We start from the raw sequence: 69,205 nt of genomic DNA, 5'->3' as shown, positions 1-69,205 counted from the left end.
TCAAGAAATTGAGACTTCTGAATTCAATCTTCTAGGGAAACATGAATTTATGAACCAGTCTATATGTCAGCGAAAAAACTGAGCTGATAAGATCTAGAAAAGAAAAAATAATGCAAGTGATCAAAAAATTACTTTGATTAAATTAGTAATTCTTTTGCATCAGTAAGCCAGATTTCAATTTAATGGCTTGAAAGGTCAGGATTGTCTGTGTATTCTAGAAAAATGCATAGAATTGGAGAAACTCTTCTGGTTGGATGAAATGATAGATCCTATTACAAAAAATTAAATTTTAATATTTTAAGAAATGCCTCTACAATAAGCATGCTTTCATACAGTTAACAATGATGTACTAATAGAATCAAACAGAAATCTTCAAATTGATAGCAAGGAACAAAAAATTGAATGGGAAAAAAATTGAAACATTCTATCGTCTGTGAATTAGCATAGCAATAAAAGGAGAGTGTCAACTAACCTCCATGTTCAATAATATCTTTTTGCTGAAAAGAATCTCAATGGTCTGAAATACAGAGGTAATTTCATTAAAAATAATTCATCTGAAAGAAGATAGGGCCTAAATCTGAGAAAAAAGTATCTATAGAAGAGTGGAAGTAGAGGTGTAAACATGCAAAAGGAATCATGGAAACCCATATAAATGCACAATATGCAACAGAAAAGTATAGGCAAGGAAGGGGTGATGTGATTTATATTTAAATTATCTAGACACATGCAAACAAATTTATCTCATGGTTTTAAAAGGGAATGCAGCAACCAAATAATCAAATTCAGGTAATTTCATTATAAAGCTTCAAGGAATAAGATATTTCTGTGGAGTAATCTAATAGATAACCATGAAGATCCTCTTAATATAACAGTACAGAGAAGTGTGATTAAAAAAGAATGAGTCCCTTCTAAAAAGAGAAAAGAGAAAAAAAAAAAAGTGGGAGTGATGCAATACCAAATTAAAAGAACAAAAGCTGGTTCAGAATATTGACTGGGTTTTCATCCAGCATAGGCTATTGAAATGCAAAAGATGCAATAAATATGAAAACAGAGAGAATCTAAAAGCTGAAGATATATCTTTTTTTTTGTCAAGGGATGAACCATTGCAGAGTCTAGGACCACAAGATATAGCATTCCACTTGGTTTAATTTCTCATCAATCACCTTTTTCTTTCATCAGTTTCAATTCTCAATTTTCATTAAGAAATCTAAATAGCGGAGAATGGCAACCCTGTACAGGAAACTGCATAGTAGTGATTAAAAAGTGCCTTCTGCATTAGGTGAAATATGGAAGTAACCTATGCCCCAATGGGTAAGGAGAGAACAACGCATTGACCCAACCATGGCTAGAATATGGATGTCTAGAGATGAGCAGTAACATATTCTTAAGGTTTTGTTTAAATCATTATGATTTGTAACAGAAGTTCCTTTGTGCTGACGGGTAATAGATTCAAAACCATCAGCCAGAGTAGAAATTGAACAGAGATCCAGAGTGATTAATGAATATCCAAACAAAAATGGAAAAATTGTAACAGCCTGTAACCTTTCATACTTTACAAAAGACTCATCAGATGAAACACTGGCCCAAAGTGGTCCATCTGGAAAATTATCAGTTGAATCTGCCTGTACCATAACACTATATACATAGTACATGAGCAAATGGATCTTCCTATACACAGGCACGGAAAATATCTATAGAATTAAAAAGTGATTTTGACCACTTTCCTTTTCTTTCTTTCTTTCTTTCTTTTGTTTTTTTTTTTTGACATACAGTGTATGAGTGGAACAAAGACAGCAATAGCAGGGGAAGAATATTTTTCACATGGTTGTGGCATTTTAAAATTGAGAAGAGGACATTCAGAGTTTCAGGAGAAAAACAAGAATCCCAAACTTTTTACTGCTTCCTTTTTCTTCTCTCCATTTTGTGGTTACACTAGCATCAGCATAAAACCAATCATGTAAACATGGAAGATTTCTGATATTAATGGTCCAATAAATTAACAATTCCTAAGTTATAAATGACATCTAAATAAAATCTCATCATTGAACAAAAAGCAATAGCAGGTTCCAAAATCACCCATATGATTGGGATTAAATGGCATTTACAGGAAAGAAAGCATATAAACAGCCAGTTCTCCATGAATTCTGCAGTTGCCAATCACGGCACACCACATCACAATACCCAAGTAATCTTTTAATCATCCAATAAATGAAAAAGTAAAGCAAGGGAATTACTAAATTCTTTGTAGCAGAATGACCAAAAATTCCTGATAGTGTGACACAGTGTCTCAGGAGTAAGTTGCAGAATGACTTGACTTAAATGGGCCCAAGGAAAAAGAAGGGTTCATGCTTATAGGAGCTTCTAAGTGAAGTTACCTTCAAAGTGGGTACAATGACTCTGTCACATCTCTTGTACTGTTGGAGAACCCAAAGAATGTCAGTACATAGCTCATACTCTCTTGAGCTTCCTTCAGTATGTTCAGTCTCAGGGGATTGAAGATACTCCAACAAGGCAGTTATTGAAGCCTTCCTCAAGGAATCTTGCAACCCACCAATAGAAATAACTAAGCCAGATAGCACAGATCTACTATAACAACTAAATTGAAGCAACTGTACGAATCGTGGGTACGAAAAAGTGGGTACCTGCAATAAAAAACATAAAGGCCTCTTTGTCATGCCCCGAATCCAGGTATTACATTCTTTGTTAAAAAAGTTAAATTAACCAAGCAATCTGAACAAGAATTAAGATATACTTACCCCCCACTTTAAATCTACTTCGTTAGGAACAATTTCCTCTAGCTTTTCCCTGTAAGGTATGAATGGGATAAAAAACATTTTATTGTGCAAAATCCTCTGGAGAGCTTTTGCAGCTGCTTCCCTTAATTTATCCATCTTCTCTACAGCTTGCTTAACAATGCCTCCAACTAAACTGGTAGCAAGATTTGCATCAACAAGTAAGTGGGACTGGTTATTCTCAACAATGTTACTATTAGGCATCTTCGAAACAGAATCATTTTCTTGTGACTTTCCATGGAACCCCATGGAGTCTCTCTTACAAAGGATATATGTACATTTCTCAAGACCATCCATAGCAGCCTCACGAACCCAAGAGCCCACATCACCTCTATTATCCACAGAATAGTCATCGAGAGCTTTGAATAAACACATCATCACTTCATTCTTGATCAGAAGAAACAAAGACAAGTCATCCTCCCCAGAATGGATATCAGGATGTTCTCTGACCTGAGTTAATGTTTCACAAACAGATATGAGTCCTTTGACAGCATTTACCCGTGCTTCAGCATCCCTATCTTCAGGTTTATCCTGGAAATAGAAAGTATCCACTTATGAGACTCAAACATATATTAAGTTCCTGAAACATAGGAAATTTCACCAGTATTACTACAAAAACACTTCATCAAGTGCACCTCTATAGCACAAGAGTTACAAAGCTTCAGTAGTATAACTCTCCATCTTTTAGCCAAAAACTCATAAGGCAAAACACCAATGGCCAATGCAGATCCTCTTCTTGCAGCCGCATTAGGATCAGTCAACTGTTCCAGGTATTTTGATGTCATGTTATTAAGATTCTCATTATCCCCTTTGATAAGGTATGCTGGGACAAAATATTTTAGGGCTTGAACAGCAGCATTCTGTACAGTTCATGGAAAAAATATGTCTATTAGAAATTCAATATATTATAAAGAGAAATAAAACCTAATGAGCAAACAGTCATTGAGCTAAAAAAGAGACACCTGTATCTGGGAATTAGGATGCCTCAAATTCTCGTTGAGAGTATCAAGCAGAGTTCGTTTTGTCTTCTCTGGTACAAATAAACAAGCTAAAGATATACATTCTATAAACCGGGAAACAGCAGCACGCATTATCTCTCCACCCTTCCCACGATAAAGGCGTGCTTTCTCAATAGCAGTAACTATACCAACAAACCTTGTCTGCTTATCTGGAAGAAATATATGCTCAGGATCATGAGTTAGTTTGCAAATTAGAAGCTTGAAAGCAATTTATCAACCAATTACTTTTGAGTTAGAAGCAGAGACACAGGAGGTGGCAAAACTGTTTCGACTACTGGAAGAAACAGATAAAACTACCATATGAAATTTTACCTGGTTTTCCTTGATTGTTAAGGACAATATAATTAGTTTTTCTGAGAAACTTGGAACTAGGTAAACCATAGTCGTTATTGTAACACTACATTATACGATAACTTTCAAACAGAATGAAATATATGTTGGCATCCATCACATGGTGACAATACACATGTACAGTCTGAGTGATTGAGGCAATTACTAAGAAAAATTAATGCTACACATATTTCTTGAAAAGAAAATTGTTAAAGTTGTTTTAAATGTGCTTCAGGTTTTTTAAAAAAAGAAAACAAAAATCATTAGAAGGCTCTTCCTTGATTTCTTCATTGTAAATCAGTGAAGGCACGATGTCTCTAATTGCTTCCATTAATTGGTTGGGTTGTCGCTAAAGGAGGGAACTGTTTTTTTAATCCCGTTTTGGTTGTTCCTTGTTTCTGTTTTTGCTATTTTTTGACACTTGTTATATACTTCCTGTGTACTTCGATCTGCTATTTTCTCAGCACTTGTTTATAAACTTTTATCATTGTCTATCAAATAATAATTCAATACCATAGCAAATAAAGAAACCAAAAAATTTCCCAAATAGTTATCGTGCATTGTAGAAAATAGTTTAATTTGCTGCCATCTGACACTCATGGGGCTCCCAATCAATGACTAAGGATCGACTAGGAATGCCTAAATAGTCACTCTTAATACATCATAAGCTAAACAGGTGTCTGGTATTTAGTACTATTTTTGTAGCTAAGCAATGAAGAACTTGCCTCCCTTGAAACACCATTGCAGGGTTGCCATCCTAACAAATCAAGGAATCATGCTTGTATAGTCCCCCTCGTCCACTTGAACCCCTAAAATCTTTTTATCCCCAAATTTTCATCTTTATCCTTTCAATGTATAAGTCTTGTTTTCTTATATCTTTATCAGTGTTTCCATTTTATTCTTTTATTCCAGCCACTGCTCAGCCATCCAAGCTAGTTCATCATTCATAAGGCTAATGTTTGCATCTGCACATATTCTTATTTTATGTGTCTAAATGTTTCCTTGCAATTCTAAATTTTAAACTGGTTTTTATTGTGGTCCTCCAACATCCTGTCTGTAAGCAGAAATTTGATCAAGTTTTAATATTTTGTTCCAGTTGTCTATCCTAAAGGAACTAAGCAGTGAATCTGGACTGTAAAATATGAAGGTATACATGTGTAACAATTTAGAAGGAAATTGAAACAACAACCTGTTAATCTCTCAAATTTTTAATTGCATTTCAGATTAAATAACCGCTAGATTGATAGAGCATGTAAGAGTACCAACCAGTTGAAAGAGCAAAACCACATTGATGTAGAGCCAATACAAGTTCTCCAGCTGCTAAGGTTGCCCCATGACGCATGCATAAATCAGATGAGAGGGTACATGGAATTAATTTTTCCACAACAAAATTTGCAAAATATTCCGGATCATACTTTACAAGAGCAGAAAGGGCCTCTGCAGCAAGTTCTCTCAAGCCTTTGTCCTAAAGCATCCAATAGAAGTTGTGCTCATAAAGTTGCAAGAGAACAATAGAACGACCATCAACAACAAAAATGACAATTTGCACAAAAAACCACTCCTTTAACAAAAGAAAACCCTCCTAAGATCTTTACAAGGAGAAGTAGACATAGGAAATAATGTATAGTGATATAAATGAGTTAGAGGACAAATAGTAATCTGTTAAAAGCTAGCCAAAACCATAAAAAAAAATACTGCAAGACCAAAATAAAGTTGTAGAAACAATATGTAAGAAATGACTTGAAGCTGAGAGAAGGAAGAGAGAAGAAGGCAGGAGAAAGAAGGGAAGAGAGGACATGAGTGGGGAGGAGGGGATATCATCACGATTTTCAACAGCTAACTTATTGATAATTATGTGGTAAACTAGCATAGTATTTAAACAAGTCCTGAAGGTGATTTAGCCACATGTTACCCACTGGTTGAAATTAGCTGTGCACACAAGGGAATATCACATCAAAAGGCATATGTCAACACTCAATTCACATTTTGAGTACAATTCAATTGGAGACAAATTCAAAAAGTACATAATATTATGAGCAATTTCAATCTCAAGATTTTTTGGCCCTGTGATGCAGATCATCGTTAAATTCCAAAAATGGTAATATTTTGAACTTTGATGTTCAATTGATGGCACCAATAGATCAAAAAGAAATATTGGTAAGTTAACATGGGAACAAAGCTAGAAGCTCATGATTATCAAGCAGATACTCCTGTTCCCTTTCTCTTCTGTATCTCAGTGTTGTGCAGTCCTGATGCATATGATTTTAATATTTGAATTATCCAATCTTTCGAACCATGGTGTTTCAGCGATGGCATCAATGGGCCAAAAGATATTGGCACCTCAACATGGGAACAGGCTTGGAAGTTCATGGTTAGTATCAGCAGTAAGCACAAACAAATGGATTGGGAATAAAAAAAACAAGGTCATTGACACTACTTTTGCTTTCTCCAAATAGCAGGTCAAAAAGTAGTCCAAGACTGAGCAGTTGGCTCACCCATCTAAATGTTTTTAAGTAGCCCATTTTAGTTAATTATTCTTTAGACAGATTGCAAGGAAAATTCTGCTAAAGATTAGGTCTTAAAAAACACACTCATTTGATTAGGGAAACTTTGGTTGCTTCCTTATTTATTCTACTGTTCTTGGAGTTTCAAGTTTCAAGCTGGGTAATTCAAAAGTGGACATGCTAGTAGGGGATTGATAACTTTTTACAGTGTTTTCTTTTGGATTAACCTCTGCATTTGTTTTCTTTCCTACTCTCTACTGCCTTCTCCTTTTGTAAATCTTGCCTATGATGAGAAGTACTTCTTCATGTCTTTTGTATTTTTCTTAGAACAAAAGTTAAATCAATAATCCTTTTATTTTGAATAAGTATCCAATCTGGTACATTACATGCACCTGTTGCAGGAACATCCTTTTGAACAACCAATTTTTCTATAAGTTTAAGTTTGTAAAATTTGGGTTGACAATGCATATGATGCCCTCTAAAATTTGCTTCTTTTTTTGGGAGCTTACACATGGGTTTAGTAAATTGGGAAATAAACACATACAGTGGGGAGGCTCGAACACATGACCTCCCACCAAACAAGGCTCTAAGAACTTGTTGAACAGACAATTTTCCTACAAGTTTAAGCTTATAGGATTTGGACTCACAATATATATGCCCTCTAACACATCAACTTACAGTAGCAAAACGCATGAGCAACAAAAAATGAAGCTATGAGGAGGACTCAATAGAGGAATAGTATGGACAAGAAAAGAAATCTGGTTTTACAGTATTCCTTGCACAAAATTGCTTGAAAAAATATTTTACAACTTCTAGACAACTTACTCATACAACCAATCATATTGTGGGCTGAGATCATAAGTAGACTCAATACATCATGCATAACACAAAATGAGTAAGGGCTGGCATTAGAGGAAATAGATGTAAGATGTGGTATTTTATAATCCACATTTTTGGGCAAAACTTGACTTTTTCATTCCAGAAAGAAGCCCATTTGTCTTCTTATCACAAGAAGGGGGAAAGAAATCAAGATGGAGTGACAAAGTCAAAGTTTTGCCCAACAATGCAGATAGAAAGATAAAGAGGGGGCAGGGGAATCACAAGTTGATCAAATAAACATCAGTGTCCATTCTCAGAGAATGAAACTTGGAAGAAGAAAAACAATTTTGGCATTGGAGCATACCCAGTGGCAGATCTTGTTATACAGCAGTTCCTCCACAAATGGATACAGATACCCTTCATACTGAGCAATGCCTACAGCAACATGTAGATAAGAGTTCACTCGCGAGGAAAGTGAAAAATAGTCAGCGGCATTCACTATGTCAATTCCATGTGGGTAGTTCCCTTGTCTTCCAACATTCTCTTGGAAGGCAGCTGCAGCTGCTCTTCTACAGTTAACCTGAGAATTACATGTCAAAAGCTTCGCATGGAGGTACAACATAATCATGACAATATCTCAAAGAGGAGGTGTATGGAACAAAACAAACAAAATTTAATACACCTCACGGTCATAGCAGGCCACTGTTAAAAGATGTGGAGCAAGCTGTTCTAGTATTTCTTTCATGTCTGTGTGATAATACGCACGGCCAAATGCCCAACAAACATAGGCAGCAGCATCACGCACATGGGATCCAACACTATGTGGACCTCTTCGAATATCATAATGTAGTGCCTGTTAAGAAGAACTATTAGTGATCAGTATGTTGTAGTAGCAGCATCTCATATAGAGAAGGATGAAAGCTCCCTCAAGAGGGAGTGAAATAAACAAACAGACCAAGTCCCATATCAAAGTAATAACTAACTACAAAGCCACAACATGAAAAGCCAATCCCAAAAAACCCACAGTGAAAATAAACCCCTAACAAACTCAAGGAGGGACACCTCCAGATCAAGCTACCACCCTTCTGATTAGTCAATCTTGGCTTCCAAATGAAGGCCATCACATCCTTCAAAAAAAAAAAAGAAAGAAAGAAAACCAAAAATCCACTGCATCCATTCATTGTACCTCAACAACTTCTATCCATGGATGCCCAAGAGATCACAACTGAGAAATCCCCTTCCCTAGCCCCTGATGAAGAAGCCTTTTTCAGAACTTCCAAGAGTTAAGAATTCAGCCTTTATAGCTTATCCAAAACTGGCTAGCTTGGAAAAACCCAAGGAAAACTGAACAGCTTATCTTTTTGAATCTTGAGGTTTGAAAATGGAACCACTGACAATTTTCATCCATTCATGGATTATGAACTAAAAAATCAAATGCATTGTTATACAAATAATAATAAAGATTACGATCAAATGCCCTAGTGACAAATTGCCTAGTGTTTTGCAATATGACTCTTGACAGTACATTCCAATATTATAGGAGAGCAATAGCACCACAATAGGGACAACTATTGCAAAATAGCTCCTAGTTGAATGTGTCTTTTGAAATTTTTTAGATTGAGACAAATTAACCAAGTGGACAGCTATGTGAATCTACCTGAAGTACAAAAATGAAACAGACTAAATTTGAGTCAAACCAAAAGCCATGTTGCACATGTAGTGGAGACAGAACTCAAAGTAAAGAAATTCGCAAAGGGCATATTGCCTCATACATGAACTAGCGGAGACAGATAAGGAAAATGGAAATGGAAAACTTGCAAGCAGAATTTTAATAAAAAATGCAAGTCAGATAAGGCAAAGAAGAAAAATTAACTTAATAAATACAAAGAATACAGATTTTAATGATTAGATAAGAACTTCAAAAGAGACTAATTATCTTAAGGAATTGCCATTCCATAAACATTATGCATTATTAGTTACACAACCTTCACAACAACCGGTACAACTTTGGGAAAGCTGATTGGTAAGAGCAATCCCCTACGTGCCAGTTCAGCCAAAGCTAAGCAGCCCCCATGCCATGAACCATCTCCCTACAAACATATGACGTATCAGTATAACATTTAATTTCTCAAAATTGGACAAAGATAAACAAAGGAAGAAATGAAGAGTCATGGGCATGGCAATGGTATTCCCAGGTATATGTAACTTCTAAGCTTTTGTAACATGATTGCTGGCCATTTTGGTTACAAAATTTTGGAACAGACAAAAGGAGGCAACTGACCAGCATACCTCGCCTGGTGAAAACAGTTCCAATACAGATGACAAAACCTCATCCGAAAGGGCAGATGTCAGACGTGAAGTTATGCGACCAATACCTTTTGCAGCAGACCAACGCACTACTGTATCCTGCATTAACATCGATAACAACATCACGTGGACATATGAAATTAATAAATGAAGAGACTGAGACTGGGATGAAGTATATTTGACCTAAGTCATGCCTGCCTACTGATCCAGATTCATGTGAAACATCCATCTATATTTTTAGAGGGCATTTAAAATTTATGCCTCAAGCAATATGACTAATTGGAAATGCATCATAACTTAGGTTCTAGGACTCACACCTCAAGAGGGAGGTGAACATGATCTAAACTCTATGCCTCAAGACCCAACTTACTTTGAGGAATGCACTGCTTTCATTAACCCAAAAAGAATAGGATCCCACTAGTGAACTAAGACTAAATCCTGGTTTTATCATTTCCCATTATACAAGTGTGTGGGTTCTTATTTCCAAGTATATAGAGCATGTATGCATCTTTCAGTCCCTGTTAACATAATAGAATTTCCTATTATACTAAGATTAAAGGATTTTTTCATCAGTTCTCATTATACTGAAACCTTGTTTCTTAGTTCCAAAATCTATAGAAACTTCAAAATTTTCTTGAGGCTCTATCTACATAATGGGACTACTCGATAGGTATAGTGATACAGGAAGCACCACAAATTTTCATGACATAAAAACATCAAATTTCAGCATTTTAGCCCCATAACTTTCTCAATGTGGGATGAACCATTCACATGTGCATTTTTTTTCATCAATCTAAATCTCTCCATAATTCTCCTTCATTTATAAATAGTTCTCACATACAAGTCCACCCTTATGCTTCACTTATATGAAGATCACATAACCTCGATTCACATCTTCATTTTTGTTGCATAACAGATAAGTGGGATTTGCTTTTGTGAATATGCTCAACATGCAAAATTCTTAACTAAGTCACACAAGCTTGAGGAAGTATATATAGTCACACACTCTAAAGGTCAAATAGAAATCCATGATTGACAATATCTCCAAGTAGATACCTTCTGAAGAAGCTCATGAGGTACCATTACAGGAAATGCTTATGAGATCTCACCAAATACTCATCAATTTCAAACCCAGAAAGTCAAGAATTCATCCTAGCATCAATCCAAAGTTTTCACCATAGAAACTACAGTTTTACACAAGAAAATATCAAGTTCATAACAGAATCACACCCTTTTTACATACCGTATCTTTCAACCCTGTAAGTAGCATCTCAATAATCTCTTCTACAATATCTGGAACATCCATATCTTCTTCATCTTGCAGGAAGCTTGAATTTTCTCCTTGACTTGGGGAATCCATATCCACACCATGATTGCATTTTCCAGACGCATTCACAGAAATATTTTCCCCAAGTGAGCTGGTTTTACCCTGCATGGAAGGATTGTGGAAAAGTTAAAGGAATCCTACCAGATAGTGTTTTAGTTGGTACCCTATGAGAACTATGCTTTTAATTGATTTTGTAGTAGAAAGAACAATGCTTGTAATCGATTTTGTAGTAGAAAGAACAATGCTTTTAATCGATTTTGTAGATTGGGTGGGGTCTAGATGAGAAAAGGAGAATATTTTTTTGTATTTTCCCTGTGTTAGACTATACCTTTTGTTTTCCCTTTGTATGGAACTTGTGTACCTTGGTGTATAGCTCTTTTCATTAACATATGTATTAGCATTGCTTACTTATAAAAAATAATTAAAGTATATAACGCAAAATGTTTTAAATGCTGGTATCATGGAAAAGTAAATGCTAGAATCATAAATTTTTTGGAATTTCAGGTTCAGCGTTACTAACCACATAGCGCCAGGAAGGTGAACGGTAAGGGAGGCAAGTAAGCCCAATCCTCTGAGTCAACTTCACTAGATACTTGCGGAGTAAAGGACTCCGAGCTGCAGTACTAGACTTCATCAGTATTGAGATGTCATTCCAAACAATAGGAATCACATCATGTAACACTTTTCGACTACCAGCCTGCATAACAAAGCATAGTAAAGATATCTAATAATGAAGATAATGAAGGCAATAATAAATCAATAATGAAGATAATGAGTTCACAAGATTTATGCCATCAGTCTTGTGTATGCTACACATAATTTGGGAACCATTATAATAATGGCCCAATATTGGGCTCCATAAACCATGGCTGGTCTAATTGCTGTCTAGATAAAGTTTCCCTATAAGTTTTGTTGGGTCTAATATCACAGGACACACCACAAGAAAATAAACACTTGAGTCATCCAATTATCACTTGTGATCAGAGCTTCATGAGTTAATTTACAAAACCCTTTCTACTAATTCAAGATATTAAAATCCTATTTAAAAATAAAATAAAATACAAAGTATAATAAAATCATTTTTAATTGATAGTGATGTGTGATATGTATACAATGCAATAAAAAGAGGCAACACACAGAAAACCATACCAAGAGGTCCAATAACTATGAGAAACTATAGTACAAACTCATCTAGAACTGCAAGAACACAAAAAAGCCAACTAGTCTGTAATGCAGGTTCTTGGTCTCTGTTTTCAACTCCTCCCCTTTATAGACTATTTTATTCTTTCATCCGATACAAAACTTTGAGCCACAGAAAACAAGGGAAAGGAAAAGAAAGCAAACTGCCGGTCTGTTGGTATGGGATACAATGATGAGAGACCTTAGCAACTGAAGTCCTTTACTCCTTAGGTTGTACATTACTTAGTCTGGCCACCATCCTCTATGTTGGATAGGACAAGGACAGGATAGGGAGTAACTATTGATCAACACATAAAATAAATAAAATCTCAAAGTCACTTCCACAGCACACACCCCTTGGTGCAACATGCTTGGTAAGACCAACTATCTTTAAATTTCTCCTCAAGAATGAGCAATTCCCTTCATTCAACAACTACCTACCCAACAGAAGGACCAAATAAATTAAAGAAGCTCACCAAAATGGCCATCCATGATGGTAGTACTTCCTAACAGTATAGACTATGCAGAACCAAAAGCAAACCTTGAAAATAGCAGCCAGTGCTTCCACAACGCCAAGTAATCGGAAGAGATCCATGACATCATCTGTGTTAGAAGACAGAACTTCATGTGTCCATTCAACAAAACTGAAGTGGAAACAATAAAACATTCTAGTTAAGTTTAAGCAGCAAAAGAGAATATTCAGCAGGATAGCTGAAAAAGATTTATGGTATAATGTGAACCTAACCATGTAGAGATTGGTAGTACATATTCTATATAGTAAAGTATACAGTACATCTTGGAATAATAATTAAAAACAAAAAACAAAGTCTCATGAAACCAAAATTTGCATCTGACAAAATGTCCCCATACTCACTCCCCACCCCACAGGGGAGGAAATAAGAACAATAGTTTGCATGTGACACAGTTACTTTTTCTTACATGTTTGTGCATCAATGAGACCTCAATCCATAACTCTTTGCTAAGAAGCATAATTTGGTATTCTAAAGGTGTTATACTGCTTCATTCAGAAGGAAACACACAGACGGATCATGTATGATGCTCATCTCATTAACAAAACAAAAATTATTGTATTTCTCCTAGAGATGCAAAAGAAACAATTATAGAAGAGGAAATCCATAGAGAATATGGGTAGATCAAGTTCCTAATGAATGGTTTCTGCTCTTTATTCAAACGTATAATATTTGACATGCTAGAGTACCAAGTGAGATTCATATTCCTGACTCGAGTAATTTGAGTCAGATCTATGAATTAATTGAAAATTTGATGCATATATAATTTAACAAACAAAAGATATAAAGATGAGCAAGGAACACAAACAATGAAGGATTCATTAGCTTCATAACCCAATGGCCTTAAGCAGAGTCACCAGACCCAAACCAAAAATTGAGCCATTCTAGAAGCTGGATCATGGATCACCAGTCCAATAGTTATGATGCAGCGTGTCGTGTTAATTTTTTTTTTTTACCATTGGAGTTTACTTCATATTAGAACATGTCTAGGGCAATGTGACTTATCCATTAGATGATTCATATCTCTTAGGTGTGTCAAGATTTTTGGTGACTCTTTTACGGTTTACACACATTTTCAATAGCTACAATTGAAGGTCACTTCATGCATAGCTGAGGATGGAAAGAGTCTAGGTTTGGTCATGCTGCACTTTCATCTTTCATCATGTGCATAGATACCAACTCAAATGTTCAGTTTGAGGGTAACTGGTTGAGCATCAAGTCCATGGTCATGCTTCTTCAAGTGTGCAGTTTATTAAATGGGCACCAGTATGTGGGAATTTTTGGATACATGGATGAGCAGGGTTATGCACCTTGGTTATTATGTCCCTATGCACATACTATATTTTTATTTATTTATTTATCAAAGTAGCTATACCATTTCACACAGTTTACATTAATTATCATGCACAATCTACATTGTTACAGATGCATAAAATGAAAAAAGAAATTGTCAAATATTAAACAAGGTAAAGAAATAGAGAAGGTTTTTTTTTTTTTTTTGATAGATGGTAAAGAAATAGACAAAGTTGCTTTCAGTCAATTGTTACAGGCAATGCTAGAATGACAATTGAACCATGCTTAAATCTCAGACCAATCATAAAACTATCCGAAATACTAGAAAAGTTTTTTCAACTTGCTGAACAACCTGACCCGATCCATTTGTGTCCAGTTTGGACAGCTACGCAAGGCCAGCTTTGAATTTTGTGAGTTTTAAGTCCAATTTTTGGTTTGTTTATACTGAGATATTGGAAACTGGACAAGTACTTATACCCTCATACTCCACCTAAGTAGCACCACTAAAACTAAGTGTAAATTTCTAGATGCATTATGAGAGAAACCTGATATCATATAACAAGCAACCAAGTGTAATGTCCTAGATGCATGATGAGAGAACCTGGTAAAGGCCTTTGGCATATCTGGTCGAGTTAGAAGCCTAGAGAGCAGCAGTCCAGCTATAGTGCGCATGGGGCCAGCATTTGAAAGGTAATCCTTAGAGAATGCTAATATCCTCAGTACAAGGGGAGCAGGCTCAAGTTCATCAAGAGTTTTAGAGTTTGCAATGCTAGTATCAACAGAGGAGATATCAAAAGGAACCAAGACGAGTATAGAAAGCCACAAAAGTATCACACATTTCGCCTCCATCTCTCCTGTACTTTCGTGCCGAAGTGATGTCACTGCATTTGTGTTATGGCATTTCTCCAACAGAGATACGGCCAGTTCTAAATCAGAAACCTGATGTGGGAAAAATTTAATAACAGCCTTGTACCCACAAACTGTAACCAGAGAATAAATGATGATGCAAACAGGTTTGATAACTTCAAGAATTTCATCAGAGGATACACCTAGTTCCTTTGTTTTAGAACGGATAATGAACATCAAAGGAGAAACTATGCTCTCCAGATAAGGCTCTAATAGTTGACCCTGTTCCTGATACTTGTCCATCTGCAGAACAAAAAAGGAATATTATCAAATATGCAAGTCAAAAAGGCTGTCATCACAATCAGAAGTTCATTACACAACATGACATAGAAAACTGAAGTATTCACACATGACATAAGTTGCAAGACAAAAGGAGGACTGGTCGTAACAAAGATACAGGACATGCATACATAGCCAGTCAATGTGTCTAAATTACCTTATTTTTTGCACTGGATTAAGCAACCAATATGTATTTACCTATGTGATCGGACAAGTTTTAGTTGTCAAGAGATCACAGAGAGGATATGCTGCTTGCAGGTTTCCAAATTGGTGCCAAGACAAGCAAATATGCATGTTACTTAAAAGCGTCTGACACTCCAATCATCAAGAAAGAAATTCAGTGTAACATTTCAAAGGTTTGCCTCTTTTTAGTCAAAAGCTGTTAACAGAGCTGGAAGGAGGCATAATGGATTAAACTGAAAATATCACTATAGGTATCACCAGATTATTCAAAATCAACTTGCAGGTAACAAAACTCTCATTTGCCACTTTCCAACAAAGAAACCACCTTGTGGATGACCCATGAAAACCCATCCTACCAAGATAATTTGCACTCAGTTTTCTCCCACTTCATCTACATAATTTGGTTGTAGGTGATAAAAAATTCACCACTTCACATCTTTATGTTGAGTTGGGCTACATGATGCACATTCTTGAACATGCACATGTATCTTAGAAGTGTAGACTCTTATATTTTGTAGGATTATCCACTCAGACAAGAATGGTCTTTCAGTCTTTCTCTACACGCTACACAGTGTACGAAAGACCTTTTCTATACAACTGTCTCCTTTATATCCTCTTACCTTATTGGGGGTTGTTTTCATGGCATATCCTGGTTGTTAATTACATTGTGAAGGCATGTGAATATTTTGTTGTCTATTTGTGGGTTTTCATGGGTTAGTAAAGACGTTGGGTCTGTTTGGTTTTTGGAAAGTACTAAGAAAAAAAAATGCTAATGAAAATTATTTTCTTACGTTTGATTTATCTTGGAAAATCCAAAAGAAAATCAAAGATAATTAAAATTAATTAAAACTTATGTATTTTCAAATTATTTAATCTTTATGTAGAAGATGGAAAAAAAAAAGTGAAATGAGTTTGAATGAGCATATCAAAATAATTTATTGACTTGAAATCTATTTTTTATTTTTTTGTCTTCTATTTTTCCCCTCTATTTTCTCCTCCGCATTTTTCCTCAAATTTTCCATGAACCAACATAGTTGTAATGCTTGAACTGTCTTATTATATATATATATATAGCTAAAATTGAGACGCAATCCTTGATATTCTAGCTTGTCAAAAAGGGTGTGCAATCTTGTTGTAGTTTCCCTCATTTATAGTATGTTTTGACATCCTAGCTTATGTATTGCTGCAGCTTTTAGTAGATGAACCTCAAAAATCCCTCTCATTGCTTGCAGCAATGCTTTTCTCTGTATCTCCATATGCTCCTATCCTCTCTCTCACATAATCACTTGTCATTTGCGCTCTTCTGCCAGGTGATATATTGTATTTCTTGGGGTTTTGGCAGAAGCATTGGCAATTCAGCACCAGTCAGGCCATTAATTAAGCCATTTTATACATAGTTCATGAGCTTCATTTTCGGAATTAAACTTAAATACCCTATAGGTCTTCCTCCAAAACAAAACTATTAGTGCAACCTTTAAATTTCCCCATCACTCTCGGTCCCGATAATCTTGGGAACTTTTTTGATTCATTTTCCCCAGAAAAAGCAATGCCACAGTGTCATCACCAGTTTACAGAACACGTAAACTCTGAACATACGACGATGTAGATCCATCACCAGTTGATAAGAGATAAAAGAATCAAAAACATGGGGAATGAAGTGAATGAACTTACAATGGAGCGGATCTTGAAGACCGAAGAGGGATCGGAGACGCGGCCATGGGAAACGATGTCGTTTAGGAGAGACTTAACCAGTTCCCACTCCATAAGGAAGTATTTCTGAAGAACCCTCTCTTTGGAACCATGCTCGTCATCTTCTTCCTCCTCCACTGCCTCCTTGTTCAGGCCTTCTTCTTCTACTTCTCTATTTGCCATTTTAGAGAGAGAAAGTCCTCGGCCTGCGCTGCTCTGTGTATAGCTTACTGGATGGGTGCGATGGGATCAAAAGTGTTTTGATTTCAAAAGTATTTCAATGTTTTACAAAACACCGTGATGTTGTAGAAGTATTTTGATAACTTTCAAAAACAGTTTCCAAATGACTGATCACCCTAAGAATTGTGTATTAGTTTTAGAAAAAAAAAAAAAATTTTAAATAACTTATCGAAATATTTTATTTTTTATATGTATTTTTTATTCATATAAATTTTTATTTTTCACATACATTTATTTTTGGGTCCATAATTTATTAAATTCTAGTGTTGTAATTGTTGGTAGCCCACTAATATTTTTTTCGACTAGCTTTGCTTGAGCATATCACAATTGTACCTATAATAAGATGTGTCTGAATGATTTTTCAACTAAACTTAAGTCAATTTTTGAAATAGACAAACAATAATTTTTATAAGGAACTGTTTTTCATTCTTGAAATTATAAAAATGTAACTTATAATTTATGTTTTATATTTATAAAAATAAAATGATTTAAACTTACATTATAGAAATATAACTCATTGAGCCTATAAAATTTTTTTATAATAATTCCGAAATTAAAAAAAAAAGGTGCAAATTTTTATACAACAAATTATTTAGGCTTGGTATGGATACAATTCCTATTTTTGGGTTTTAAAATATAAATTTCTATATAAAAAATAAAATTTTTATCCAAATAGTATAGACTTATTTTACATCTTTAAAAATCACTTTCAAATTTTAAAATTTGAGGTGGTAAAAAATATTAATATTTAAATTTTTTTAATTAGTTTTAAAAAACCAATATATTTTTAATCTAAGTTTTTTAGAGTTTTTATATTTTATGTAAAAATTATCACTATTTGATACTTAATTTTTATTTTATTAAAAAGTTAAAAGTCTAAGCAAAATCATAACTTTATTTAAAAAAATGAAAAAAAAAAAAAAGGATTTAAAGTTAACACATTATTTTAACATGCATTTGAAATTGATTTCAATCATTTTTCCATTTTTATATATCTCAATGAACTCATCTTTAGCTTTAAATTGTCGGTCAAATTTTGAGATCTCTCCTAAAAATATTTAGAGCCAAGGTGACCATCATCAAGGAGTTCAAGGATGTTGATTACCTAAAAATAGATGAACTCATGGATTCACCCTTGGACCACCTACGAAAGTTAAGAGTATTGTTTTGAATGTAATCCAAGAAGAATCCAAAGGTTTTGAAGTTGAGAGTATTGAGATACAAGATAGAAAAGTTGCAAGATTTGTTAGAAAATTAAAGAAGTGTATGAAATTTAGAAAATAAGAATAAATATAAAGAAAATGCTAAAAATGTAAATTTTGAACTAAGAAAATCAAATAAGAAGACCAGAGTGTCAAAAAAATAATTTGAGATCGAATACTTCAAATGTAAGGAAAGTAAATACTTTGTTGTGCAATGTCCTTCAAAGAAAAATGATAAGAAAGTTATGTACGTTACATAAAATAACCTGCAATCTTATTAATCAAGCGAAAATGAATTTATTGGAAATATGAATGTTTCAACTTCCATGTCTTTGTGATAAGTGTCAATAAAAAACCACTTATAAGAAAGAAAGAAAAATTACTCATAAAACAACTTTTAAGTTAAGTGAGTCTAGCGAGTGATGAGATGGACTTTAATTTTCCATTTAATATAAATATTTTTATACAAACTTACTCAGGGAGGAAACTCAAGTAATTTCTTTAGATAGCCTTAAGAAAGCCCATTCTTCGTTTTGGAGGAATGACTTCTCAAGGTCAGAAGAGACCCATGATCGTCTTGATTCCAAAAAAGAACTAAACATTAAATCCAAAAGAAATGAAATGACTTCATTTACAAGTTTAACATGTATTTTTAATGGATTGGTGAAATTGTAACCTTTTTTTATTTTAAGTCACCCATTTTATTACTTCTTATCTATTAAAATGTTTCTCTTAGGTGACTTTAATCTAATTTAATCTTTTGTATGTTTTCTCATGTCAATGTACATAGGGGTGACAATTCATATTGATAGGTCATATTCCTATTGTGTCAAAGTCTAGGTATTCTAATACATATATCAATACAAATCAACATGAATAATAATCGTGTCAAAAATATACACTTAAATGTTACTTAATTATTAAATAGGTAACAAATCGTGTAACTTATTTAATAATAAGATCCTCCTATTTAATAATCAAGTTAAGTTAGGTTTTGTATATGTCTATATATATGATTAATATTTCAATCAAACATATTTATGACTCAATTTACCCGTAGGTTGTACGCCAGCCATACGTAGCTTGAACTGTGATGGTATTTATTCAAAAATAAATTTAAAATGAATCAAATATAGACTAAATAGTTTTAAAATAGAATTAGGTTAATCAATTGGTTAATTTAGGTTAAATTTATATTATGCATGTTGATCTAAAAACTATCAATTTATTAAATGAGTTATGCAAGTTGATACGAATTTGACCAAAACCTATTTATATTAAACTCAAATCCATGAAAAATGTCTTGGTGTTAGGTTTGAGTTGTGTTGATGAATCATATGAGAGGTTATCACCCCTAAATGTACATTTCCTTTTTATTAGAGGGCTTTATTCTATATAGTTTGCTTACGAAAACATGAAATCGTTAAAAAGGCTATATGTTAAATCTTTATTTTCTATAAGCCGCTTACGAAAAGGGCTACACATTAAACTTTTATTTTCTATAAGCCACTTATAGACGATAAATAAATGTTATATAATTTGTTGCTCATGAAAACAGAAAAACATTAAAATTAATATGTTGGACTTTAAGAAACTTATTTTCCGATCCTAACCAACTAGACTATGACAAAAATGTTAGTAATTTTATTGTGCAATTCTATCACTTTGTCACTAATGACCCTTTAATTATAGTTTACTTATATAAAAAATTATTTTTTCAGGACTTGAACCCGGGTCTTTCGGGTGAGAGCCGAATATCCTAACCAACTAGACTACAACGGAGATATTACTTAATTGTACAATTAATAATTTTAATATGATTTTTAACCACATGCATATTCTCAATCAACCTAATATTGATTTTGTAATTGAAGTAGTGGGTTCTCCTCCGTGAGGATGTTTTCCTTTCCAGTCAATTCTCATAGACATCACAAAAATGTAGACAATACTAAAAAGGTGATCTTTATCTCTTTCAATTCCTCTTATATGGATATTCTCAACCCAAACCCATGAAAAATGTGTTGGGGTTAAGTTCGAGTTGTGTTAGTGAATTGTATTGGATTTTGTCACCCCTTAATATACAACTCCTTTTTTATTTATTAAAAAGCATTTAATCATTCTATATAGTTTGCTTATAAAAAAATAAAATTATTAAAAGGGTTACATGTTAATCCTTTATTTTCTATAAACCACTTATAAACAATAAAAATCCCTATTACTCACTCTTTAATATAATGTTATATAATTTGCTCATGAAAACACAAGAACATTAAAAAGTAATATGTTGGTTTGAAAAACTTACTTTCCATTGTCAAGACTTGAACCGAAGTGAGAACCAAATATCATAATCTAGCTTTTGTTTAGATATAAATATTTTGAATCTTTGTCAACCCTGTTACTCACTTTTTAATATTATGATACATAATTTTTGCTCATCTTATTGAATATCCTAACCAATTAGACTACAACGAGATATTATTTGATTTAATTATAATTTGCTTAAACTTTGAAAAACTTATTTTTTTGTCGGGACTTAAACCCAATCTTTCGGGGTAAGGGCCAAATATCCTTACCAACTAGACTACAACGAATATATTATTTGATTGCACAATTAATAATTTAATATTAGTTTTAACCACATGTATTTTCTCAATCAGCCTAATATTGATCCTGTAATTAGAGGAGCAGGTTCTTCTCCATGAGGATGTCTTCCTCTATAGTCAAGGATGGTGTGGTTACACAAAACATTTTCTTTTATCGGCTTTTATAAGATAAAATTTCTCATAAATAACACAAAAGTGTAGATGATGCTAAAAATGTGGTATTTACTTTTTTTCAATTCCTCTTAGATGGATATATTCAACCCAAATCCATGAAAAATGTATTGGTGTTGGGTTTGAGTGTATTGGTGAATCGTATCAGACTTTGTCACCCCAAAATGTATATCTTCTTTTATTAGAGAGCATTTAATCATTCTATATAATTTGCTTATGAAAACTTAAAATTGTTAAGAGGGTTAAATGTTAAACCTTTATTTTCTATAAACCACTTATAAACCATAAAAATCCCTATTACTCACTCAATTATATGATTTATAGAAAATAAAATATAATGACTTTTGCTTAGATATAAATATTTTGAATCTTTGTGAACCTATATAATTTTCACTCATTAAAATTCAAACTTATTTTCCATTGTTGGGACTTAAACCCGGGTGAGAGCCGAATATCCTAACCAACTAAACTACAACGAAGATATCATTTAATTGCACAATTAATAATTTTATTTTGGTTTTTAACCACATACATATTCCTAATCAGCCTAATATTGATCCGGTAATTAGAGAAGCAGGTTCTCCACTACGAGTATAATTACTCAAAACATTTTTTTTTATCGACTTTTATAAGAAAAAATTTCCATACATAATGCAAAAGTGTAGACGATGCTAAAAGGATGTCTCTATTTCTTTCAATCCCTCTTGCATGAGGGGAAGTCATAGGACATGCCAACATGGCCCTTTAGCTACATGAGTTACAAAATTATAGTCAAATATAGTCCTACCGATGCGCCCGGGCCAAGGCTTTCTGGTCGATAGCAGAGACGCCCAGTTCTGGCATATCTGTATGTGGCCCGCACAAGGAAGCATCCTAATCCATTATTTTTCACGGTAAAAATTTTTAAAGTATCAAACTATTTTTTCGTTTTTTGATATTTTATCAATCCCCCGAACCTTCCTACTCAATCATTATTTATCATTCAGTACCCAAATTTTCTATGCATCATGTTGCAATGATGTTTGGCAGAGCTTCACCATAAAAACGCCTTCAATGAAGAACTTAACTGTCAATTTCCAAGCTCCCAAACAGGCCCCTGCCCAATTTAAAATTTTCAAGCCAACTCCTTAATTCCTTCTGACCCTTAATTTTAAGTATGTTATATACCACCAATTATTTTCTATGCATCAGACTAGAGTGAATCTGATAGAAAACAAAACTTTATATATTCACATGCCTTACATAGAATAAACTTACAGATATCTATGATATATTACCAAATATATCTCATTAAGCCCAAAGGAGACAAGATTTAGTCCCCAAAAGACTAGCCTCATGGCTTGTTAGTGGCACGGTGCCTAGCAGCAAAGCGGTTAACCAAGGCCAACGCGTTGCTGGTGACTTGTGCCACATTCAGCACCTTTCCCTTAATTGTGGCCTTCAGCTTCCCCATGTCACGCCCTGAAAACCCATCAACACATGTGGTAGCATCGGTTAGCGCTGCGCTCACCCAAGTCTCGATGTTGCTCATGCGCCACGTGAAGTCACTGTCACCCCCTTCTTGGTTCATGCGTCGGAGCTCTATAATGGACTGGGCAAGACGATCAACACCGTCGTTTATTTGATCTAAACAGTCGCTAATGTCTTGGTGAGTCCTACCCTCGACGTCCTTAAAGTTGCTAGCCACCTCCATTACGTATGCTCTTGTGTGCCTGGTCTTGGCTAGGCTTACAGATAATGCAACCTGGGCTAATTGGAATGGACTCTGTTGGGTCTTGTTGGCGTAGCCGGACAGGCACTTAACACAGAGGGACGGATACCGGGTGGACCGGCATGAGGCCTCAATAAAGGTCCTTGCTCGGGATTTCCGAGCATGCTGAACAGAAGCCGGCTCAACCGATCCAAGAACAGAGAAAACGAACAGAAGGAGAAGTAGAAAGGAAAGAGTAAGTTTTGCCATAACAAAATGCCTGAAGAAGTGTTTCTGATTCTGAATTATGATAAGAGTTGTGAAGGGGTGAGGGGTATTTATAGAGAGGCCAGCTTCATCAAAGATGAGCCTTACGTGCCTTCAATCACACATATGATGAATGCAGCAGCCTAGAAGAAAGTCAAACAAAGGAACTCACATGATGAACATTAATTAAATCCAAAACAGCATCAAACAAGCATGATCTCTATTATATTATCTAAATTATGCACGTGTAATCTGATATCGACAATTTGGGTCCGACAATTTGACTTGATCAAGACAATTCAGACCCTTTGATAAATAGAATTTTTCCCATCAAGCCACGGACAAAATGAGAAGAAGCACTAAATTATCAGTTTCTGATCACCTTGGTTGCCTGTCTCCAGCAAATAATACAGATAGAGATTGCTTTGCCAACATAATCCTCAGATTAAGGTAAAGAAATTCTAGAAGCATGTGTGGGGACTTTTATATCAAGTAAATCCACCTCATCTATCATGTTGGCAAGAGCCTTTGAGTGGTGTTCCAGCAAAAACAAATCCACAAACTGAATCAAAATCCACCCTTTTCATTGGGTCAATCTCAGAAAAAATAATTTTATCCAACCCCTGAATTCCAGCAAAGTAATCGTAAACCGACCCATAGTGATCCAGATTTGCATTAAGATCTCAAACTTAATATAATGCAACATGGAATCATGCAAGTTGTCGAAAATGACCTGGCATAAGATATCATTTCCATTTTCCTTAGGAATGTTGGATGTCTATTGAAAATTGGATTCCATCATTTGGCGGAAGTTTCAAAGAATGAACTCATTTGGTGATCAAGGTGTTGACTTCATTTTAAATTGTCACCCTGCAAGTTCAATTTCTCTGTCAGATACAATGAAATGAAGTCATTTAGATAGAAGCTTCAGATACTCACAAGTATACCATACAGAAGTAGAAAGTAGGAATTATGGATATGAACAATTGAGAAAATGACAATGCAATGTAGAAAAAAGAACTAGATTAGACGAGTATTTTGTCATCTAAATCTGAGAAATAACCATGAAAAAGAGTTTCACTTCAATCAGAAGAGGAGTATTTTCTATGCATGTATATGTATGTAGATGTATCTAAGTCATATAAATCTCTTCCTTTTCAGTCATTTGATATTCTAGTTGAACCGACAAGGTTGATTCCAAGGCATGACGTGTAACCTATGACCACCAGACTAATCCGAATTATTAGGATCTGGTCACACTTTTTATATTGAGGATACAACATAACAAAGGGAAAGCACAAACTGAATATGACTTATTTATGTATGCTGTCAGCAAAACAATCTGAGACATAGTGACAGACTGCAAGCAATACATTAACCAACAGGAAAGGTACAAAATGAATGCTTGTAAGTGTAGTAGTTTTTCAATCAATCCCAACTAGCAAAGAAGAGTTCCAGATGTTACCTGTATATACAAGCTGAAATTCTTGGACGCCACCACACCCCTTCAAAATTTCCAGAGGAACCACCAGACAACCTCGCCCGCTCTGAGATCATTCGAAAACTTTCAAAAGAATCTGTTTCTTTTCTATTTTTCTTTTTAACATAGCAAGTTGTCACAAGAGTCATCAAATTTTGAATTGTAAAAAGATAAATAATCCAGATCAAGTTGAGCTTCCCACTGAAAATTTAGCAGTTTCAATTTGGATTAGTCCATATTTGGGATTGACCCGTGTTAACAACAATTTTTTTTTTTTTTTGCATATTTGGAACCAAATAATTTACTCTAAACACATCCAAGTAGTACTAAACCATAAACAGTAGTTACAGTACTAATCTGAATATGGCTTTGCCATATTAAGAAATATATGCCAGATAATAGAATATGAATTCACATACAATCACATTAACGCGTAGAGAGAAAAGAGAGATGTCGTTTTTTCTCAAATGACCAGTACAAATACATGAAATACAGCAGATATATTATATAGGGAAGGCAACAAACATATTAAACACACCAAATATACGTATTAACGACGAATGGCTACAAGCAGATAAGTCACTCCGCAACCCTCATGCCAGAGAGGTAGACTCGACACTGAATCACACTGCCACCAATCCAAAAGCCAGGCATAACCATTAGCCCCACCTTAGGCTTTTCATCACTTTCATCCATAACCAAATTTTTCACTACGCTTTCCATATAGACCTCTGAGAATTCACTCCCCCTCTTCACCTGAAAGACCTTAACATTAGGATCGAAACTATAAGCCAACCGGTGCAAAAGCCAGATAGACTTGGCTAGTTTCAGAAAAGCCTGGTAGAAGGGTGTCCTTGGATGCCCACCTCCCATTACATAGTTCCGCTGATCTAAGTTCCCAAAGAATGAAGCGTCCATCTTCGGGTGAACGACTACAAGGTACTTGCTTCTGCAAAATTTCCCAAAAATGGAATCTGGGTTTTGGCCCAGAGTGTCTAGTGGATCCATTTCCCTCAAGGCAAGAAATTGGTGGAAGAAACTCTCTTTAGTGACAGTAAGATTGTCTGATTTGATGGAGAAGCTTTCATGCTGAAAACCACTGAACATTCTCTGGCATATATGGGATTCAAATGCATATTTCTTGTGAGCTCTCTTTGCATAAACAACATTAGGTTCAATGGAATTTGCAGCAGCATCAAGGTCCCATCCAGCTGCTTTCATCATGTTGATCAATGGCTTAGAAAAATCATGAATTGCTTTAAAAGCAGCTTCTACAACCGAAATGAACAGATCAGGGGTTAAATCCACTGGGAAGAATCCATTTTCTTCCACAGAGCCTTCTGATTCTTTGGTTGACAATCCCCTCAGCTTCAGATTCTTCTCCAATTTCACTCGCTTCTGGTTAGCTTCCTGGATCTGCTGCTGCAACTGAAGAATTTCAGAATCTTTATTCTGAATTTCAGATTGGAATTTCTTCACCATGACCTCATAGGTTTTCAACAGGTTCTGTTGTTCTTGGATCTCTGCAGCTAAGCGAGAGTCTTGAGGGGAAACACATATAGGTTTGGGGTTTTTCTCCCTGTAAAAATGCTTGAGTTCAGAAAGGTTCTTCAGTTCTGAAATCACAAGTTTATCAGCAGCTTGGATTTTATCAGGTTCATAAGGAGTATGAGCAGCTTGGAGCTGAATATAAGCTGACTTTAGGGAGGAGATGTTCATAAAAATCTTGGATATCAGGGCTTCCATTGCTTCTGGAGTCTGATTAGTGGCCTCTTCCATGGGTTGGGGGTGAACCTTCTGGCTGTTGCTCTCACGGAGTTGAGTTTCTTTCACTCCAGTGGGTAGCATAGCTACTTCCAATGAAGGGGTAGTAGTTCAATGGGTTTCCTTCAGAGAAAACACCAGTACAGCATAACCTGCAGATTTCCAGAAAAAATGTAAAAGGCATCCATTTGTCAAAAGAGTCGTAAAACAGACATAAAAGAATTGATGTAACAGCGAAAGTAATGTATGTCATAAATAAGTACATGCCAACAGAAATATTCATTTGTTATAGGGTTAGTTTCATTAAGACCCCCTGAAGTTTGGTGTATATACACCCAACCACCATTGGTTTCAAATTTTGTCGGTTAGCACCTCTATAAATTTATTCCATTTATAAGATTTGTTTTTTAAAGGATTTTAGATAAAAATATTTTAGATAAGAGTGTTTAAAAATTCTCTAAAAAACTAAATTTTATTCTCTAAAAAATAAAATTTATACAGGAAATACATCTATAGGGGTACAATCGACGAAATTTGAAACCAATGGTGGCTTAGTGTATTTACATTAAACCTCACGGGGTCTCAATGAAATTAACCCTTTATTATATGAAAGAAAGCTCTAGCATCAACATAGCTGAAAAATGCAAGTTGATTATTTCATGGAGTCCCTTTTTTTTTATTTGATAGATAAAGTATAAGATCTATTAAAAGAGAGGCACCAAAAGAGCAACTCAAGGTATACAAAACCTATACACCCACCACCAAAATGGCCAAATGTTGAAAAGAAAACATCCAAACAAACAGGACTAAAACAACCTCAACAAGAGCCCGACCAATCAACAAAACTAACTAAAGTTAGAAGATGATCATCTATAAACAACTTTGTCTCTGATCAAAGGGAGTAAACAAAAGAATATTTTAGGCTCTGGATCAAAAGCAAGTCATCATCGAAGGCCATTCTATTCCTCGCCTTCTATACCGTCCAAAAGATGCGTAAAGGAACTGTTCTCCAGACCTTCTTGCGCTTCTTGCGCTTCTTGCCCACAAACGAACCATTGTCAACTAAGAAGAGTCTCTCTGACCGATGAACGAAGCACCCAGGACACCTTGACCAAAGAAAAGAACAACTCCCACAAGACCCTTGTTTTAGCACAATGAACAAGAAGGCGGTCTCTAGTCTCTTCATTCTCATGGCACATAAAACATCTATTTGCTAAGGTACACCCACTTTTTTGAACTAAATTCAAGGTTAAAGCTTTATCCCATGTTGCCTTCCAAGCAAAGAAGCTAATCTTGGGCTGCACCTAATGTTCCAAATGCTTCTTGAGGGGAAGGAAGATGAGTTGCCCAACTCCAAGGCATTGTAGAGAGATTTGACCAAAACTTGCCACTCTTTGTTTCAGTCCAAAGCACTGTGTCCTCCACATCTCCACACACTCTCTTCCCATGCAACCGCACCAAAAAGATTTTCACAACCTCCACTTCATAATCATTAAAAGGTTTAAAAAAGCAAGGATTCCATCTCCCCCTCCCCTTCTCAGTCAAGGAGTCCCAAATATCCATCACCCACGCCTCCTTAGAATAAGCTAAAGCAAACAAGGATGGGAAGACACACACAGAGGAGAATCCCCACACCACTCATCTTTCCAAAATCTCACCCTCCGCCCATTACCCATTGAGAAAGAGATCCTAGTACTCACAAGATCCTAGTCCTTCCTTATCCCTTTCCACAACCCAACACCATACACCTCTTTCACCTCCCGAGAGCACTTTCTTCCCCATGCTTCCCTCTAATCACTTGATTCCACAATGCCCCTCTCTCATTTGCAAATCACCAATTCCATTTGCAAAGGAGAGCCTTATTGAGAGGGGAAAGACACTTCGACCCCCCAACCCCCTTTCTTCTTATTTGCACTATTATCCATGCAATTAGCTGCTCAACCAATCTTGTAGACAACTTTCAGCCATTCATCTCAAAAATTTTCCCACACTACCTGAGAAACATGCTCCTAAAGTAAGTTCCAAATTGCCATAATTCCCCTCTACAATCTTCACTTCTTGATATGATAGCAAGGTAAAAAGGAGCTCATCTAAGTTGAGGCACTCTATGCAGGTTAAACAATTTAGTTGATGATGAACCCCTTAACAGTTAATGCATTCATAATGGAAGCAGCCTTGTTAGTAACTAAAAGATAAATGATGATGAGGGATGGAAAACAATACTTTGGGATAAAATCAAGACAAGGGAGAGTAGAAAAGACAACATAGAAACTAGAAAAGCATGTTAGATGATGCTTATCGGTATCTGAACTGCAGTGGAAGACCAGAGTGCAAAATATCAGGAGTCATTTTCCCATGTTTCAATTTATTCAGCTTGGTTTTGGAAGGATGCTGATAATTTGGGACACTAATCATCTATATAGATAAGAGCCAAACATGAATAAAATCAAAACATAAAAGATGCATATAGGGCTGGCTGATGAGAAAAAGCAGCATACGCATGGCAAGCATAGCAACAAGCTCAAGATAATGATATGCATACATTAAAAAAATGAAATATATTTTGAATCATATATCATCAGCCTCGAACATGCCCAAATGATTCCATTATGGCTTAGAGTAGGGTGAGTGCTTCATAATGAAGACAGATGTGAAAAGCCTAAAAAGCAGCAATGCATTGTAAATGGTAGTATATTTTGCATGTGGAATAAGAGCCTCAATAAGAGTGCCTTGAATATTGTGTATTTATATGAGGAAAGGCATATAACAGACCTATGATGCAAAAGAAATTACGCACTTATGAAGAATCTCAAGCTGATACTAAAATTACAAGAGGGCATGCAATTAATCCTTGTAAATCTCCAGGGAAAGAACGCTACTAAGGCTTCCAAAGTTCTTGTATTTGCACCAGATAACAAGACACGGTACTCAATTGCTGCACTAGTGAAAAGGAGGTATGTGAAGAAAAAGCATACACAGCGGATACACAAGATCAACCAAGACCCTTGTGAAGGTACATACAGGGATGAGCATGGGACTCGATCACTAGCCTAGTTGCCTATCCATATCAGTCACATTTGAATCATTAAAATATCATCTTAAATTCAAGGAACCAAGAATCAGAAGGTAGCACCATATATATATATATATATATATATATATATATATATATATATTAACCATCTGACTGTCTACCTTGGCACCACTTCATTACTCACTTCCTCTCTCTAGGGAACTTGGACCTGGAGACTTTGTACTCTTCTGTAGGTAAATGTAAGCAATAGACACTGAAGGAGAGAGTTCTTTTTTTAAAAAAACTGTAAATTGTTCCAAGACTCCTCGAAGAAATGAGCTTTACATTACCAACATCAACAGCACTTAACCATGCAATACAAAACTCATCATAACAACCCACATAACATATGCAAAAGGGAGGGGCACATGAACAACCCACCTACAAAAATTGAATACCACCGACTTGTTGCATCCAGCAAACATAATAACCTTCAACCTAAAAACAAAAAGGAAATTGAATCTGTCATTGATATTATTGTTCTCCAGAAGTGCATCCACTTTGATAAAATTCAGCCCAATTGCTAAATAAACTTAATCAAATACAATATTGAATATATATCACCACTGTGAACGTATTAAAAGACTAACCTAAAAGTCAGCATATACAATAATATCATATCTCTGATCACAAGGAATATCAGAAAGTAAAGGAAAGGGAAGGGAAGGGAATGATTCTTTCCCTTCTCTCATTTGGCATTAGAAAGGATTAAAATGTGACAAAAACTGTTATTGACACATCTTAACCCTGATGCCATAAAATGATGGGGATAAACTAGTAGAGTACAAGCTTTCATCTTAAAAAGCTTTGTTGACCTAAAAACAGTGGACCATATTTCAAATCCCTCCCCTACTGTTTAATGCATTCAGTATTGAGAACAAGTGAAAGGAATACTTTTACCCCAAGTACTTTTCTTTGCCCCGATTTTGCCCTATCCAAGCATGCTCTACATAAAATAAAATAAAACAAAATTAGAATTACAAAAAATATTAAAACAATTTTTTTGGTGCAGCTAGTAACTATGAGTTGAAAATTCTACACGAAAGAAAATTCAATGATGGAAATGATTAATGATCAAAAATTCATTTCCAATATTTAATTCAACAAAAAATTTATAATTGATAAATATTCAACTTTAGGTCTATCCAGCAAAAGAATAAACACAAATGTCATGCAACCAAACAAACACAGCTAGCGGAAGAGCAAATTCATGCAAAATTCACCTGTACGCTCCACAGAAAATGCTAATCCGAAGGTCCGATCACGATACTCATGAGGAATAGGAGAAACCTTAATAGAAACAAATATAGCAATTAGAATGAAATACTAAGGCAAAATTCAACCATCCGCTTCCCAAAAACCCTAATTCGAAGATACAAGAATCACAAAAAATTACTAAAACCCTAACATAACAGCATTGACTCATGAAGAAGAAACTATCATATTTACATATAAAGAGAAGACAGCTTATCCTCTGTTTGGTTGAGAAGAGAGAACTTGGGAAAAGAACATAGGAAAACCCTATCAAATATTCAAAATTGAAGTTTTTTTTCCTGTACTCTCTTCTTTTCCACACTTCCTCAACAACCAAACAAAGCCTCCCTTTACCTGCCGGAGAAGTAGAGAATAACACTTGTCAACAACCGCAGCGACTATCGAATCCGATCAACTCTCCCCCAAGTTTCGTTCCAGTCTGAAGGGTACACAAAAGCCCTAAAGTCGGACATTAAAACGGTGCGTTTTGAAGTTGGGCGTTAAACGGTGTCGTTTTGAAAACGGCGAGGAAATTAAACACGAAACGGATAAAATAAAACGGTGCGTTCCAATAAAACGCATCGTTTCGAGCAGTAGAAAAATAAAAAATGCACCACGTGGAAATAAAACGACGGCGTTTCTGATGCGCTGTTGAATGATACTCGCTTTTCAGGCTTTTCAGGCTTTTCAAAGCCAAACAAGAAAGTAAAGGGCCATAACAGGAGGAGGTGGTGGTGGAGAATCAAAGCCCCAAGACCCACTATTCTACAGTCTACACAGAAAGGTTTATATGGTGAGAATATCATAATTATTGTTCTATTAATATTTAGTTTCCGAAATATTCATCAAGATTCGGATTTGATTAACCCATTGAATTACCATTCTTAATAGGAGCGATGTTGGGTTGTGATGTGTTTGAACTGATTGAATTTTCATTGGGCATTTGCCAAATATTGATGCTAGTAATGGTATTAGGGTGTATGCTTTGATTTTGATACCAAAGTGAATTTTCAGGTTCTGGGTCTTGGTCTGTCAAGAAGAATGGTGGCATCTCCTTACCACTTAACACATGCTTCACCCAAGTGGGTCAGCTCAAGATACCCAGTTGTGGGAATTGTGACTTGCCTTCACAAAACTTCTTTTGGGTTGTGTTTCTTTCGGGTTGCCCAACTCTCTCTGGTCAACACTTCCAAGTAAGTAGATGTTATTCTGAGATGGTTTGTTAGGGGACTTAGAGTGAAGTGTCTTGGATACTTTCTTCATAGCTTTGTGTTTGCATCTTAAAATAGTTGTTATTTCTGAGTGATTAATTAGAAGTCATGCTATTATGTCCAAAGGTTTTTCTAATCGCTCTAAAACTGCACAAGTGCCCTTAATTTTGCCCAAGAAAAAGTGTAGGGCTTTGCCATGATGCCCTTAATTAGATATCATTTTCCTTAATTAGGGCCTCAAAAGGCGATATAAGACTTCCAATTAGCATGTCTTGTATGTTCTTTTCTTTTCTCTGTAGAAAAAAGGGCTTTATGGTTTGTGTTTAGTTGGGTAATTCACTCGAACATACTCCTACATTAACCCCCTCAACACATAAATGCGTGTGCCCATGGAGGTGAATTGCAAATATTTATGCAAATGTTAAATGCTGACCTTCTGTTTTCTGTATGTTTAGTTGGGTGGTAAGTGATTTAGGAGTAAGTGTTGGTGTTCCAACTGTGATGGGATTGGGTTTGAGAATTGATATTAGTCCAGTATAAGAGGCGTGTCTGGTGCATTTGATTTTTGATCTATAATCTTCACAAAGAGAAGCCCCTCTAGTGCCATTGCCTGCCGATGTGATTATGTTATTTTGTTTCTGTTTCTTTGCATTCTCTTCCTGGATATTTTTATCTTTTCTTTTCACTGTTCAATCAACCCTAATAGTGTGTTCCCCCACCAGAAACGGTTTTTAACTTCATCAAGAAACAGTAATTTTATTGGATGTAGAATACTTTATGCTAGGTAAACTTGAGACTTCTCATTTATGAGTGCGAGTCAAATATGATCCGTGATAGACATTTACATGACAAGTTCCTGTGATGCTATGTAAAAGTCATATGATAGGAAGAAAACCCCAATATTTTATTTATGTTTAGAGAATGGAAACCTGTGAAAATTCCCATGCTTGAGGATTAGAAGGACAACCTCATGATGATGGATAAAGAGCCAACTGACAAAATTTTCAAAAACACCAATATTTTCAAACACAGATCCATTTTCCATTTTCAAAAGATTGGTATTTTCCTTCAAGTTGTCCCTAAGCATTCACCTCTTTAGAAAATGATATTATAGAAAATGGCTTTCTGATATCATCATATTAGGCTATCATTATATTTGTTTTATGTTTTCAAGTGTTTGCATGATATGAATTGAAAGATGTGGATATGGAGACGGTTTCTCAGACATTGGCATTTGAAAAAAGTAAATAAAGCGGCCACTTTCTATAATTTCGGTAATATAGAACTTTTATTAAAAAGTTCCTTTATTCTTGCACTCCCAGAACGATAGTATGATTTTCCTTTGAATATTGTATAGGAGGATGGTCTGGTCTGTTAGGAGCAGTGTAGACGGCAACAGTTTGGATCCTACTCCCACAAATGGCACTGATGGCAGGACTCGACTAGTTAGGGTCATCCAAGGTATTCAAATCAAGTTAAGCACAAGAATTCTGGAGTTAAGGAAAGATCTTCCGATGAAAATACTGTTTTTCTTGGTTGGCTTTTATTGTGCGACTGCCTTTGCTACTGTCATTGGGCAAACAGGGGACTGGGACATTCTGTCTGCTGCATTGGCTGTGTTTGTGGTGGAGTTGATTGGGGCCCTCATGTATCGAGCTTCTATACATTTATTTGACAAGGTTAGGAGGCTGATCACTATGTTTAATTATTGGAAGGCTGGGCTATGTCTGGGTCTTTTCTTGGATTCATTTAAGTACGAAATGAATAACATCATCGGGTCATGTAACCCCTTCAATTTTGAAATAGATGACTTTCCGATATTCTTGTGATATCGCATTTTCAAATGCATGTGATTGTACCCAAGGATTATTCAGAAGTGGTCAGTACGTTCCAGAGTGTTTGCAAATATGAGGAGCAATATGATACAAAGTCAATAATGTCCTAGAAGGAGGCTAAATACTTGTGATTACAGTAGTATGGTCTTAAATATAGTACAGTATCAGAAAAGTATCAGTGTACAGTGTACCTGGTTGAGTTGCATTTGTGCCAAAGAAGTTTCCTCTGTCAGTTGTGTTTCAATATTTGCTGCTCTCACAATCTTTCTCTAGCATGCTTGGCATCATTGAAGATCTTCCAGTGGCACTAAGTGTTATGATTCTGCAGGGAGGGTGTTCTCTCATGCTTGGGTTAAGCATGACTCATTTTTGCGTAATTGTGTATGTCTCTTTCAGGAAACTGTAACCTCCTTAAAGATCAAGATATACAGGCTGCCCAAGAAATAGCATCAAATTCATGATTGATGATTTTTGGAAGCACATCCAATGGAATCTACACTAGATAATCCAGTATGTTTGTTATACAGGCAGTTTTTAGTTGCTACTCTTGATATTCAGCTACTAGAGGTTTCAAATACAGAGCAATGTATGGTGAATAGAGAAACCCTTGATTAGAGCAGTATTGGCATGGCATTAGTCAATGTGAAGCTACGCTATTCCTTTGATGTTGGAATGGTGGGTGCCATCTATATTTTGATGTTGAAATGATGGGTGTCATCTATATTACGTCAAAGTCAAGATCCATGCCTCTCAGAAAAAGTTTGGAATTGACATCATCGAGAAAAAGAAAAAGCTAGTCTGTAAATCCGTGAACCTAGGATGGAAAGGAGAGTCTTTCCATGCAACCATATGATTCATGTAAATTCATTGGTTCCATTATAAGTCATTGACTCATTATTGTATGTTCAACTTCACTTTTGAGTAATGCCTGCTGCTGCTACTGCTTTCTCTATCCATCTTTCATCTTAATAATGCTTCATAACAGTTATCTTTATAAAGAATGTTGTCAGCCATTATGCCCAACATGATTTGAGGGTTTACTCCACCAAGGCCCTGAGAAGGATCCAGCTTGAAATGTTTCTGTATATCTTGTGATGAACCACTCTGCCCGTTTCATTGCAGTTCCCCACACTTCAATCATTCAATCCATAAAATCTAAATTCATGCAAATGAATACAAATATCTTGCTTCATTCATCTGGTACTAGGATTTCTGAATCCGCAACGTAAGATACCTAGGAAACCAAAATAAAAGAGTAAATTTGAGTTACTAAATTAGTACATGGCCACAAAGAGGGTCTTCCAAATTCTAGTCAGTCAGGCAGACTATCACATCGTGCATTCTGTGTGTGAAATTCAAGAGTTCCATTTTTGAAGCTTCAAAACAAGCAAATACAGCGGACCAAAGGAATTGAGAGGGAACAATCTACAGTATTCAAAAGTGCACTGCGCATAAATGCCATGAAATAAACCCAAATGGTAAATTGACAAAAGGCAGTCAAATGAATTGCTATACATCTGAGAAAACATGCTGGGCTAGAAACATTACTTTACAAATTTACAGTGGTCTTACAAGATGCTTAAATACAACCAGCCAGTTTCTATAACTTGAATAATAATACTAATGGGTATTTGACTACTAGCGTGGAGTTGATATTGCAGCACTTTGCATTGAATCTTTATTGTTGTAGACATTAATAGGCAAGTCAGCACAGGTTGCCAATGTTATCCAAGTACTAGCTTGACCCTGCAATCATGAATCAACAGCAGGGCCAGGATATGCAGGTAAGCTCATTATCCGCTTGTCCAGAACCGGGCCACCCACAGTAAAATGATATAGACTCTGAAAACTTGATCCTCTCAGTCCAAGAAGCTCATGCACTGCAAAAGATCATAAAATTTTCAGATTCATGTAAGCTTGAGAGGTGTATGATGCAAGACATGATGCTATTATTGGGATGATGAGAACTTTCTGCTCTGTTATAACTTCGAGAATGTGTATTGATACAAGAGATGATGCTGTAGCCGGTCCTTGTCATGTATAATAGAAGAAGGAAGTTTTCGTATTTAGCATTACTTAAATTTAGTCTAAAGACAATTTGCTTGACATTTCCAAATAGTATAGGAGTCCAACAGAGAAGACTGTTCCTGGCATTCAGTTAAAACCTTCATAGGTTATTGCAGTTGAAACCAAACCATGCAGGGGGGCAGGAGGAACAGAAAATGTTGACAATTAAGATTTCTTACTATGCCAGTTCGTTATTGTTCTACTTGGGGAGGCTCCCATAAATAACACTTCTCCCCATGGAATTTTATAATTTTTTTCCCACTTCCATGTGGTAGTTTATACTATGCCCCATGCTCCCAATTTGTTTTTTCCTTTTCTTTTTCTGTAGCATAAGAGAACTCCATTACACCTGAAATGGTCTCTCTCTACTTTAACATGACACAAGGTTCTGACCTCTCATATTGTGGCTAGTTCTTCCTCCACAATGGTGCTCTTTGGCTTTGGCTACCTTGAATTGGATTGTGTAACTGAAGTTCTTGTAATCACCAAAAGAGTTTGGCTTTATGGTTGTTGTCACTCATGGACATCATTGTAGCAGCAAGCAAAACCACAATTTTATTTTCTTTCGTTTTTCTTTTTTTTTTTTTTTTGGTTGTGCATTGGTTCTTCATATTGTTTTTCTGTATTATTTTTATTGTGATTTATAACTGGACCAAATTCAGGGTTTGTCTTATAGCCTGATATCTAGATCAAACTTTAAATGCTCTGTATGCAATGCCTAAAACAAAAAGACTTCTTTGTCAAGAAAAAATCTCACAAATTTTTCATCAATTTGGGAGTCAACTGGAAAAATTGAATACATGAGTATATTATCTTTTGTGTTATCGGTTTAACACTGCACATGCTATGGAAGTGGAGAAAAAGAAGTCATACCAGCATCATCAAAGTAGCAGCCAATGCCAGTTGCAGATATGCCAACAGCATGTGCTTCAAGGTACAACACCTGACCCAGAACTCCAGTTTCCCAAAATAAGCGTGGATACATCCATGCACTCTTGTTCTGCAAGGTACCCTCAAAATGAGCCACCATACCAAGGCTGAAGCAGCCATCACCGGCAATGTCCTGCATTAAAGTACAATATGTTAACAAGAATTGGAAAATTTTCTTATTTGGGATTCACAATGGCACTCCTATGTAAAAGGAGCACAAATTGCAAATTAATTTGAAACATGACATCAAACATTTGATCATACTTCTAGCTCTCATTATGGTAAAGTTAATGCTCAAAACTTTGTTACAAGGTTATGCTTATACTTGAAACTATTGGCATAAGCATTATTAGTAGTTTTCTTCAAGAAGTTTAAGAATTTTGTTGAAAGCAAAATACAGAATAGTGAGTTTGCTTTTTCCTTTAAAGGAAAATGAACCTTTGCTGATTTCATATCTATCAATAATGCAGTGAGTTGCTAGTGGTTTCACTTGTTAAATCAAACTCATTAATTTTGATTAAATGTCTTCCCTGTTTCAAGCTCATAATAGAAACAACTCCATATGGGAAATTCAAAAAGGAAAGTAACAACTGACAAACCTGATGACATGATATCCTTTTGGCCAGCTCCTGAAAATCACCTCTAGTGAGTTCATACAGAGGGAGATCATCAGGACAACCCTCAGGTTTCGCCCACTTGAAATTAGATCTCGTCACTTTCTTAAGATCATCAAAATGATCTTCATTCCTCACCAAGAAATACAAACCACTTGGCAGGCCTGCAACCTTATGAACAAATAAAACAGCATGAACTTCAGAGTCCCAAGAAAGAACCCGAAATGGTAACCCCAATTGTCTCCCTTGCTTTCCCCCATTTTGAGAACCTGAGGGAAGACAGTGTAACAGTATCTGATAAAACGTATCTCTCTGCATTACATGAACACCATCCATATCAACTGCGCTCCTCCGCTTCCTAACAACCTCACTTACTGTTAAATTCTTATAGGAACTTTCATTAAAGAGCCTACTGCTATGAAATGGATCGATTGAGAATTTATGTTCTATCATTAATGGCTTTTTCACAGCCTCTGCGGTTCTATAGATTATATCCCAACAAATATGCTCTCTGCTAAGCACATTAGGCTTCCCTTTCCACTTCAGTTCCGAAAATCGAGATATTGCCATGCTCAATTCTCTGTAATTCACATTAAACTCACCAACCCCATTAGGAAAAACAACAAGCACACAATCCGGGTGGTCGAATTCAATCACCGGAAACTTTCCTTTCACCGGCCGTGCCGGAATTTCAAATTCCGGGAAAATTTCGAGGCCCATTAGCTTCTTCAAATCCTCATACCCCAAACCATCAAGAACCTTCACATCCCAACCAAGCTCCGCCGCGGCCATCGACACCGCGGCAATGGCATGACCCACGTCGTGATTACAATACCGAAACGCCCGTTCCCCGTACTTCCAAGCCTCTCTCCAGAAAATCGACGAAAATCCAATGAGAAACGAGCCCTTGGGGAAAAACTTGGGCAAGAACCCGGATGAAATTTCGGCTCTGACCTCCAAAGAATGCTCTTTCGGTGCATAATGAGCCACGAAAGCCGAGTCAGACACCGACTCAATAGCCGGGGCAATGATGTAAGACTCGGTGGGATGGAGATTGCCGCTGCTGGGGTTAACACGGAGCGACCAGGTGGAGAACCCAGTAGTCTTCCAAGCTGAAATGGCTAGAGAATCGAAGAAGAGCTGAGAAATGGTGGACTTGGAAATGGGTTTGGGAGGAGGAAGATTGAGGAAGACGGACGAGTAAGGCGGAGGCGTTTGGTTAGGCGGCGGAGGGTGGAGGAGAGGAACGAGTGGGGCTGAATCGAATCGGCGAAAGGGTTTGGGCTGATTGGCCCAGTCGAGTCCCCGAGGGCCTCTAGCGTAGTTGGTAAAGGAGTGTTTGGTCTGGTTGTGGTATTTCAGAACTTGAGCTTCGTTTGAATCTTGTTGGTGCGGTAAAGTTGAAGGTGATGACGAGGAAAGTGACATGGTGGGAATTGATCTTATGTTCGGGAGGAGAGTGGAGGGGAACAGGATGGCGTAAGGGTTGTTTGGAGAGCGAGAAAATTTGGGAGAAAAAAGTGGCATCTCTCTGTACGTGGTTCCTTTCTTGTATATATTTTTGGTGTTCGATTCTTTTTCAGCTTGGAATAGGGTGTTCTAGAGCGTAGATTCTCGACCCCTCCAAGTAATTTTTGATGCCCCATGATTTTGGGTCACTTCTTAAATCACATCCAAATTCCAAACGCACCCTTAACCTCCTGATATTATTGAACTGTGCTTAAAGACCAAATATCCTAATTCATCTTTAGAATTGGCACTCTAATGGACATAGTCAGATAGTAGACAAAGGGGTAATTGAGGTAAATATTAATTTAGAAGCCGTATATGGATCATGGGCTGGGAATGTAGTTAACCCAAAATTGAATCAGTCCAATCGTCTAAATAATGTATTTCAAGGCCCAACTTAAGGCTTTTGGAACAGTCCAGCCCAGCCCAAGTTGAGCCCAGCCGGATGCAATTCAAAACTGAAAGCCACAACCCAACTCCAGGCCACCCATTTTACATTATTGGGCTAAAACGTAAAAAATTAAAACAATATTTAAAATTGGTTATAGCACTTCCCATTCAAAAAGTATAATCAATTAGGTCTCACCATAATTACGTTTACAATTTATTATTTTATATCAAGTGAAATCTCATTACTTTATAAAATTATACATTGATTTCATTTTTTTAATATTTGGATCTTATTATTTGTAGTTGGTCTTATTTTTGTACACATTCTCATTATTTGTACAATAATCCTACGATGTAGAGTTTTTTTTGTTAGTCAATCTTATTTTTGTATATCTTAGTCTCATTATTTGTACAATAATCTTACGATTTAGATTTTTTTTGTTCCTCGTCAGTTTATGGAATTGATCCGTTAATAGGTATCTTGATATTTTCTAATTAAAAATAGGTTTTTAAAAAGGTCAAAATACAAAAAAAAAATCTAAAAATAAATGTTTAAAATTTATTTTTGAAATAAAAAATAAGTGTATCAAAGTGTTTTTTTTTATTAATTTCTACTATGATATATCTTATTAATAATAATTTTTTATAGGTAAAATGAGTTTTAACTCATTAATATAAAAACATATGAAAAAAAAATCTCAAATGTTTAAAATTAATATTATCTTCATCTATTTAAAGTAATGCACTTTTTAATAAGTCCTATAATTATTTTCTAAAATGTTTTTTTTTACTTATCATGTTATCAATACCAATTAACAACTAAACTTTCATCCGAGTAAACCTTTCTCATCCTAATTATTATTATTATTATTATTATTATTATTATTATTATTATTATTAGCGATGACCTTAGTTATGATGTTACCTCCATTATTCATCGGAATTACGGGATGACTCCCAATATCTTAGTTTTTAATTTTTACTAACCATGAGAAAATGTTGACACATAAAAAGTGTAAACCCAAGACAATAACACAACTCGCAAAAATTGTTGGAGTGACAATAAATTGTTAGGGTTATAAACAAAGGGGATGTTACAAAGCATAGATTCGTTTTTTTTTTTTTTTACCTTTTCGGATATTCTTTGCCAGCAATAGTCACATCAAGAATTTTACATGAAATAAATTTAAAAACAATAATATATTACTTTTTATCTTTATCTCTATCTCTTGAATTGATCGTGGAACCAAAAACAAAAAAACGCCCAAATATCCACCCGCCTTAATGAAAAAAATCTTAGAAAGACGTTTTTTCTTAGTAAAACTTAAACTCATTTAAAGTCCACTAATGTTCATACTCTTCAAACTATCTCACTTTTATTATGAGATGTTTGTTTAGGAAGTTAAAAAAAAAGTTTCAACTCTTACTATGGGGTCTTTGTTTATAGAGAAAAATATCCAAATAATAATAATAATAAGACATATAAAGGAAGATAAATATTTCTGTGGAATAGTCTAGTTATAAATGTGTTGATGATGTGGGACAATTAAAAGAGATATTTTAGGAAATAATTATATGACTTGAAAAATAAATAAATTTCAAATTATTTTTAAATAAATGAAGATAATATTAATTTTAAAAAATTAAAGGTTGTTGTTTTCATATATTTTCATGTTTTTATTTTATATTCCCTTCTAATATAACATATTAATATTATGAAAAGATAAAGAGTTTTTATTTTTTAATTATATATACATATTATAATTATTTTTAATATTAATAATATATATATATATATATATATATATATATATATTAGATATTTATGACATTATGTTGTAGTTTAATTGAACCAGCCTTATATCATAAATCACCAATGTATCTAGTTAATTACAATCAGTGATTTTTCCTTTTCAAGTTAAAAAAATATTGAGATTTACAAGTTTATATTATATTATTTTTTAAATTATATTTGTAACATGATAAATTTTATAAAATAAATATTTTTCAAACTTTATTTTTTATCCTACCAATAAACTAAATTAAATTAAATTCACCATTTAAATTTCAGAAATTAATTTAACATTTATAATCTACTATTAACAAGAAAAATTTTAACCATTTCAATTTCCGAAGCAAATTTCAATGCAAATAAATTTTGAGCACTTACTAGACATTAAATTTTTAGTAATTAATTTGCAGTCCATCAACTATTTCTTATTTTCCCCCGACTACCTAAAATGATTTGCATAGAGGTGCGTGACGTGTACTCAGCAGTGCAGGTTGGCAGAGACCAGATGATACACGTCAGAAACCACCTAAAAGAGAGTGACGTCAGTTTCCCCACATCGGGATTGTTTCATTGTCGATTTGCTTCGTGAATCGTGACTCACCGCATCATCCCATCCTTTCCTTCATCCACATCATTTTATTATTATTATTATTATTACTATTTTTACTTTTTACAATTTTAAATATGAAACTACTTTTAAAAAAATTATTTTTAAAATGAAAAAACAAAAACCTTAATATTCGTCCATTTATTTATTTATTTATTTATTTATCATCTAATTAAATATTTAATTAAAATATTAAAATAGCAGTAATTTGCTAATTCCTTTGTTTTTTTTTGGGTGATATTAATTATATAAAGCAGTGATGGGTGATCTGTCTCATCACGAAAAACTGCATGCTATGTAGCTCATATAATCATCTTCTTCTTCAATCGCCACTCTATTCATCACAGGGAAGAGTCCCCATTTCTTGATTTGTTATAGTTCAGTCTCACTCAGGTATTACTGATTTCATGGTTTCTTTTATCAATTCCCACCAGTCACCACCTTCTCTGCAAAGTCTTTTCATTTCTTTTTTTTTTTTTTTTTTTTGTGGGGGGGGTTGGTGTTTATGGAAATAGTGGAACGGTCTGCTTTGTTTTTTTATTCTGTTTTTATGTTTCTTGAGATTCTGAGTCTTGGGGTTTTGGATTTTGTTTTGTGACATGTGTGTGTGGCCTGTGTGGGCACTGAGAAAAACAGGGCAAAAAGAAAAGAAAAGAAAAGAAAAGAAAATTTCTAACCTTTTATGTTTTCTGCTGTTTGGTTTATGAAAACCCAACTCGGCTCACTTGGACTAAGTGTATATATTTTTTAATTTATTTTTATTTGGGAAATTAAAGAAGAGGGTGTTAGGTTCCGAAACTTTATTTTCTTTGGGTTTCTGGGCAACCTAACAGAGGGATTGGTTATTTTCTATGTTGATGGCATGTGGTTGTGGAGGGTTTGTAAGAGTGGTTGCATTGCAGAAGAAAGAGGACCAGACCATGATTCCTGGTGGGGTTGTGTTGAAGAAAGTAGTGGAAGATTTGATTACGATGAGAAAGAATTGGAGGATGTATGAAGGAGGAATAAGGGATAATATAGATAAATATTTGGTGGGTCCAAGGGATGCTCTTCGGTGGTATAATCCATTGTCTTCTGGAATTTCACGATCCCAATATTAAAAAAATAAAATGAAATTGAGGAATTGGTTGTATGTATATCTGTTGTATGATTTGATTTGTTGTTTCAATTAAGATTTAACAATTAGCTCCCATACCCTGTGCCATGTACACAAGAAATGGTGGACAAATGGTTGTCCAGATTTTTCTGTGTTAGGTATGATCATATGAACAAGGATTGTATACGTGGTTTGGGAAATTAGAATCATTAGCCCTGGCCGCTTGCCATACATAACTCTGCTCTGTTCCGGGATTGAAAGAGAAGCATCGAACACAGAAGTGGAAGTATTACAAATCAAGCACATACTGGGAATTTTTTTTTGGGTCTCTATCAGATTGTGTTATTTTTTGTCCATGTTATGTGTTTGTGTGGTTTATTTGTTGTTTTTCCAAGCACATCTAGATTTTCTATTGAAAGAAAAGCGAGGGATATTGTTTTTTAGTTAGAACCTTTTTCTTGTTTTTCCATGGTAATCATGTTTGCTCAAGGAAAAGTGACCAAAAATGTTCATATCATGCTATATCTTCAGAACATTCCAAGGCCTTTCAAATTATAAACCTAATCAACAAATTCCCTTATCCCATTTCTTTTGATGAATCGGGAAGTGATTTTGTTGTTTTGTTTCAAATTCACAGGTATGAGGAATATTGCAAGGAAGGGAATTCATTACTGGCAGAAACTGAATGCTGCAAATGTCCCAGCTGAGTTGATAGAAAATGGCCAAAATCGTGTTATAGATGCTTCCCTTACTCTTATTCGTGAGAGGGCGAAGCTTAAGGTATATCCCTTTTTTTCGGAACTATTCTTATTGGGATGTAGTTCTTTTATGAAGAAGGGTGAGAACAATATCTTACCCTAACCATTTTAATTCAGCAACATTAATTTTGCTTCTGGCTATCCCAGTGTAGTAAATCATGTATCTTTAGTTATCATACCAGCTTTCAGCTCTCTTGGTGCTAACTTTATGCGCTTCTTGGCCTTCCCTTTCCTGCCTATACTTCTCAATTCTCATGACTCGTGAAATTCACTTTTCCCATCGTCACCCTCAATTTCCTCCATCATACATTTCATAACTACTGGGGTTGCTCCCTTGTTTTCCCAACTTGTGATCTTAGTAGGTTGAGATTTGAATACCAGCCCCCTTGCTTCCTGAACTTATGATCCCAACTGTCCACCATCTTGACATCCTCATTTGACTATGAATTATCTTGATCATGTGATTGCTTTATTGTCGACATAATGTAAAAGTTTGATTCCTTCAATTCTTCTATTAGATGATTTTGATCATGGGATATAAAAGATGCCATAATGAAAAGGTTTCTGTTGGTTTTCTTTAGGGGGAGCTTGTGCGAGCTTTAGGTGGTGCTTTAGCCTCATCATCTCTTCTTGGAGTTCCTCTAGGACATAATTCATCATTCCTTCAAGGGCCAGCCTTTGCTCCTCCTCGTATAAGGGAGGCAATCTGGTGTGGCAGCACAAACGCCACAACTGAAGAAGGTACACACTGTTGTCTGCCCTTGGACAAACAACTATAACTTTAGATAAAATTATTTGGCAACTGTAGAGATTATCTGCTTGATGCACTCTCATGTTACCTTAACAAAAGGGTAGTCTTATACTAGTAGTCTGATTATGGTGAGTCATTCTAGCAGATGGAGACAGTGTGGTATGTGATATGGGTTTAGATGAACTCCCAATCTAGGGTTTTAATTAGGAACATACATTAGTCTTTTCTGAACAATTATTTGTTCAAGTATGTGTGTGTTAGGAAGACAGAGGCAGGGAGAGAACTAGTAGTGATAATATTGGAGGTTTTTTTAATAATTGTGCCATTATTTTACCACAAAATATTTTTGGGATGCTTAATACTATGTATTCTCCATATAACTTGATGTTGTTTGAGTGATGCAGGGAAAGAATTAAATGATCCACGGGTGCTTACTGATGTTGGTGATGTCCCTGTCCAAGAGATAAGAGATTGTGGTGTAGATGATGACAGGTTGATGAAAATTATAAGTGAGTCTGTCAAGCTAGTGATGGAAGAAGTAAGCCATATCTTGCTATATGTTTCTACTATGAGTAATTTTATGGTTTTTTTTTTCTATCACAAATTCTGCAGAACATCAGTCTCTTTAACAAGGAATTTGGGGTGATTGACCTAGCACGATATACAGCTTAGTTTCTTTTTAAAAAAAATCCCCTCTCACTCTCCTTTTCTCTTTCTTCTTGGTTTTTATGTCGGATATTCTTGTTCAACCTCGAATGATTTTCCTGGCTTTCCTATTCCATATGTGTGCATGCACACACACTGACACATATTTATGTTTGTATATATGTATGCATATGGATATCAGAGGTTCCTCCTTACCATTAATCAGATGAAGTTTCCAAACCTGAATATTTTTTGCCTTCATGCCTTATCAGTTCTGATGTTTTCTCTGTGGTAACCTTCAACAGATTAAGCTACCTGGAAGCCAAAATGTTATTCTGTATTTGGGAATCCTTTGATGTCTAATTCATCTCGAAAAAACCATGAGGAGATCCCTTCCTCACACAATTTTACCCCATGACCTGAGAAAATAAATAGAAATGTATGCGTAAGCTTAACCAAAGACATCTCTTCCACTACAAAAAATTCTATGATGCTTTCCTTCCATATCAGTCATGACTCATGATAAACATAACTTTTTGAGCAGCCTGTGAAATTTAGTAATTCTTCTTTTTACGGAACTGCCATTCTAATCATGAAAGAGCTCTATGACTGTCCCAGGCATGACCTAGTGTACCAAAAGGAAAAGAAGAGAGTGCACTTCTGCCTCGACACTAGGACTCCACACCCCTTCTTTCTCAAACATACAATACCTGTTTGGGAGAACCTTCCCTCCTTTTTAACTTATTTTATTTGTTTGAAGGTTTTTTATTTAGACCAAGTTTCCCTGCTCCTTTGTGAAGTTCAATAGACAACAACATTGCTCTTGAGTAAAGATGTTTGAAGTGTGTCGTGATAAAATCTGTTTGATAGTTCTGTGCATATTTCTGCTTCAATTTTGTTTAGTAGATGAACCTCGGTTCTTATGGTGTTTGTTGTCTTTCAGGATCCATTGCGCCCATTAGTTTTAGGTGGTGACCACTCAATATCATTTCCTGTTGTAAGGGCTGTGTCTGAGAAGATTGGGGGTCCTGTAGATATTCTTCACCTGGATGCCCATCCTGACATTTATCATTCCTTTGAAGGAAACAAGTATTCACATGCATCTCCCTTTGCCCGGATCATGGAGGGTGGTTATGCTCGACGGCTTTTGCAAGTAATGTTTACACTTTAAAATCTGTTCTGTCTATAGCAGAGCACAACTGACTCAAATAATGATCTAATTCAAATGTTGTGACAATCATTTTACTCAATAAAAGAGCTGCCCCTTTTCTTCTCATTGTAATCATTGAATTTGTAATGCCACATTTTCAGGTTGGTCTTCGATCCATTACAAGTGAAGGCCGTGAACAAGGCAAGAGATTCGGTGTGGAGCAATATGAAATGAGAACGTTTTCAAGAGATCGACACATTTTGGAGAACCTGGTCTCTCTCTCTCTCTCTCTCTCTCTCTCACACACACACACACACACACACACACACTCATACGCACACATACACACAAAAGAGGCACCCGTGTTAAAATATGTACATAAGTGATATATACAAATATCTCATTTTTTCAGGAGAAAAAAAGGCTATCCATTGGTATGTTGCTCTGCCCAGCAACTGACATATGTTTGAGAGCTGGAGATATGATTGTCTTGTAAAAAGTTATGTATGTGCTGCAAATGTCAAAATTTTTGGTCAAATCTTTTTAAATTTCTAAAAGAACTGTCAATATATGCTTGTAAGTTTGAACCAAAACTTCTAGATTGGTTATAAGTTTTAGTATTTTAAAGAAATTTTAGATTGTTTTATAAGTAAATTTTTTAAAGAAAGCATATGATTTCTGAAAATAAAATAATATCAGTGGCATAAAGGATTTCTTGAGTAAAGACATACTAATTTCTTCAAAGAAATTGCAACTTCAAAAACCAACTTATTGTTTTCACATTTAAGAAATATGTTGTGGAGGATTAGGTGCTTACCTTATCTTTTTTAGCCCACCAATAGGGAATTGGAAGTTTGCTAATGAGAAACGGGAGTTTACCCAATGATGCAGAAATTAGGGGTTGGAGAATTGGCCAGCCATATTCATTGCTTTTCCCCTTTCCAGGATTAAAACATCAGATTGCATGCATATGTTGATTGGAAGTAGCAGTGATAGTTTTCCATGCCATCTAAAGTTTGCTAGAGAAGTGTGAAGTATTCTTATATGTTCTTCATTGTTTTGTCCAACAGAAACTAGGGGAAGGCGTGAAGGGTGTATACATTTCATTAGATGTGGACTGTCTTGATCCTGCATTTGCTCCTGGGGTATCTCATATTGAGCCAGGAGGTCTTTCTTTCCGCGATGTTCTCAACATCCTCCACAACCTGCAAGCCGATGTTGTTGCCGCTGATGTGGTTGAGTTCAATCCGCAACGTGACACAGTGGATGGGATGACTGCAATGGTTGCTGCCAAGCTGGTAAGAGAACTGACTGCTAAGATGTCAAAAATGAAGAACTAGTGTGCCCTCTCTGTGGGAGTTAATCATATTTTTCAATTTACGACTTACTGTTCTAGCATAACCAGATTTCTTCATCTTTCGGTTTCTTTGAAGCATTTCTGAAGGAATTAAAATGTATACCTGCCTGGCTCTCAGTGGCTTGGGAAACTTTTATAGAGCAGTTATTTCCTTGGAATAGTATTGTACTTCATCTCATGGAAGGAATCAGCATATATAAGAATAAACAATGTCATCAATCTTAATTGTTATATGAACATCTTCAAAGTTGCATTATGAGGGAATGTTTTGGTGGAAACCTTGATAATGATGAGAATTGTTCTCTTTTCTTTCTGTTTGTTTATGTTGATCCTATTATTATTTCGAACCAAGAAGCAATCTATCACATAGGTAAAATCCAAATTCTTTATGTAAATAACTCTTGTTGTAGTGTTCTGTTTTAGGGTCTCTGTGTCTTCTATTAGTGAGACTGCTACTCCTAAACTATATAAGATAGATGGATTTGAGCAGGCACCAAACCTGACCGGCTCAAGTTATAAGTCATAACCTCCATTTTACCAGTTCCATCTCTCTTCTCTAGTGATACCCTTATCAGCTCAAGGTTTGGCTTCCATTTTTCTGGTTTCATCTCTCCTCTAATGATATACACTTGTAACGATTAGAGCAGACAACAAAGAGTCCAAGATTAAGCATTGACAGTGCTGCTGAGAGAAAGAAAAACCTGTCCAAATGGCTGTCGTTTAGATTTGGAGGAACCCAACCTGGTTTCCCATTCCTCGTTGTAATCTTCATCACCAAACCCAAAATGATGCTGCATATGTAACTTCCAAAGGCAGAAGAAGACATAGATAGTCCTATCCCTAGGCTCTTCAATCCATCCGGTGTCTGTGATGTGAAGAATTCCATTTGTGCAACATACACAAATGCTCCTGATACTCCCACAAGAATGTACTGTGGAGTCTGCCAGAAAATACTAAGAGAACTCATCTCCTTCTTGCTGCCATCCGAATATTTTAGCCTCTGTTGCTCAACTAGGCCTGAGGCTAACATGGCTACTACTGCAATGGCCAAACCAATTCCTATTCTTTGCAGCTCAGTAAGAGTTTTTGGCTCTTTTTTGGTTAGTTTGAGGTATAAAGGAATAAATAGCTTGTCATAGAAAACAGTGAAGATCGATGTGCTCACAATATCAAAGACAGTCATGCTGGCCGGAGGAACTTGAAAGTGTAAGAATGTTCTATCCATGGCAGCTCCTTGCTCAACAAAAAGAGAAAGCATCTGTATGAATACTACAAAGGACCATATGGTGCAAAGTCATACATGTAGTAGCCTCAATATGCATTTCACCTCTTCAACCTGTGTGATGGGGCAAATATGCCATGGATCTGATATCAAAACCGAGTCCTCCGGGGTGATAATGGCAGCTTGGTTAAGAAACCTGTTTGATAGCAAGGAATCCATCACATTTCATGCGTTCTTTCGATCAAATGTGATCTCAAACATAAATATTAGAGATACTTACACGAAGTCATCAGTGTGGAGGATTCTCCTCATTCTACTGGTCTCCCCTTTTCTTCCATAAACTTCATGGAGCCCTCCTCCCCCATGTGAGGGTACTTGAAGATTTCTTTTTCTTAGAGAAGCCACTATTACTTGAGCAATCCTAGAAACGGGATTACCAGAAGGCTTGAAGTGCCTATATCTCCTAGTTCCACTCAAGAGCAAAACAAATGCAACAATGGCACAACTAGTAGAAATCCAGAACCCCAATGAGAAATTTCCCATACTCTCCATATAGAGCAGTACTGTACCTGAGAACAGACACCCAATGCTCAATGCAACATAGAAGTAGCTATAAAATGACGTCTTAGATTGCTTTTCCTCAGGATCCTCTTCATCAAATTGGTCTGCACCAAATGTAGCGAAAGCAGGCTCAGATGCCCCGTTTCCTAGAGCAATTAGGTAAATCACTAAATTGATATGTAGAATATTGAGACTTCAAATGGTGCGTGAGGGTCACATAGTTGCCCTATTACGCCACAACCATGACGTTTTAGTAGAAATGCATGAGTTGATACTGAAAGTAAGACAAAACCCTGCAAAAGACCAAGGCAAAACAAGAAAATTTCTGTGTTTAAGTCATTCATAAGACGATGGATAGCATACTCACAATGGTTAAAACAACCTGGAAAATGACCCAAGTGAGGTATCTTCCAAGGTAGGAGTCACTGAGAAAAGCAGCTATTAGGGAGAATAGATACACAGCTCCCATCCACCTGCTAAATGTGTCTCCTGCCTCTGCATTTGTTTGCCTCATTACAGTTTTTGAGAATGGAATCATATTCGCCTCCACCCCATAAAATGCTAGTGTACCTAATCCTTGATTCACTGTCCCAATATCAATTAGAAGCACATTTAGATGTCAACTTATCTGCAGAACTCTCAAACTACTGTGTTAGTTATACATAGGATGCCTAAATACTTTTCGGGTTTTCATCGAAAATCGCCATACTTGAAGAACTTCCTATACTAGGAAAAGAGTCACAATTCAATGAAAAAATACCCAGTAAAAACAGCCCAGATTTCCATCCACCAGTCCTTCCTCTAACAGCAGGTTTGCCATATCGATCCAGCAATCCATCTTTTGTGTAAGCAGGCCAAAGACCCTCTTCCCCATTCCCAGACTGTTGCAGCTCAAACACCTTCCATCCAAATCCAGCATTCAGAAAATCAACCAAGGACTAGTTAATGTCTATGAAATTATGAGTCATATTACCATACACCCATGCAAAACCCCATTATTGCTTGTCAAAGAACACACAGCATCTTTTCATTGATTATAATAAGTCTGAATGAAAAACAGTATTAATCATACCATATTTTCCTATCTTATTTTACATTTTTGGCTTAATTTTTACTTAATTTCCTATCTTTCATTGATTATAAAAATTTTATTATCCAAAATTTTATAATATATGTTAGGGTTTTAAAAAATAATTTCATAAATTTTAAATAAAATTAACAAAAAATAAAAATAAAAACATTTTATAAAATATATTTTTTATTTCTTCAAGAAATCAATTTTTTTTTTTGATTTGTTTATTAAAAATTTTGTATTTTTCTGTGACTCTTTTTGATAAATTGAAAATGTTATGTATTCCATGTTTTATATTATGAAGTTTGATATTTAATTCAAAAATGGTGATTTATATTAGTTATTTTAAAAAATAATTTTACTAATGAAATAATGAAATTGTTTTAAAAAATTTAGATTTTTTTACTACTAAATTAAATTTTCTAATAATTTGATAAAATTTTGAACTTTTTAAATTAAATTTTTATATTTTGGTTGAATAATTCGATAAATTCTATATTTTCATTTCCTTAATTTTAACATCTAAAAAGTAAAATTGTTTAATTAAACTTTTCTATTTACCCTTCATAATTTTTATTACTTGCTTAACGATTCAAATTCTCAACTTTTTATATTTTCTTTCAATTTTTCAGGAACCAAATATAATCGAAATGTTCTCAACTTATTTTTTAATCATTCTTTATATTTGTATAATTCAATTTTAAAATAATATATAAAAATTAAGTAAAAACAATTAAAATTAATTAAAATATATTGTTTATAAAATATCCTATTTCAAAATAATTTAAAAAATATATTTTTTGAGAACGATGATGAATGATAAAAATTGTTGTTAACTAATTTCTAGTCTATATAACGTAAGATATACTACCATATACTTGTGATTATTAAATCATTTGGTATATGAACTTTATTTTTATTATTTTCCATTTATGGATTGCACAAGGTATGGGCCGATCATTTAAAAAAAATAAAAATACTTTGGGCCCAATTGAAAGCCCAACACTCAATGAGACCCTCCGTGTCAAACCCTCCCTGCCGACTGCCAAGTTGCCACCGGTTCTGAGTTGAATCCGGTTCACAGGATTAACTGATTCGTCCGCTGCTGTCCGGTTCAGGACTATCTTTCTATCTGTTTTTTTTGTTTTCACCCGTTTTCTCTACAGCCAAACAAGAATCCGTGAGAGGCGAGGAATGGTGTCTCTGGCCACCTCAACATTTTCCCGCAATCTTTTTCCCAGGCCCTCACTTCCGTACGTAGTGCGAGCTCTTGGAACAACGCTACTACAACTACATCCGAAGCCCACATCATGGGGTCCTCTCAGTTCTTCATGGAAATCTTGTTCAGCCCATTTTTCTGCTTCAAGTTTCAATTTGTCAAAATCCCAGAATGAAACACTTGGCTCTCAAGATGATTTGGTTGTTTTGGGCATAGAAACTAGCTGTGACGACACTGCTGCTGCTATTGTAAGCTCGTATTCTTGCTTCTTTCTTTTTGAATTGTTTCATTGTGGGGTTTGATTGTTTGCTCTTTTTATCGGGAAGTTAATTTCTTGGGGATTATTTTTCATTTTAGGTGAGAAGCAATGGTGATATTCTCAGCCAAGTTGTGTCTTCTCAGGTATATCTTATGTTCGTTGATTTGTTTTAGTAATTCCTCACTCTAAGTAACTGTAGTTTGTTTGTAGGTTCATGATTAATCATTTACAATAATTTTTTTCTTTGTTCTTTTTTTTGTGTTCATGTAGCGTTCTCTAATTTATTAATATTGTTTTGTTTGGGATGTTTGGACCCTGGATATGCAATGCCCTAGTTCGCAGTTCCCAATTAGATTAAGGGCTTGTTTGGCAATGATTTTAGGAAACGCTTTTGGCCTTTTTAGCACTTGAAAGCAATTCTTATGATAAAAAATTTCAAGTGCTAGAAAGGTTAGAAGTGCTTCCTAGAATCACTACCAAATGGATTCTAAGCCATTGTCCAATGTGACCTTTTATTTTACAAAGACTGGGAGGATTCAAATTTGTGGTTTTCCATTTGTCAAATTTAATTATTTAATTATTCAATAAATCATTGATGCATGAACAAATATCAAGTCATGAATCAACAATGTCTGAAGATCTGTTCAGGCACATGTCTAGAAGATTAACCATGCTAGTCCTTTTTGTAAAGGAAAGACTTGACCATATAAAATTCATTTGATGGAGCAAAATGGTAAACAGGGATTTGGGTCTTACTCCAAGGAGTTGGTGGTAGGATTTTTTAAGTTTAGGAGTTGATTATACACTTAAAGACAAATAGATATATTCATCACCAGTCAATAATTTTCTGAAAAATTTATTGTTTTAATTAGTTTTTAATGATGAAATCTGAAAGGCACAAGAAGTATGACTGAGAGCTCTAATAATTCCTTTCATTCTAATCCTGTAATACTAGTTTTCAAATAACAAATAAGTTTTTGTAGTAAAAGAAAATTTTTCTGTGCTTCTTCTTTTGAAAATGGTTAATATCATCTTGTGGCTGAACCATCATAATAAATGACAAATAAGGTGACACTGGATAGCTGTCCCTATGTGTTGCCTTCTGTGGGACTACTTGCAAGAAACAAGTATATTTTGAAGCAATTTGCCTTTTTGTGCTATGGCTGTTGTACTGGTATCATTAGTTTATGTGAAAAGCCTATAAAATGATTTTTGCATTCAGTAAATATGTTTAGCTAATTTTAAGTCTTCACTACATCAAGGCAGATTTGCTTGCTCGATATGGAGGTGTTGCTCCCAAAATGGCTGAAGGAGCACACATGCAAGTGATTGATCGGGTACATATCTGCATGAAGCGCCCTTTTTATTTTTATTTTTATTTTTCCTGTGTCGCATGTCTCATATGCATTTTAGATACCAATCTTTGTGAAAAAGTTTGTGTTAGTCACCCCCTTATCTTGCCACTCCTTGGACAGTCTGACCTGTAAGAAATTCACAGCTCAGCTTATTTGGTTGATTTGATTTGTCTTTTAAGTTTTAGTGTTGATGTTTACCAAATTCACATGAACCTAAATTTATGCTTACTGGATACAGGTAGTTCAAGATGCACTTGAGAATGCTAATTTAACTGAGAGGGACCTGTCTGCAGTTGCTGTTACTATTGGTCCTGGTTTAAGCCTCTGCCTTCGTGGTAATTGATTATTAGAACTAAAGATTTGTTACTACTTGGGGCTAGGTTCTATTGCTGTATCCTGAGGGACGATTTCTTGTAAAAGAGGATGTGATGTTGTAAGTGAATATTATAGACAAACTGCAGTCAAATGTTATCTGGTGATCTTATCTGGCCAGTCTGCCAATGGTCTCCCTTATTGTTTAGACAGTTAGACCAGGTTTAGATAAATATTTCATCCCCAAAAGAAAAACAAATTCATATCAATTGGAAACCTGTTCTAGTCCAGGTTATCATTTCAGAAAATCAGCCCAATTTGTCTGAGTTACATAGATGTAGATGTAATCTTACATAAGATTTATAGAAAATAAAAAATATCTATCTACTATAATATAATGTGAGGAACTGGATGGTTCTAGTTGTATGAATTTATACTGAATTTGTGCTAGGCTGCTAGCATTGTTTCCTTGTTAAAACTCAGGTTTCAACTGGACAGAAGGTTACAATATTTGCCCATAATCCAACCAGGAACCACTCAGTGATTACTGGATGGAGTATTATTGTTAAAAAAGTTCTTCTGAACCTATTTGTTTTTTGTGCATTGGCAATGTAGTTGGTGTGCAGAAGGCTCGGAAAATTGCTGGTAGCCACAATCTCCCAATTGTTGGTGTCCATCACATGGAGGCTCATGCTTTAGTAGCCAGGTACCAGAATGAAAATTCAACTCAATAAAACCTTATTCAGGCTATTTGGCTTGGGTTAATAAGTTCTATTCTGCTGTTGAATTTAACACATAACAAGCCTTTTGGATCAGATTACATAAAAGGTCAATTAGACTTCAATGATTGGTCCTTTGTTTGGTTGAGATGATCTGAATTTGAAAAGTAATGTAATTTATTTGTTTATTTCCATGTTTATGTGGTTCAGATGCACTATCTGTTCAACATGTCTATCTTACATTAACTTTATTTTTAGTATTTTTCTCTATCAGCTTATACTCATTGTTGCTTTTGATGGTTAAGCTTTTTAGGATACTCCGTAGTTATCTCTATATCATGCTAATCATAACTTATGCGCTGAGATGACTTCTACATCTAGAAAATTGTAGAAAAAATAGAGGAAGATCTGATTGTTTGTGTTCAGTGAAGTATCCTTTGAGTATTTAAGAGACTGAATGGCATGACCTGAGCTGCAAATAAACCTGTTCTTTGCTGTCTTCGATATAAATCCCCAGTATTATTAAGGGAATGTGCCTATTTATTGTTGCATACTTCCTTTTAATTTAATGTCTTATCATCCTTTAGTTTTTTCTGACATATTTTGCACACATGCCCATATTATGTCATTCCAGCATGGCTACTACCACATTTTGAAGTAGAAGTATCCATGAAGCATATTGTAAGAATATAAACATGTGCAATAGGAAATGTTCATGCCAGTTTGTGATCTTAACCATTAGCACCCCTTTACATCTTAGAGGCTGTTTCCATGTAATCTGTTACAATTCCTTGCAAAATGAGTTTATTATGAAACTTCAATTTTCTTTCACAAAATGTGTCTGAGGAGGTCCTATATTTTGGTTGTCATTTTTAAGTTTTGGACTCAATCAATTAAGTGGTAATTTTTGTAAAGGACTAGAGGATAGATACACTTTTGATGGAGAAAAATACAATTTCCCTCCTGAACACTTGAATATCATGCTTTAGGCAGTTTCTTGCCTTGTAGTCCAATCATGAAAATGAAAACATGAATTGGAAGATTGCACTGCCTATGCTGCACCATAAAGACCAGCGTCTAAAGAGGACTCATACTAAAATGCAAGTTAATTGATAGATTTTCTTTGCCTCAAAGATACTGTCTTTGCTTTTATATGCATTCAAACTTGGTGTGTTGAATTTCTTTCTGAGTCCAATATATTCCTTTTTTTTTTCTTCCTAGGTTAATTGAAAAAGACTTGCAATTTCCTTTCATGGCCCTGCTCATTTCAGGTAAAATTTTCTGTTCATGCACGATATTATGGTTGTTCTACTTTGCCCTCAAGTGTGACATGCATGTGAGAGGTGGGGGTGCTTGGAACTTAGATTCAAAAGGTTATGACCTTGTGTAGGTATTGATGTAGGACAACCCTAGGATGGTTGCCTACACTCAAGGGTAGGTGGGCTAGGGTTTTATTTTTAGGGTGTAAGGAGAGGAACAAGGAATAAATTTTATGGTAGAGAAAATTATAAGATAAGAAATAGAGAGAAAGAAGAAACAATGAAGAAAAGATGGAAAACCTTAGAGTCTCACTAAGGCCTTCTAGGAGTCTCACCTAGAAGAAAATCAATGGAGTCTCACCATTGAGGGTTGCAACCTTGCAATGAAAGAAAGTATAATATTATTCATCAAATTTGTTCCTTTGATTTACATTGATTAGCCTTTTTATAGGCTTCTCTAAGAAATCCAAAGTCTACTAGGACTCTAATAAGCTATTATGATTCTAATTCTAATTATAACATCCAAAGTACTCTAATAACCTATCATGACTCAAATTCTAATTATATTAAAACTCAACTAGCTAATCCTAATTAGACTCCAACAAATACCAATCCCTATTCAATTCTAATTAATATTAATCCTACTTAAAGTTTACTTAGGTCTTCCCTTTCTTCCTTGAATAAACTTTAAAAGGCTTTCCCCCATCAGGTATGCTGGGTGGAAAAGCATGATTTGAGGCACATTGCAGATTGTCTACATGTTTTTTTTGAAGTGTGTGATTTCCTTGATTGATAACTGGAAGAAAACATGTAGGCATCATGAGCAAGAAAGTGTGGATTGAGACCCATGAGAGACTATATTCAGACCGAACGATTGTTGTTCCTTTTTTTTTTTTTTTTGCCTTGGTAGGATGCTTGTATCCACAGGTTAATAATTGAACCTATGTGTCCAATCAGTTTAACACGGCTTAGATATATTGAGATGATTATCACATAAGATCTATGGAGAAATTGCTTAGAATACATTTTCCAGACAAGCCCCTCAAATAAGGGAGTGGATTATGACTTTTTGAGCAATTAAAATGAAAATTTTCTTCACCATGACAGCATTTGAATTATGAGATGTGCTTCTAATCTCATTGACTTGTCGAATGAGAAGAAGGGAGAGATTTCTTGGAAACAAAAAGGAGCAAAACATGTCATTCTATCGATGTCAAGTAAGGTTGTACAATGGAATAATCATTTAACTTGGCTGGGGAACTTTTCTGATCATAATCTTTATAGTTCTAAGAATGCTGGCTTTATTTTGCTTTTGTTCTTGCTGTCAAAGAATACATCCTTTCCACCTTGGCCAATTTACTCATGAGGTATATGAAAAATTATTTTCACTTGTTTGTTTCTCAGGAGGGCACAATCTTCTTATTCTTGCACGTGATCTCGGTCATTACATACAACTTGGGACCACAATAGATGATGCGATTGGTGAGGCATATGACAAGACAGCAAAATGGCTTGGTCTTGACTTGAGGAGGAGTGGTGGTCCAGCTATAGAAGAGCTTGCCAGAGAGGGTGATGCAAAAGCAGTCAAATTTTCAGTAAGTTGTTTCCCAAGGTTTCACTCTTCTCATTATAGCCACCTTTACCTCAATTGTATGTATGGGTCCCATCTAAAAGGTCTAGGTGATAATATGATTATTTTGCACTTTACTGAGTTCTTTGTTGTTTTGATTCTTAGACCCCAATGAAACAACATAAGGATTGTAACTTCTCGTACGCTGGTTTGAAGACTCAAGTGAGGCTGGCAATCGAATCCAGAAATATGTATGTATAATATTTCAAATAGATAGTTTCAACTCTGGAAGTAGATTCTTCTGTTTATCTGTGTGGTCGGATGTATTCCTATCCTGTGCCTTTTTTTCCCCCTCTTGAATATTATAACTTGTTCTATATTTGATTATTTAGAATAGGGAAAGGAAATTTAGTTATTTGGAGATGGTCGTTTCCAAGGCATAAATGGAAATTAGGATGGTAAAAAGAAATAAAAAGGAAGTAAATTGCATAGATTTTTGCAATTGGTAAGTGATAAGACCATAATAGTCATTTTACAGCATGAGGATTGATGGGATGAGAAGCTTTTTTTGGGAATCACTGCCTTATTCTTCTAACTTGGCCATTCTTTTTTCACTATAGGTAGAAGATACTTGTTTTTGGGAAGCTTGTTTTCATTACATGAGGATTGATGGAAAGAGAAACTTGTTTTTCGAAAACCATTGCTTTATTCTTCTTTGGGGGGTTGTAGTGAGGGGATGGCAAGAGAGAAGCTTGTAATTCATAACATGAGAATTAATGGGATGAGAAGCTTAGGGCCTGTTTGGTTGCTGTTTTTGAAAACTGTTCTGGAAAATAGTTTTTGAGAACAGTTTTTGGTGTTTTTAAAAAAAAAATTATGTTTGGGAATCGAATTTTAAAAAACAGTTTTTGTTCTCAAAAACAAAAAAACATGTTTGGTTGAGTTAATAAAAAAAAAATTTAGAACAAATAAAACAAAAGACACGTTTGAAAGATGTTTTTTTTTTCTTTTCCAATTAATAAAATATTTACTTTAAGTAATTTTATATTATAAATTTATAAATAATTTTTAGATATATAGTTCATTTAAATTAAAAAAATTATTTATTTTATTAATTTAAAAATAAAAATATTTTTTATATTTTTTTTAAAATAAATCAAATATAATAAAATTATTTTTATTAATATTTTTTTATTTAATCTTTAACTTTATTAAAAATTATAGCATATTCTATTAAATTGAGATAAAATTGTTCTCGTGATTTGTTAATTTTTTTTTTTATCTCTACTAAAACCAAAAATTAAAAATGCCACCCACTTCTCCCTCTCTCGGGCATCAAGAAGCCCTTTTTTGAAGTTGCCCTCCATCGGGCATCAAGAAGCCCTTTTCTGAAGTTGCCCTCCAGCCGAGAGAATCCCTAAAAGGCCCAATTTTCCTTTGCCACTCTCAATCCTCGCAGGTACTAATCTAATCATGTTATTATTATTATTATTTTTTTTGCAACCCCCGTTTGATTCCCAAGAAAATCCATCCCCCATTCGATTTCCGGGAAAATTCATCCTCGTTTGATTTCCGAGAAAATCCAAGCAAAAACCCCAAGGAAAACCAAAAAAAATGGATTTTCTTTTGCTCCCTGTGTTTTCTAGATCCGTTTTAGGGGTCTCTTTGCTATTGTGCCATTGGATTTAAATTTCACGAACCTTGAATCAAGACTGAGACTGTGCTGGAGAAGAGATGAGAACGGGAAGAAAAAAAAAAACACGGAGAACAGATGGTTTTTTTTTGTTTAATATTGTTCTGTAAACAGTAAAAAAACGGGGAAAACAACATTTTGTTGTTCTCTAAACAGTGCCATTTTTAGAACACGGGAAACAACAAAAACAAAAACGACCCTCTCAACCAAACGAGTTTTTTGTGTTTTTTGTTTTCAAGAACAGAAAACAGTTCTTGAAAACACTAAACAAACAGGCCCTTAGTTTCGGGAATTGTTGCTTTAGTCCTCTTTACATGGTCATTCCTTTTTTCATCACACACACAGAACTGCAGTTGCAAAATAACAACAACACAGATAAAACAGAATAAAATATTTGAATTCATATATTTTTTATTCTTAACTTCAGGATATATTAAAATCTTCACCTTTTGTGTTGCTTCCAATCTCTGTCTCAAGTTTAGTCTGTTCCCGGTGTAAATTTTATATTGGAATTTTAGGTTGTGAATCCTTTATACTAAAATTATAAATCAACAACTTTTTCTTGTGAAATATATCCAGTTCCTAAGTTTTGCATCAATTCCTGAGCTGGCTTCAGTAATTGGTTTGGTAATTATAAAAGCTGTATTAGTGACTAGAATAACGCAGTGCCTACTACAATTACGATGGATGTATGAAGTAATGGGGAAAAATGAGTTAGTGAGTTATTTTATGGGTTTCTGTCCTCCATTTTGCCTTCCCACTTATTGATGTGTGTACAGGCTACGTGCAGCAATGCTGAAATTCCCATTTCTTCTGCAAGTAGTGAAGACAGAAGTTCCCGAGCTGATATTGCTGCCTCTTTCCAGGTTATTACATTTTAGAGAACTAGCTCCTATCTGTAGTTCTAGGTGAACAATACAAGGTTTTCTATATTTTTTTTCTTGAATTTCTTGATTTGCTTTGCACCCTCCTGACAATGTTTTATGCAGCGAGTTGCGGTATTACATCTAGAAGAAAGGTGTGAACGAGCAATTGAATGGGCATTAAAGATTGAGCCTTCCATAAAACATTTGGTGAGTGGTGACATGAACTGCAGTTTCCCAACTTTTTCACCACACCTCATTCAGCACATCCTTTTGTCTGCTTCTTTGGACTGTATTATTTTGGAGTCTGCCATACCCATCATTGTGTTCTGCCTTCTCTAGGTGGTTTCTGGAGGTGTAGCATCAAATCAGTATGTCAGGGCTCAGCTTGATCAGGTTGTCAAGAAAAAAAGCCTGCAACTTGTGTGCCCTCCCCCCAGCCTCTGTACTGACAATGGTAAGTCAATTCTCTGCAATTTTGGCCAACTTCAAGGATGAGATGCTATGCTATAAGATAAAACAGGAATTTGGTCCATCAGTCAAGAGTGGATGATGGAATACAGTCCCTGAAAGGCCTAAATTCTTCTTTCTTCAAATTTTATTGGAAGGAAAAACCCATGTCTGTGGATAGATAACTCATGAGAAAAGGGCTAATTGATGTTTGAGATCCTACCTTTAGTCCCAGTGAAAAAAAAAAAGGGCTGTAAAACTTTGCTAGCTTGGTTGGGGCTCTTGGGAAAATTATGTGAATATTACATACAAGGGGTAATTAATATTTGCTAAAAAGAGTTAGTCGCCCATGACCTCTCATTGAAGATTATGACTTTCCATTCATTTGACTAGGTGTTATGGTGGCTTGGACTGGCTTGGAGCACTTTCGCATGGGAAGATATGATCCTCCACCACCTGCTAATGAACCTGAAGATTATGTGGTTCGTTTGAAAATTTTGATTGCTTATGGTTGATATCTGAAAGTATTGTTTCATTTGGATTGCTGCCTTTGTTAGTGTTAGAAAACAGAATCATGCAGTCTCCACTGATATTCACCAAATTTGCTTTCTGAATCAGTACGATTTGCGGCCAAGGTGGCCACTGGGGGAGGAATATTCTGAAGGAAGAAGTGAAGCTCGGTCCTTGAGAACGGCCAGGATTCACCCATCTCTTACATCTCTTATCCAAGCATCAATGCAACAGCAGTCGTAGCCTGTTCCTCCATGCAGCTGCTCCTTCACTGTAGCGGCTTGTCGGAATCGAGTGACCTCTGAGAAATGGCAATACTTTCTGGAGCTCTAGTTGCTGTGAAGAACCCTTACAAAGAGTGTCGTGTTCAAAATTTTTAGCCATTTGTTTCCTGGAAAAGAACCTTTACTGCTCTACACACCTCATATCTCCTGTATGCGTGTGTAGTTTTAAGGTCATTTAGATGAATGACTTCCAATGTACTGCCCTATTGTTTGTGTTTGCATAAAGGAGACGAGCCTCGTGGGTGAGAGGAGTTGTGTGACCCAGAAGCATGGCTGACCAGGAACCTACCTGACGATCTGTAAGGCTCACAAACAGGGTCCAAGCTCTGCTCTACCATTGAACTTAAAAGTCATATTTTTTTGTCCCAATTTCTGTAACAAGTAGGATTTGACAGGCAAATAATGATGGATACTTGAGTTTCATAGAAATATTCATGTTTCAATATTATGCAAATGTTTAGATAGTAAGAGTGCGTTTGAGAGTGATTTTAGAAAACGGTTATAGTAGAATGATAAAAATTTTCAAGTATTAGAAATATTAAAAATATTTTTTAGAATCATTACTAGGGTTCTAAATATTGCTATCAAATGAATGATAAAATATTAATAATATATTTTTAAAATAAAAATATGAATAACTTCCATATTAAATATAGAAAATTTTATATTAAAAAGAGATTATCAACTTATCTTGTTGGCTTAAAATTATTTTAAAATTTTGAGATAATAAATATTTTTAATATCTCAAAATTTTAAGTAGTTTTTTTTAAAAATTGTATATAATTTATTTTTTAAAAGCGAAAAATAACATTAACTCATATAAAATGAAAGAAATGTTACGTAAAATTTAAAACTAGAATAATAAAAATATTTTAATACTCATCATTTCTAAATAGTTTAAAAAAAATATTATTATTATTTTTAAAATAACTCACTTCACTTTGTTTCAGAATTTCTATTATTATTTATTTTTAGAAAAATAAAAGATAAAGAGTAATCCAAACACCGTCTTAAATTTTCTTACTAAAATAGAAGTTAGAGAAGGGGAACGACAAAACGATGCGTTTTGAAATGTGGTAGTAAGTAGTTACAGACTATTTCACCAGAGAGAAAAAGCGGGAAAGACAGAAATGGAATTGGCAAGACTTCCGATCTCAGCATCACAGAGAGGGAAGCTCATCTCCGCAGGCTACACTTCTCTCTCTTCCCTCTCCTCTCTCTCTCCTTCAACCCTTGCTCAAGGTATCATCCCCTTCACCATCTCCAATATCTCTCATTTTATTAGCTTGTTTGTGTGCATGAAATTAGAGAGCCCACCAAATGTTTGATGTTATTCCCATATGACTTCTAATTTTGGTTTGCTTCAGAGTCGCAAAATTCTCCAGTTTCGTTTTTTTTTTGGTTTTTATTCACAAGCTTATAGTGTTTCTACGAGCTTTTCTATGTAATTAGCATGATCACGGATATGGGTTTCAATCCATGGGGCCATTCATCAAGTTAAGAACCATAAGTTGGCCCCCGTCTCACCTTTAAAATTCTAGGTTTGTGATTTTACTAGCTTGTCGCATTATCACATGTGCCCGGTAAAGTTAGTTGACCATTGGTGGCATTTGGCAGTAGCCAACTAAATATGAAGAGAGACAATGTACACTTGAGATTAGCCCAAGCCCAACTAACAATAAGTTTTAACTTGCTATGGTGATGTGCATGTGTAAAATATGGGGTATAATGCTTGAATTTAATGGGAGCTCATTGGGTTTCTATATCCTTCCCTCATTGTTTGTAAATTTCTAAACTATTCTGAATAATACTCATAAAATTGCATGGCGAACTCTGGTTTTTCACATGCATTGTTTTGCCAACCCTCAAACTTCCTTTTTTGATTACTCTCCACTGCCTTACTGGAAATTTTCCATCTAACTTTTGAGCTCCTAATTGGCAACATGTCATTTGGCTGCACTCCTATTTTCTACTTCCAAAAGCGGAAAACACAAATAGGAAGTAGTTTTTTTCTACTTCCTTGTATTTAAAGAATAAGGTTAACATATTTCAGAAGTGTAAGGTAAAAACATAGCAACCAAATACGTCTTAAAGAATGAAAGTGTATCCAAATTGAAGCTGAATAAAAATTTCCAAATTCTCAACTATGGCGCCAATTATATTATTTCTGGGAAATTGAATAAAAAGAAGTTAAATTTTATAGTGGGATGTTTTTTGGGTCATTAGTTCATGTAATTCTGTTTTTCAACCTTAGGATTTTTGCAATAAGTAATTAAATTTTGAAAGAGGTATTGTAGAAATCCAACCAAACATGGCTTTATATTTGAGGAATCAATTAATTATAGACTATGATTGTAATCACTTTACTTCCTACTCTCACTTACAATGTGATTACATAGTTTGCTTTCATCTTAGATTGTGCACTGCATGATAATAGGGCTAGCCCTGTCCTGGTTATCAAATACGCTAACTCTATGAATTTTCATTGGTTATTGCTTCCTAAAGAATTATCTCATCTCATTCTCAGAATGAAGTGTTGATTTAGTCCCAAAGTATATAAAATTGGAGGCATTCAAATTGCAAAGATCCCGGTTTCCTACTTATTGCATTCCTATATATATTAGTGGGTTCAAATTGCATGGATCCCAGTTTCCTACTTAATACATTCCTATATATATTAGTGGGGGAAGGGGAGCGGGGTTACTGGTATCTGAAGTACCATATCGATTTGGTAGTTGGTTTTAGTCCTAGACAATGCCCAGTTAGGACACTAGGATTATCATTGATGTCCCCAAAACCACTAAAAGTAGTCTGTGGTTGTCAGTTTAATTAGTGGTTCTGTTGTTATGAGTGGTGGTATTATAAGAATCCTTTTGGCAAGAAGAATAATTTTCCATCTAATTGCAGTTTTTATTCTGTGATTCAACTTCTTTACATCTTTAATTTGCAAAGGTTGAGGTAATCTAACATGATTTGTCCTTGAGCAGACCTAAAAATTTCAGACAACGAAGCTCTTGAAATTCTGAGAGTTGTGTCACAAGGTAGTAGACTGGATAAGCCAGATGGAAGTCATGCTATTGTTAATGGTATTTACCCTCTCCTTGATATATGATCTTGTCTACTTTTAATTACAGTAAGTAAAGAGATTTTTCATGATAATCCTAAAGAAAGCCTAAATGTGTAACATAAAACATTGTTGTAATAATTATTCATGGTAAAAATTGCTGCACCCTTCAGTACAAAAGGAATATAACATAGGCCGTCTTAACTGGTCCAGCTAAAGCAGGGCCCTGGAAGGGGAGTGTTGGATACAGTCCTAACCTCCTGCTGCTACTTCACAAACTGACCACTCTGAGGACTTGATCCTATTGATGCTTAGCAGCTCAAGACATTTTCATTCCAACTAAGAGTGGCCCCTTGTGAAGGAATATAATCCTACAAATATGATTGCCATATGGCCTTACTAAAGGGAACTAGAAATAGTAATCATCATTGTTTACCTCAAGATTACTCAAAAAGGGGGAAAAATAGTGTATACATAACTGATCATTGCATGTCTTTCCAACTGTTTTGGCAATTACTAAAACTAATAATGACTTTTGGTTTCCTTTTTATGCAGGTGCACAGACTGCCTGGGACATGCTCCATGAGGAGGAGTCGTTAAAATGCATTACCACATCTTGTGTAGATTTAGATGATATCCTGGGTGGAGGAATAAAGTGTAAAGAAGTTACTGAAATTGGTTAGTCATTTTTTCCCTTGTCGACCAATGATCATATGTTATTGCTGTCAGCTCATTCAATTTGTACACTTTCTTTAGGTGGAGTACCAGGCATCGGTAAAACACAGCTGGGGTATGGTGTTTGTAATTCATCCATATTGAGTTGGGTTTTCTTTTAGCATTAAAATATATTTTAATTTACAGGATTCAACTCGCAGTCAATGTTCAAATTCCAGTTAATTATGGTGGCTTAGGTGGAAAAGCAATTTATATAGGTAATGTTTATAACTTATGACTGCTCCTCATGCTTTGACACTGTTCTACCATTACACTCATCAGCTTAAAGCATTATGCTTGTTGATGCTTAGACACGGAAGGCAGCTTTATGTTGGAGCGTTCTTTACAAATTGCTGAAGCATGTATAGAGGACATGTCAGGAAATAGTGATTTTCTTCAGAAGGATTTTCAATCTTGCCAAGTTAAAGCGCAGCCCAAGGATTTCCTACAAAACATATTCTATTTCCGCGTCTGCAGTTACACTGAGCAAATTGCCATGATAAATTACTTAGACAAGTTCATCTCAGAGCATAAAGATGTAGGTACCATAATATTTTGATGGTTTGTATTATATACCAACTAACATCTTCGCCAATGGTTCATATTTGCCTGGTTTATTTCTTTCTCCAATGAAAATTTAAATGCATGGGCCAGCAACTGCTTTTGTTTTTTATGCTTGGTGGTGAAAACCGCAGCTTGTGGATGGATACCTGAAATGCAGTCATCACAAATACCAACTACTTTTCTTGGTTGTAGGCCCAACTCCATTTTGCTCACCTTCACACTCAAATTGTACATGGAAAGCTATGGTTTTGTTATTATTCTTTCTTTTTCTATGGTCCTGGTCCCAAAATAAATAAAGCTTCTTTTAACATAATACTTTGCAAACATTATACCATGTTTTAATGGCTTGTTTTTGAATTAACGAAAGCTGGTTCTCTTATTCATTCGGTTATTGCTACATATATTGTAAAATTTCAAAAGATATATCGACTATGGTGGTAGTATTTCATTATCCAAATGTTCTCACAGGTTAATGTTGTAATCATCGATAGTGTTACTTTCCACTTCCGCCAAGATTTTGATGACTTAGCCCTCAGGACTCGACTACTTAGTGGAATGGCCTTAAAATTGATGAAACTTGCAAAGAAGTTCAGTTTGGCGGTAAGAATCTATTTGATCTTTTTGTAGAATTTTAAACTCGTGAGTTCTAAACAGACTTTATCCATGCTGGTGTAAGTTGGTGCAATTGTGACCTGTAAAGTAACTATTGATTTTCTTAAGGGTTTGTCATCCAATCATTTGTGATATATGGACACCAGTTAGCAGGTTTGTTTGAAACAAGTTCTTGGAAACAGTTGGTCTTGCTAGAGTTTATGGAAGTTGGGCATGGTTGGCAATTTTGTTCCAGTTTGTGGAGTGTTTTACCTATGTTATTCACGTTTGCAGCCATTTTTTTTTATGTCAAATTTATGTATTACATTCTGATTCTTAAGGGTTGTGTTAGTAATTTGGTTACTTTTTTCTGGGATTGAATGGTGATAGAATCTATTGATTGTGTTCCCCCTTGAAATTATGTTTTGTAGTTGTGATAAAACCATTGAACAATAATGACTTGTATGTTGACTATTTTCATTTTATCCCTTAAAATTTCATCTCTGTTAGCTTGGTATCTTTGTGTTTGTGAATAATTCTGTACTAGTTTCTATGATTTATTTTCAGTTCAACAGCTTCTAGTTACCTGTGATGAATTTCATGGTCTCTTTTATTTATTTATTTTGCATTTCACAGTTCCTTTGTTTTAATGTTTTCTGGCACCCCTTCCCTCTCTCCCTTCAGGTTGTTCTATTGAATCAGGTGACCACTAAGCATACAGAAGGTTCATTCCAGTTGACTCTTGCACTAGGTAATTTTCCATCTTTACTGACTCTTCCCTGCCATATTTTCATTGTCTTTTTTGTCCTCGATGACATAGTCAATGAGTCATGTGGCTTTTTTAAGTTTCCAGTTTTACATGATGTGCAGGTGATAGTTGGTCACACTCCTGCACAAACAGGGTCATTTTGTATTGGAATGGCGATGAACGATATGCATATATTGACAAGTCACCCTCTCTTCGGTCAGCATCAGCGCCATATTCTGTGACTGGTAAAGGGATAAGGACTGCTACTTCAAAATGTAAAAGAATCAAAATAATGTAAGTTTTGATAGGATGAGAAATATTCAGACAAGTTTCGTCTTAGTTTGGAGGATAGGACAAACCAAAACGATGTGTCTCTCTCACTTGCTACCTATATTGCTCAAGCCCTTGAAAATTGAAACTACGCCGTTTTGAGATAAATGTTGAAACATGAGTTTTACCCGGTTTCTTCCAAGCTTTTTCATCTTTATTGGTGTATTTTCTGTTGGTGAAGAATCAATGGGATGGTCTCCCATTTTTTATCGTCACTTCTGTTTGAAATCTTTGAGAATATCCTTAATGGTACCATTGCATGACATTTGGGCTACTCAACTAGGCATGCTGTTGTCCAAACCCCTAGAGTTCTGGTGGATTTTTTATTTTTACTCAGTCGGTCTATCTGTTCTCTTTTCCTTCTATCTTAAATGTAAATTAATCTCTGAATATGATGGTCATGAACAAGAGTAGAAGACCTGTGATTGATTAGATATCTAAATATCAGTTCACCAGGCCTTAGAAAATGATCTTCCCTTTCTTGACAAAAATAATGGTCTGTGGGCCTTATGCCAGCTCCATTATCATGATGCTCTCAACTTGTTTTTTGGTCCCCATTACATTTCCACAGAACTCTCAACAGCACCTTTAAAAAGTTTCTATGATTTTAACAATTTATGAATTTAATTTTTAATATAAGGAATGGGTCTCATTGTTTATTGTGCCAAGCATCCTCAGATATTATCAATGTTTTAAAAACTGGATCGGTCCGACCGTCAGCCAGTCACAGTTCTGATCTGGTCTGGTCAATTGGACCGGATTTGGATTGAACCGAGGTCGGACTGCTTGAACCGACGGTCCAACAGGTGAATCGGACGAACTGACCTATTCAATTGAATTTTTTTTTTTTTAAAATAGCATCAAAACTACTCCGTTTTGGAGTGTATATAACTACAAGCCTGCAACTCCAAACCCTCCCTCCTCCCCCTGCACTAGCTGCTGGCCTGTCGCTCTACCCGCCACCGACGCGCCGCAGCCTACAACACCTAGACAACTCCCACCGGCGTTGGAAACCTCCCTGCCCCCCTTTCTTTCATTCTTTCCTTTTGATTGTTCTGTTATTTGCTGGACATCATTAATTGGGGTAAATCCCTAACTTGAAATCAAATAATGGTTTGGGTTACCAGCTTATTGATAGATGTTATGGATACACACTGGCTGGGAACATGATGAAACCCATTTTCTCATGGCTTGGGTTACCAACTTATTGATAGATAGAATTTATTAATTTTTTAATTTTAAATAATATATAAAATAGTAAAATATATATTTATGATCTCACCAGTTCAATCTCCGGTTTGATTCTGAAAACAATGGATATTATGCTTTTATTGTCTATATCATTATATAAATTGAAGATGAAGAGCAACCAAAGGCGCCTGATGTTGTTCAACAACTCCCCATGCCACAATTATATGCTGCAACAGGTACTGAATAATTTCTCTTCTCGTCTTTCTGGAACATGATAGCCTGTACTAATTATTGAATGCTGTTTGGTGCTGTCTTTGTACACCTCCCTTTAAAATTACCAATAAGAGAAAATTTTGTTCTACTGTAAAAATTATGAGAAACATGTGTTCTTTCTGGTGATACATAGGGTTGTAGAAAATCTGTTAAATGCCATGCTCACTGCTAGGTCAAGCTTTATAACTAGTCTGCAAACTTTCAAGGTTTTCCTTAATCTTATGCCTGATAAATCCTTTTAGGCCGTGTTTGGTTTCAAAATTGAGAGAAAATGCAGGGGAAAGAAAATAGAATAGAAAAGTAAGGATGAAGGAAAATAAAAAATTGATTAAAACTTAATAAATTATTTTTATTTGTTATTTCAAATTTATTTTAACTCATATTAAATAATTTGAAAATGCATAAATTTTTAACTAATTTGAATTATATTTGATTTTTTTTAATAATTTTTTATATAATAACTAAATATAAGACAATTATTTTCCTTAATATTTTTTTTCTTAATATTTTTTGGGAAAAAAAAGTTCAAGATGCTTAACATAGGCAAATACGTTGGAACTAATTGTCCTAAGACTCATCTATCATTGTTTTTCTCAAATGTAGGTTTTATGATGCTCACTCAGAAGCAAATGGCCCAAATCTTTCCTAGAACTCTTAGTGGGGCCGTTGATCTTTCCTAGAACTCATAATGGGGCTGGTTGACGATTGTTTGTATAGACTGAGAAATCGACCTTTAAATCTTGGGATGATGTGACCAATGCTTTTGTGA

The 69,205-nt window shown here is 35.2% G+C and overlaps 9 protein-coding genes across 15 annotated transcripts in view; 4 read left to right on the top strand and 5 right to left on the bottom strand.

The window, feature by feature from the left end:
- The window catches only part of LOC100259210 (tubulin-folding cofactor D), an 18,692-nt gene extending 1,195 nt beyond the window's left edge, over positions 1 to 17,497 (bottom strand). Inside the window, exons 1-15 of the mRNA XM_002274548.5 lie at positions 17,140 to 17,497; positions 14,702 to 15,249; positions 12,819 to 12,921; positions 11,619 to 11,795; positions 11,015 to 11,200; positions 9,754 to 9,870; positions 9,450 to 9,554; positions 8,147 to 8,317; positions 7,829 to 8,044; positions 5,408 to 5,606; positions 3,755 to 3,960; positions 3,428 to 3,652; positions 2,757 to 3,323; positions 2,376 to 2,642; positions 473 to 517 (exon numbers count right to left, since the gene is read on the bottom strand). Coding sequence (XP_002274584.2) covers positions 473 to 517; positions 2,376 to 2,642; positions 2,757 to 3,323; positions 3,428 to 3,652; positions 3,755 to 3,960; positions 5,408 to 5,606; positions 7,829 to 8,044; positions 8,147 to 8,317; positions 9,450 to 9,554; positions 9,754 to 9,870; positions 11,015 to 11,200; positions 11,619 to 11,795; positions 12,819 to 12,921; positions 14,702 to 15,249; positions 17,140 to 17,340 — 3,333 coding nt within the window. The 5' untranslated portion in view covers positions 17,341 to 17,497. The remainder of the gene's footprint in view (positions 1 to 472; positions 518 to 2,375; positions 2,643 to 2,756; positions 3,324 to 3,427; positions 3,653 to 3,754; positions 3,961 to 5,407; positions 5,607 to 7,828; positions 8,045 to 8,146; positions 8,318 to 9,449; positions 9,555 to 9,753; positions 9,871 to 11,014; positions 11,201 to 11,618; positions 11,796 to 12,818; positions 12,922 to 14,701; positions 15,250 to 17,139) is intronic.
- Positions 17,498 to 22,508: 5,011 nt separating this feature from the next.
- LOC100254094 (21 kDa protein) lies at positions 22,509 to 25,101 on the bottom strand. The gene has a single exon (XM_002280549.4). It carries the CDS (start codon positions 23,331 to 23,333, stop codon positions 22,707 to 22,709), a length of 627 nt encoding a protein of 208 aa, XP_002280585.1. The 5' UTR covers positions 23,334 to 25,101; the 3' UTR covers positions 22,509 to 22,706.
- Positions 25,102 to 25,163: 62 nt separating this feature from the next.
- LOC100250526 (protein GRAVITROPIC IN THE LIGHT 1) lies at positions 25,164 to 31,433 on the bottom strand. Of its 6 annotated transcripts, none has more exons than XM_002280576.5 (5): positions 31,256 to 31,433; positions 30,871 to 30,937; positions 30,548 to 30,593; positions 30,029 to 30,085; positions 25,164 to 26,726 (listed from the first exon to the last, which is right to left on the bottom strand). In XM_002280576.5, the coding sequence occupies exon 5, from the start codon at positions 26,656 to 26,658 to the stop codon at positions 25,390 to 25,392; it is 1,269 nt and encodes a 422-aa protein (XP_002280612.1). In that variant the 5' UTR covers positions 26,659 to 26,726; positions 30,029 to 30,085; positions 30,548 to 30,593; positions 30,871 to 30,937; positions 31,256 to 31,433; the 3' UTR covers positions 25,164 to 25,389. The 6 variants fall into 6 exon arrangements, with proteins under 6 accessions (XP_002280612.1, XP_010661660.1, XP_010661659.1 ...); XM_010663358.3 differs by having other exon boundaries at positions 31,097 to 31,419; XM_010663357.3 differs by having other exon boundaries at positions 30,542 to 30,593; positions 31,256 to 31,419.
- Positions 31,434 to 31,573: 140 nt separating this feature from the next.
- Positions 31,574 to 34,903, top strand: LOC100248989 (ycf20-like protein). The gene is made up of 3 exons (XM_002274608.4): positions 31,574 to 31,694; positions 31,916 to 32,094; positions 33,470 to 34,903. Exons 1-3 carry the CDS (start codon positions 31,692 to 31,694, stop codon positions 33,939 to 33,941), a joined length of 654 nt encoding a protein of 217 aa, XP_002274644.1. The 5' UTR covers positions 31,574 to 31,691; the 3' UTR covers positions 33,942 to 34,903.
- Positions 34,904 to 35,403: 500 nt separating this feature from the next.
- LOC100243840 (uncharacterized) lies at positions 35,404 to 39,201 on the bottom strand. Its single transcript, XM_002274635.5, has 3 exons — positions 37,544 to 39,201; positions 36,888 to 37,077; positions 35,404 to 35,827 (listed from the first exon to the last, which is right to left on the bottom strand). The coding sequence occupies exons 1-3, from the start codon at positions 39,083 to 39,085 to the stop codon at positions 35,700 to 35,702; spliced, it is 1,860 nt and encodes a 619-aa protein (XP_002274671.2). The 5' UTR covers positions 39,086 to 39,201; the 3' UTR covers positions 35,404 to 35,699.
- Positions 39,202 to 41,848: 2,647 nt separating this feature from the next.
- On the top strand, positions 41,849 to 47,869 carry LOC100245397 (arginase 1, mitochondrial). The gene is made up of 7 exons (XM_010663360.3): positions 41,849 to 42,249; positions 43,590 to 43,732; positions 44,292 to 44,451; positions 44,866 to 44,999; positions 46,050 to 46,259; positions 46,418 to 46,528; positions 47,327 to 47,869. The coding sequence occupies exons 2-7, from the start codon at positions 43,592 to 43,594 to the stop codon at positions 47,594 to 47,596; spliced, it is 1,026 nt and encodes a 341-aa protein (XP_010661662.1). The 5' UTR covers positions 41,849 to 42,249; positions 43,590 to 43,591; the 3' UTR covers positions 47,597 to 47,869.
- Positions 47,870 to 48,217: 348 nt separating this feature from the next.
- LOC104881897 (protein NRT1/ PTR FAMILY 7.3-like) lies at positions 48,218 to 50,392 on the bottom strand. Its single transcript, XM_059743043.1, has 6 exons — positions 50,375 to 50,392; positions 50,157 to 50,295; positions 49,760 to 49,981; positions 49,116 to 49,542; positions 48,941 to 49,031; positions 48,218 to 48,871 (listed from the first exon to the last, which is right to left on the bottom strand). Exons 1-6 carry the CDS (start codon positions 50,390 to 50,392, stop codon positions 48,218 to 48,220), a joined length of 1,551 nt encoding a protein of 516 aa, XP_059599026.1.
- A 1,139-nt stretch (positions 50,393 to 51,531) lies between these two features.
- Positions 51,532 to 61,425, top strand: LOC100260957 (probable tRNA N6-adenosine threonylcarbamoyltransferase, mitochondrial). Of its 2 annotated transcripts, XM_002280677.5 has the most exons (13): positions 51,532 to 51,935; positions 52,045 to 52,089; positions 53,209 to 53,283; positions 53,540 to 53,636; positions 54,229 to 54,319; positions 55,554 to 55,603; positions 56,996 to 57,186; positions 57,327 to 57,412; positions 59,645 to 59,720; positions 59,844 to 59,927; positions 60,060 to 60,174; positions 60,561 to 60,649; positions 60,786 to 61,425. In XM_002280677.5, the coding sequence occupies exons 1-13, from the start codon at positions 51,663 to 51,665 to the stop codon at positions 60,918 to 60,920; spliced, it is 1,407 nt and encodes a 468-aa protein (XP_002280713.1). In that variant the 5' UTR covers positions 51,532 to 51,662; the 3' UTR covers positions 60,921 to 61,425. The 2 variants fall into 2 exon arrangements, with proteins under 2 accessions (XP_002280713.1, XP_059598951.1); XM_059742968.1 differs by lacking the exon at positions 53,209 to 53,283.
- Positions 61,426 to 61,952: 527 nt separating this feature from the next.
- Positions 61,953 to 67,114, top strand: LOC100267711 (DNA repair protein RAD51 homolog 3). The gene is made up of 9 exons (XM_002280712.4): positions 61,953 to 62,203; positions 63,949 to 64,047; positions 64,581 to 64,703; positions 64,782 to 64,815; positions 64,887 to 64,957; positions 65,051 to 65,277; positions 65,772 to 65,903; positions 66,579 to 66,645; positions 66,765 to 67,114. The coding sequence occupies exons 1-9, from the start codon at positions 62,092 to 62,094 to the stop codon at positions 66,938 to 66,940; spliced, it is 1,041 nt and encodes a 346-aa protein (XP_002280748.1). The 5' UTR covers positions 61,953 to 62,091; the 3' UTR covers positions 66,941 to 67,114.
- The last annotated feature ends 2,091 nt before the right edge of the window (positions 67,115 to 69,205 follow it).

The sequence above is a fragment of the Vitis vinifera genome, chromosome 15, assembly GCF_030704535.1.
Source record: "Vitis vinifera cultivar Pinot Noir 40024 chromosome 15, ASM3070453v1".
Classification (NCBI taxonomy): Eukaryota; Viridiplantae; Streptophyta; class Magnoliopsida; order Vitales; family Vitaceae; genus Vitis; species Vitis vinifera.
Note: the sequence above shows the minus strand (reverse complement) of the source record. Positions and strands in the feature narration are given on the sequence as shown.

Excerpts from the sequence above, each read along its gene's own strand:
- LOC100254094 (XM_002280549.4), bottom strand. The coding sequence starts at position 23,333 with ATGGCAAAACTTACTCTTTCCTTTCTACTTCTCCTTCTGTTCGTTTTC.
- LOC100250526 (XM_002280576.5), bottom strand. The coding sequence starts at position 26,658 with ATGCTACCCACTGGAGTGAAAGAAACTCAACTCCGTGAGAGCAACAGC.
- LOC100248989 (XM_002274608.4), top strand. Across the intron at positions 32,095-33,469 it reads TCTCTGGTCAACACTTCCAA|GAGGATGGTCTGGTCTGTTA; the intron begins GTAAGTAGATGT and ends AATATTGTATAG.
- LOC100243840 (XM_002274635.5), bottom strand. The coding sequence starts at position 39,085 with ATGCCACTTTTTTCTCCCAAATTTTCTCGCTCTCCAAACAACCCTTAC. Across the intron at positions 37,078-37,543 it reads AAAGGATATCATGTCATCAG|GACATTGCCGGTGATGGCTG; the intron begins GTTTGTCAGTTG and ends ACTTTAATGCAG. Across the intron at positions 35,828-36,887 it reads CTGCTACTTTGATGATGCTG|TGCATGAGCTTCTTGGACTG; the intron begins GTATGACTTCTT and ends GATCTTTTGCAG.
- LOC100245397 (XM_010663360.3), top strand. The coding sequence starts at position 43,592 with ATGAGGAATATTGCAAGGAAGGGAATTCATTACTGGCAGAAACTGAAT. Across the intron at positions 45,000-46,049 it reads TCAAGCTAGTGATGGAAGAA|GATCCATTGCGCCCATTAGT; the intron begins GTAAGCCATATC and ends GTTGTCTTTCAG. Across the intron at positions 46,529-47,326 it reads GACACATTTTGGAGAACCTG|AAACTAGGGGAAGGCGTGAA; the intron begins GTCTCTCTCTCT and ends TTTGTCCAACAG.
- LOC104881897 (XM_059743043.1), bottom strand. Across the intron at positions 49,543-49,759 it reads GGTTGTTTTAACCATTGTGA|GAAACGGGGCATCTGAGCCT; the intron begins GTATGCTATCCA and ends TAATTGCTCTAG. Across the intron at positions 48,872-48,940 it reads CCATCACACAGGTTGAAGAG|ATGCTTTCTCTTTTTGTTGA; the intron begins GTGAAATGCATA and ends GTATTCATACAG.
- LOC100260957 (XM_002280677.5), top strand. The coding sequence starts at position 51,663 with ATGGTGTCTCTGGCCACCTCAACATTTTCCCGCAATCTTTTTCCCAGG. Across the intron at positions 52,090-53,208 it reads GCCAAGTTGTGTCTTCTCAG|GCAGATTTGCTTGCTCGATA; the intron begins GTATATCTTATG and ends CACTACATCAAG. Across the intron at positions 55,604-56,995 it reads CATGGCCCTGCTCATTTCAG|GAGGGCACAATCTTCTTATT; the intron begins GTAAAATTTTCT and ends TTTGTTTCTCAG.
- LOC100267711 (XM_002280712.4), top strand. The coding sequence starts at position 62,092 with ATGGAATTGGCAAGACTTCCGATCTCAGCATCACAGAGAGGGAAGCTC. Across the intron at positions 62,204-63,948 it reads TCCTTCAACCCTTGCTCAAG|ACCTAAAAATTTCAGACAAC; the intron begins GTATCATCCCCT and ends GTCCTTGAGCAG. Across the intron at positions 66,646-66,764 it reads CCAGTTGACTCTTGCACTAG|GTGATAGTTGGTCACACTCC; the intron begins GTAATTTTCCAT and ends CATGATGTGCAG.